This window comes from Quercus suber, unplaced genomic scaffold (assembly GCF_002906115.3).
Source record: "Quercus suber isolate HL8 unplaced genomic scaffold, Cork oak 2.0 scaffold_48, whole genome shotgun sequence".
Taxonomy (NCBI): Eukaryota; Viridiplantae; Streptophyta; class Magnoliopsida; order Fagales; family Fagaceae; genus Quercus; species Quercus suber.
The window spans coordinates 494,565-566,653 of NW_027069513.1; the positions used below are offsets into that span (position 1 = coordinate 494,565).

At 34.0% G+C, this 72,089-nt stretch overlaps 7 protein-coding genes and 2 pseudogenes across 9 annotated transcripts; 3 read left to right on the plus strand and 6 right to left on the minus strand.

Annotated features, from left to right (window-relative positions):
* Positions 1–3,210: 3,210 nt before the first annotated feature.
* On the minus strand, positions 3,211–4,024 carry LOC112033251 (dirigent protein 22). Its single transcript, XM_024066023.2, is given in 3 exon segments — positions 3,211–3,805; positions 3,808–3,918; positions 3,921–4,024. Coding segments are annotated over 3 exon segments (558 nt in total). The 5' UTR covers positions 4,006–4,024; the 3' UTR covers positions 3,211–3,443.
* Positions 4,025–6,010: 1,986 nt separating this feature from the next.
* Positions 6,011–6,956, minus strand: LOC112033250 (dirigent protein 21). Its single transcript, XM_024066021.2, has one exon. The coding sequence runs from the start codon at positions 6,857–6,859 to the stop codon at positions 6,299–6,301; it is 561 nt and encodes a 186-aa protein (XP_023921789.2). The 5' UTR covers positions 6,860–6,956; the 3' UTR covers positions 6,011–6,298.
* Positions 6,957–8,205: 1,249 nt separating this feature from the next.
* Positions 8,206–8,782, plus strand: LOC112033245 (dirigent protein 22-like; annotated as a pseudogene).
* A 2,061-nt stretch (positions 8,783–10,843) lies between these two features.
* On the plus strand, positions 10,844–11,690 carry LOC112033244 (dirigent protein 22). The gene has a single exon (XM_024066014.2). It carries the CDS (start codon positions 11,010–11,012, stop codon positions 11,559–11,561), a length of 552 nt encoding a protein of 183 aa, XP_023921782.1. The 5' UTR covers positions 10,844–11,009; the 3' UTR covers positions 11,562–11,690.
* A 10-nt stretch (positions 11,691–11,700) lies between these two features.
* Positions 11,701–13,225, minus strand: LOC112025613 (GRAS family protein TF80-like; annotated as a pseudogene).
* Positions 13,226–24,622: 11,397 nt separating this feature from the next.
* Positions 24,623–27,868, minus strand: LOC112033252 (GRAS family protein TF80). The gene is made up of 2 exons (XM_024066024.2): positions 27,120–27,868; positions 24,623–26,228 (listed from the first exon to the last, which is right to left on the minus strand). Exon 2 carries the CDS (start codon positions 26,186–26,188, stop codon positions 24,854–24,856), a length of 1,335 nt encoding a protein of 444 aa, XP_023921792.2. The 5' UTR covers positions 26,189–26,228; positions 27,120–27,868; the 3' UTR covers positions 24,623–24,853.
* A 4,261-nt stretch (positions 27,869–32,129) lies between these two features.
* LOC112033247 (scarecrow-like protein 3) lies at positions 32,130–35,340 on the minus strand. Of its 2 annotated transcripts, none has more exons than XM_024066016.2 (2): positions 34,760–35,340; positions 32,130–33,748 (listed from the first exon to the last, which is right to left on the minus strand). In XM_024066016.2, exon 2 carries the CDS (start codon positions 33,706–33,708, stop codon positions 32,296–32,298), a length of 1,413 nt encoding a protein of 470 aa, XP_023921784.2. In that variant the 5' UTR covers positions 33,709–33,748; positions 34,760–35,340; the 3' UTR covers positions 32,130–32,295. The 2 variants fall into 2 exon arrangements, with proteins under 2 accessions (XP_023921784.2, XP_023921783.2); XM_024066015.2 differs by having other exon boundaries at positions 32,130–33,734; positions 34,760–35,335.
* A 2,544-nt stretch (positions 35,341–37,884) lies between these two features.
* On the minus strand, positions 37,885–39,123 carry LOC112025610 (GRAS family protein TF80). Its single transcript, XM_024058274.2, has one exon. The coding sequence runs from the start codon at positions 39,121–39,123 to the stop codon at positions 37,885–37,887; it is 1,239 nt and encodes a 412-aa protein (XP_023914042.2).
* Positions 39,124–48,558: 9,435 nt separating this feature from the next.
* Positions 48,559–55,407, plus strand: LOC112033240 (F-box protein At2g26160). Of its 2 annotated transcripts, none has more exons than XM_024066012.2 (2): positions 48,559–48,763; positions 53,917–55,407. In XM_024066012.2, exon 2 carries the CDS (start codon positions 53,939–53,941, stop codon positions 55,238–55,240), a length of 1,302 nt encoding a protein of 433 aa, XP_023921780.1. In that variant the 5' UTR covers positions 48,559–48,763; positions 53,917–53,938; the 3' UTR covers positions 55,241–55,407. The 2 variants fall into 2 exon arrangements, with proteins under 2 accessions (XP_023921780.1, XP_065627795.1); XM_065771723.1 differs by lacking the exon at positions 53,917–55,407 and adding an exon at positions 49,685–51,200.
* Positions 55,408–72,089: the final 16,682 nt, after the last annotated feature.

Here is a 72,089-nt window from a genome sequence, read left to right on the forward strand (position 1 = left end):
ATAGCCCCTTTCTTTGCTTTGGTACTAACATATTTTTATTGTCATCTTTTTGCATGGTAAAAATGAGAAAATTATGGATGACAATAAGGTGTTATCCTTCCAACTCCCTTTCTTTATTTTTTATGTTTTACTTGTACGTAGTAGTTAGTATTCACGTTCTATCTATCTAGTAAATATTTTATTCACATGCTATTGTATATTATTCTTCTATTTGCATGCTCCTTCACATGCTATTTATGTATATATCTCACATGCTTTGATTGTAAATATTCTTTGACTTAAATATTCACATGTTATGTTATACATAAATAAATACTCACATGTGTGTGTGTGTATTTTGTTTGTACAAACTTTTTTTAAATCGAAATGCCAAGTATCTATTTTCTTTACTTAAAAGATGCAGTTTGGATTAAATTAAAATGAGGTACTATCCTTTGGATAGGCGTTGTGGGGTGTCTAACACCTTCCCCATACGTAACCAAACTTTCAAGTCTAAGATTTTTGGTTCAAGACTTTATGTTTACCTTAATTAATAAATCCTTACAATATGTTTAGTTAATTAGGTTACTTAAAATGAATTAGATGAATAGGTGACCAATCAAGCTTAATACAATATCAATGGTTGGTGCCGAGTCCTAAAATAAAATTAAGAAAAAGGGATTCACACGCACACACCTCACCCTAGAAACACAATCACACAAAGAGTCACGTTGCCAAAGACCCAATGTGCGATAAACCAAAAGAAATAGGGAAAAAGCCCTAAACCAGCTTTTCTTTTCCCTTTTTTGGGACGTTCACACTAATCATTGAAAAGTATTTAGGTATGATTAGGTGTTGTTAGCCACCCTAAATGCTGAAAAAGTTTTTTTTAAAAATTATTAGGAAAATATTTTACATCAAAGCAATTAAGGCCTTAGGGTGTGTTTGGTAGAGTGGAATTTAGGAATGATAAAAAAAATAAATAAATAAATAAAGGAGAGAAAATGAAGAGGGAAAACTTTTAGGAGGTTGTTTGGTTAGAAGGAGGAGAAGAAAATGATGGTGGGGCTTGGGTGTTTTTTCCCTGGCCCACCAAAATTTTTTTTCCCCAAAATGGGGAGAAATTAAACTTGGTAGGGGAAAATTGATGGCTGAAATTAAACTTCAAAACATTGCTTTTTTTTTTTTTTAGCCTTTTGCTTTCCTCGGTGTTTGCCTCTTCTATTCTTTTATCTCATTTTTTAATACTTTCTTGGGACATTGCCGCATTTTTTTTTCTTCTTCTTTTATCTTTTGATTTCCTCAGCTGTGGCGTGGTGCCTTGTTTTGTTTTTTTGTTTCACTAGACATGATTTTTTTTTTTTTTTGTTAATAAATTTGGATAATTGCTTTTTTTTTTTTTTTTGAACAGATTAATTAGTCATTCCCCTTGTGTAATTTTGTTAATATAATAAGGGTAAATTAAGTAATTTACTTGGTCAATAGTTTATGTACTCTACTCTCCCTCCAAATCTCTCCAATTTGGGGGAATTAAAATTGGGGGGCTAGAGGGAGTCCAAACTCCTCCAAACTCCTCCAAACCCCTCCCCTCATTCTTTAAAAAACTTCCAAATAAGGTAATTGCATTACTCTCCCTCCCTCTACTCTACTCCCCCTCATTTTTTAAACATCCAAACATGCCATTAGAGATTCTTCTATTTTTTCGACTACTTCCTTTTATTTTATAACAGCTATGACATAAGCTTTCAAATGATTTATGGCATAGGCAGTTGCATTCACCAAAAGTGATGAAAGAAAAGGAAAGCTATTGCTTTCATGATTCTGGGATTCTTCAAATTTTATCAAAGATGGCTCTCAGCCTCACAACAATAACCATGAAGGGAAATGGATTGTTTAATTGTGAATACCTATCTGAAAACATGTGACATGACATGTGAAATGAGTAGCTCAGAGTGAGCTAGGTGTTTAAATTTGCTCAAGGAAATTAAGCTCCTCTTATCAAGCTGGTGACAAAAGCATGACCCTGGAGTGCCTAAGCTAATAAGATAGTCGTTTTTTAAGTAGCAAATTACACCAACTTCCCAAAGGCCTAAGGTTTGAAAATATATAAAAACCCCGCTCATTTAAAAATGACTAGTGGCTAACAACTGAAATTAATATTTCTATTATTTAATTTTTTAATTTTTTGGTTATATAACCAATCTAATTAGTAACTTTTATTATTTTGAAGTTATTTTTCTGAGAATTTAATTTGAAAAATATGTACTTAGACTCATTTGTGATGGACATAAATGTTCATATAGAGCTATTTGTTACATAAATCAAAACATCAAAGGATAGGAATTTGTTTATGAGCGTAGGAGAGAGTTCTTGACATTTTCCAAAACCTCAAGTGAAATTATAGTTGTTGAACGCGGCCGAAATCCAACCTCTAAGCCCAAACCATACATATATTTCGACCTTCTGTTAACCCAAATGAAAGTGAAGGAAGACAGCTACCATAATTAAAACCATAATTCGCAACCTAAACACAAGATCTCCACTTTTGTCATTGGAGTGCTGTTTTTAAACCATATAGATGGCAAAAATCTTCAAGTGACCTTGAAGTAATTGTGAGATCGGTTTTGTGTTCAACAATCGACTTTTTAACGTTAGATTACTGTGAAGATGAAGGCTAGATCTGCAGTTACAGCAGGAGAAGGGATCTCAGATACCATGTTTGTTTACTTGTATTAGAGGTCTTATAAGTCAACGTGTATCACAACTTTTTATAGTGGATTTAACGAGTTGTACTAGGTTTTTCTTAGAGTGTTTACCTTGTTAGATTTTCACCTCGTAAACAATTCATCATCTCATGTGTGAATGCGTGATTGCTCTTGTTGCGTTTGATGTACTGCTTTATCAAACCACCATTGAAACTGGCGAGGTAACTACTTCAACTATAATTGTAAATTTGTTAAAACGGTTAGCGGAACTAGGAGCATAAACAGAATTTTTGGTATATTGGGGCTTGTTTGGTACATGTATTTAAACACATGTTTTTAATTTTTAAATAACATTACACGTATTTTCACATATTTTTTTATCCATATGTATTTTCAAAAAATACAAACAACATTATTAAAACAATATTACAAATGGCCTAAATTTGGCTGAGAAACTGTTTTATAGAAGTTGATGGATCACGAATACTTGTCTCTCTAACATGTGACATACCTCATTGTAGTTACATAAGGTAGAGTAGTCTTGATGAGTAATATACTCGCAATTTTCTGAGGACCTAACCAGTTACTCGTTTTAGAATAGATAAACAATATTTGTTAATTGAGAATAGGCCTTATTCTATTGTTACTAGGGAAATGACAATACTTTCCTATAGTAGAAATACAGACATGCATGCATGACTGACTTGGAATAAAAAAACAACTCTCAAACAATATTGATTACTGAAGAACTTGGAACCCTCAGAAATGCAAGACAGACACATTGTATTCAACCACAGCATTTCCGGTCTTTTGGTTGAACTGAACTGTCTTCGCCAAAGCGTAGCCCCGAGCATATCGGAAAACTCCACTTCCTCCAACAATTGGCATTTCCCTGACCCTATCAAGAATCGGATTACGTCCAAGAATGCTAAGTGCACTCCCATTATAAATACCTTTCAAGAAAGCGAAATTCATCACCACAAGCAAACCAATGTCATGCTGAGAAGCCAATGCATAGATGCCCTGTGCTCTTCCCACGAGCTTTGAACTTGCCTCTGGCCCTTCTGTCAATGGGTCATCTGCCATCATAGTAGTGCCAAATGACCTTTTTGATGGCCCAGCGGCCCAGCGATTCTAATGGCAGTCGGGTTTGTGCCATCAAGGGTGTCATGGAAATAGAAGTGGAGGTGGGTCAGTTTCTCCATGCGCTTTGTCGATATGTCCATGGGGGTTGTTCTGAGAATACTCCATTGATGGTGGTGAAGAAGGAAGTTGAGAAGAGCATGAGACAGAAGGAGAAAAAAGTGAGAACAGAAGCCATATTGAAACAGTTTTAATTTCTTACTGTATTGTTTAGTGGTGGAGGAGAGTATTTATAGGGTAGTAAAAAGTGGCTATTAGATAAGTTTTAAAATGGTTTGTGGCATATGATTCGCAACTGCATTCACCAAAAGTAATGAAGGAAAAGGAAAGTGAATGCTTTCATGATGATTCTCGGAGGCTGCAAGTCTTGTTGATGAAGATGGCTCTCACCATTAACAATGATGGTCATGCTTTTGTTCCGAGAAATAGAGTTCTGCTGCTCAAGCTGGTAAACTGCTAAATGCGTGGATCGAAAAGCTCATGACAAAAGCATGACCATGGATTGCTAAGATAATCATATATTCTTCTATTTGCTAATCTTGATATGCTAGTATTCCAAATCATGTTAGTGAGTTCATCTTCCAGTTAAGAGATGGCCTAGCCTAAAAACATGGCTTTTTTCATACCTTCCAATGTTTTGATAAATTTGGCTAGTCTTTCATTTCATAATTTCATTGTTATCTCAGTGTTACATTGTTAACCAGGTTTGATTAACTTCATGGTGATTTTTATTTTTTTATTGCACTTTTCAACCTTATCATGAAGTGAGATCTTGGTCCTTCGCACATGTTAATCACAAAATTTGAACTGGAAAATCATTGCATTAAGCTTCAACCATAGATGATAGGTGCATATTTAATCATTTAAATGAGAAAAAGGTTGAATTGCATGTGTGTGGTATTTCATTTAAATGGTTGGTACCAAATGCAGAACCGAAAAAAAAAGTTTCACAGTGAAAGCAATTGTTTATTTATTGAAAGTTGGCAAAAGTACAGTCGTACCCCAAAAAAAAGTGAGAGTTTAATGAATTGTACACAAATAAATAAGTTAACATACTAAAATGCTAATATCCAAAGCCAAACTCACAGCTTAGGACTAATTTTGGTATTGAATAGTTGAATTTGTAGGGTATGGTGTAAAGAAGAAAAGCAATTGGTATAGCTTTCTCTCAAGTCTCCAATGCACCGGAAAAAACAAAAAATTCCCCTTTTGTACACTAGTGTGGCCCATTCTTGGAAGTAATGATCAAGCAGAGTTAAATGATCTCCATAGGCAGTAGAATATTCTGATGATCTGATGTGATTGTTCCCAAATTTGGAGTGTTAATTATGAGAGTCTAAATTGGTCCCCGGTGTATGTGCTTTAATTGGAGAATACTGGTTCAAGACTGAGATTCTCCATTGTGGTGTCCATACCACTTTTCTTTTTGCCTCAGAGGAAACAAATGATTGAAGATGAGCGTGCGATTGAAGATGAGCATGCTTGCTTCATAAACAAGGCTATATAACTTTATTTTTGGCAGCTTTCTTTAATTTTGCTTGTATGTAACTTCATGTAAGTTGCTACAACTGCATAGTGANTTTCAAAGGGAGTCAATATTAGGAGAGTATTTTGTGTATCGATTGCAAATATATAATCCATCTTACTTGGGATTCACTGTATGAGAAAGGTATTGTGTGCAACCATTTCATAAAATATAAATCCAACAAGTAAATTTCAAAAATTTTGCTAAAAGAGAAGGATGATGGTATATAGGTGCAATATCATGTCAACCTTAGAATTAAAATTAGTACTTGACAAATATATATGATGATAATGAGTATGCATAAAGTCACACTCATTCTCGCTCTCTAATCACATGAGATTATGGTGAGCATGAGATTTTTTTTTTTGGGAAAAGTATGAAAGCTAAAGCTTTGAGTAAGAATTAAGGGAAATATCATTTGGCATCACATGCTTGTTATTGACTAGAAGAATGCTGTTTTTTTTTTTGGGACTGAAAATGTAGATATATACGCATATTGAGTAAACATAATTTGTGTTTATACCAGTTTATTGTTCGACTAGATCTGTAAAGAGAAGACTGTTCAAGCATAATACAAATGAATTTGGTCGTTGAAGAGATTACTCAGTAGTTAGAATAGACATTTGGTTGGGAATTTAAATGTGGTAGACAAGGCATATATATAGAATTTCACTAAGTTTAATTGCAACAATATATCTGAGGCAACCATTGCGCCCAATACAAAAGACTACGGTACTCATGAAAGCAAGTATATAAATAAAAACATAACCAAGAAAGCACAAGGAAATATCAACGTCCAATGACCTCTAGCTTATCTCGCACCTCCTTCTCTTATAAGTATTAGAAGAGTGAGAATGCAAATTTAAGATCCATTGGTACATGTAACTTGCCAAAAGAAAAACATCAAAAACTACTACTGCTATTGATCGAATGTGGCTATGTCATGCTAAGCCCGCACATAAACATTGTACTCAACAATGGCATCTCCTGTGCTAAAATCAGCTGAAATTGTATGTGCCAATGCATAGCCACGAGCAAACCTGAAAAACCCATTACCTCCAACAATAGGCATTTCTCTCTGATCATTAAGCACTGCATTTCTCCCAAGAATGCTAATGCACTCCATTATACTTACCTCCAAGAAAACGAAATTCATAACCATAAGCAATGCCATATCATTTTGAGCAGCCATGGCATAGAGGCCTTGAGCTTTTCCAACTAGTTTTGATGTGGGTTTTGGCCCTTCGGTTAGTAGATCATCAGCCATCATTGTGTTGCCAAAGTTCCCAATAAAACTGTCTGGTGGCCCTGCAATTCTCACAACACTTGGGTTTTTGCCACCTACAATGTCATGGAAGTAGAAGTGGAGGTGGGTCATCTTGTCATCTCGCTTTATTGCTATGTCCTCTACGACTTCCTCAATAAAAACTCCATTGATTGTATTGAAAAAAATAGAGAAGTGGGTGAAGAAAAGGGTGAAGACAGTGAAAGAGAGGAAACAAGCCATCTTTGGAATTGTCACTAGCACTGTTCTATGTCTTTTTTAGTAGGAACACATTACACATGTATCATTTTATAGACTAGGCAAAGGACAAAGTTGATTTTCTTACCATTATTTAAGTTACATGAACTTTTAAAAAGGAATAGCCTGCAGGTTGATGCATCTTGAAGAAACCATTCCTTTTGTTGGCCTTTTTATGGCTTTCAAGATATCGGGGAAAGTTGTTGTAACTTTGAAGAAAGAATGATTATGCTTCCACTCATCACAAGAAATCCATTAATTACACGCAAAATGAGTCTCTACCATTTTTAGAAAACCAACATGTTTCTTCCCCTTCCCCCTTTTAATTCTTTGGCCTCATCCTCATTCCTCACCCAAGGAAAACAACGAAAGAAGTAAGAATTAAATCTCAACCCTAATGCCGTACTAACAAAAGAAATTTCATTCAATCTAAGGGTCCGTTTGATTTGAGGGGTGAAAAAGTGGAAGGATAGAAAATAGTAGGAGAATAGAAAATATTTTAATTTCTCTCTTTTTTGTTAATTTGGGAGTGAAAAAATGGAGGGATGGGACAAGTGAGCTTGTATAAATTTACTCATATATCCTTGTTAAAAAATGATGCTCAATTAAAACAAAAAAGTGACAAGCAACCCTCCCTTACTAATTTTAAAAACATCCAAATAAGGTGGAGGTGAATCATTCTCCTCTACTCTCCTCCCCACTACTCCCCTTCCCTCTACTCCCCTCTACTCTCCTCCCTCTCTAAACTTCCAAACAAGCCATAAGTGATTGTATCTAGAACTTAATATTTAAGCGGTCGTCCACTCCTTTTAATACAAAACTGTGTCTATTCTTTGAAATAACTTCATGTATATATATAGCAATATCAAGTCAGTTAGTCTGAAGGAAATAGATGAAGTACTTCACTGATTGGGAGATGTTGCTGTAATTGAAAGCCTAAGAAAATTGCTGCTGAAGGCCGCAACATAACAAAAGGCTGAAAATTGGATATAATGTCCAAGTTATTCAGCCGAAATAGGCCACACTGCCGAAGTTACTCAATTTCCAACAATAGCCACTTTTTGGTTTTTACCACCTATAAATAACTTCCTTTACAACTAAACAACACACAGTAGGAAATTAATTTGAGAAAATGCTAATAAATACTCTTAGGACAATGGTTAATAATCTATTTAAAGAACATTTTTATGTGAAAAGAGAAAAAAAGTAATTAATGTTTTGACAATTTTTTTCATTTCTTATAAAATTTGTGTTAAAACTTTTTTAAAATAGATTGTTAACCATAACTCTAAGGGCATCTATTAACATAATTACCCATTAACTATTTCAATATGGCTTCAGTTCTCAATTTATTCCCCTTCTATTTCATGCTCTTTTCAACTTCCTGCTTTACCACCATCAATGGAGTGTTCTCATAACAATCCCCCAAGGCCATATCGACAAAACGCATGGAGAAACTGACCCGCCTCCACTTCTATTTCCATGACACCCTTGATGGCACAAACCTGACTGCCATTAGAATCGCTGGACCATCAAAAAGGTCATTTGGCACTACTATGATGATAGATGACCCACTGACAGAAGGGCCAGAGACAAGTTCAAAGCTTGTGGGTAGAGCTAAGGGAATATATGCATTTTCTTCTCAACGTGACTCTGGCTTGCTGCTTATGTTGATGAATTTCGCTTTCTTGGAAGGTACGTATAATGGGAGTGCACTTAGCATTCTTGGGCGTAATCCAACTCTTGATAAGGTCAGGGAAATGCCAATCGTTGGAGGCACTGGAGGTTTCCGTTATGCTCGGGGCTAGGCTTTGGCAAAGATTTTCGTTTAATCAAAAAACCGGAGATGCTTTGGTTGAGTACAATGTCTCTGTCTTACACTTCAGAGGGTTGCCAGTTCTTCAGTAATCAGTATCATTTGAGTTTTTCATCTTGTTTTTATATTCCAAGTCAGTCATGTCTGTACTCTGTAGTTGTCTTTCTACTGTAGGAAAGTACTGTCATTCCCCAGTAACAATAGAATAAGGCTAGTCTCAATCAACAGATATACTAGTATCTCTATTCTAAAACGAGTGACTGGTTAGGTCCTCAAAAAATTGAAAGTATATTACTCACCAAGACCTAATGTAACTACAGTGGGGTATATTTCATTATCCATAAACTTCCATAAAACATTGTGTCAGGCCGGTCTGTTCGGTCCACTGCGGTCCATTAGCTTCATTTTGGTCTACTTTGGACTATTCAGTCAAATTCGATCCATTTGTTCCACTTCAGTCCACTCTGGTCCATCATCTCTATTTCAGTCTACTTCAGTCCATTTCAGTCCACTTTGATCCATTTAGTCCATTTTCGAACATTTTCTTCTATTCAGTCCACTAAGGTCTATTTGTTATATTTCGGTCCACTTAGGTATATTTCTTTCCACTACGATCCACTTTGGTTCATTAGCTCAATTTCAGCCCATTTTAGTCTGGTTCGGTCTACTTTGGTCCATTCAGTCTAGTTTAGTCTGTTCTTTCCGATTTAGTTCATTTTGGTCCACTTTTGTCCATTCAATTAATTTCGGCAATGCATTGTGAGGAGGTTTGTGTAGAGAGAGGACTTACTTCATTCATAATTTACTTATATCTACTTACTTTTTAAGCCATTCAAGATTTATAGAGATTATTTGTAAGGTGTACAAGAAACAAATTCTTTCTAACCACACAATACATTATTTACAAAGTATCTTACCTTATATAATAATTAAAAGTAAAATGCATTATGTTTCCATAAAAAAACTGACAAAATTTAAAAACCTTTCAAATAACAAATATAATAACTTAATTGAAATATATCGTATAAGCAATAGTTTTTTAGAAAATAATCACATCATTTTAAGAAGGGTTTGGGACTAACACTTATAAGCGTCTTCTAATATTTTCTTTTTACATTTAACAAAAAACAAATATCAAATTTTTCTATGCATCGCGCAAGTCTGCCAATAGTTATTACAAAATCAAAACCCAAAATAACTACAAATAAATCTGTCATAGAATTAGCCAAAATCTAAAAATCCTGAGATATACAAAAGCTCAGTCTACATATTTAAAGGAAACAACTAATAAATAAACAACAGAATGAAATTCTTAAACCTTTCCATATACAAAAGCTCAGTCTACATATTTAAAGGAAACAACTAATAAATAATAAAAAAATAGAATGAAATTCTTAAACCTTTCCATATGCACTTGTTGGAGATGAAAAACTTAAGATTCTTTTGTACAAAAAGGGAAAATAAAATTAACAAATAGAAAGTACAAGGGAAAGAAATCACTGATCCCATGGAAAAATAATCTTAGTTTTACCTCTTAGACTTTCCAAGCTTAAATGGAAAATATGGGATTATTTTGCCAACAAATAACCAAACAAATGGTGAATTAAAATTACAATAACTTCACTTGAGGCTTTGGAAAATGTCAAGAACTCCTTCCTATTCTTGTGAACAAATTTCTATCCCTTAAAGTTTTGATTTATATAATAAATAACTCCATATGACCATTTAATGTCCATCACAAATGAGTCAAAATAAATAACTTTCAAATTAAATTCTCATACAAAATAATAAAACATACTAATTAAGTTGGTTATATAACCAAAAAAATTAAAATTAAAAATAATACAAATATTAATATCAGGTGTTAGTCATTTGTCATTTATAAAACTATGAGGGGGGTTTTTATATATTAATTTCAGATGTTAGTCATTCCATGGTCATGCTTTTGTCACCACTCACCAACTTGACTAGGAGGGTTTTATTACTTGGGAACAAATTTAAACACATGGCTGAGTCTGAGCTACTCATTTCACATATCATGTCACATGTTTCTAGAAGATAAGAGTTCCACAATTAAGCAACCCATGTCCCTTCATTGTTATTGTTGAGAGGAGGCTGAGAGTCATCTTCGATAACTCTCAGAATCATGAAAGCAATAGCTTTCCTTTTCTGTCTTTACTTTTGGTGAATGCAATATTGCTATTTCATATGCCACAAATCATTTAAAAAGCTTATGTCAATGTCACTTTTTTATTTTAGCACCCCATAAATGATCTTCTTTACCAATGAACAACATAGTGGAAAATTAACTGTTACAATATGGCTTCTGTTCTCACTTTCTTCTCCTTGTATCTCATGCTCTTCTCAACTTCCTTCACCATCATTAATGGGGTATTCTCTGAACAATCCCCCATGGCGATATTAACAAAACACATGGAAAAACTGACCCGCCTCCACTTCTATTTCCATGACACCCTTGATGGAACAAACCCGACTGCCATTAGAATTACTGGACCAGCAAACAGATCATTTAGCACTACTTTTATAACGGATGATCCATTGACTGAAGGGCCAGAGGCTAGTTCAAAGCTTGTGGGAAGAGCTCAGGGAATATATGCATTTGCTTCTCAACATGACTCTGCCTTGCTTATGGTGATGAATTTCGCTTTCTTGGAAGGTAAGTATAATGGGAGTGCCCTTAGCATTCTTGGGCGTAATCCTTTTCTCAATAAGGTCAGGGAAATGCCAATCGTTGGAGGCAGTGGAGTTTTCCGATATGCTCGGGGCTATGCCTTGGCGAAGACAGTTTCGTTTACTCCAAAAACTGGAGATGCTGTGGTTGAATACAATGTGTCTGTCTTGCACTTCTGAGAGTTCCAAGTTCTTCAGTATTACATGTTCCAAATCAGTCGTGTTTGTAGCAGTGTGTGTTTCTACTATTGGATAGTAGTGTAATTTTCCTAATAATAGAATAAGGCTATTGGGGTATATCACATGCTAGAGAGACAGATTATTCATTATCCATAAACTTATTTGTCTCAGCCAAATAGAAAAAAGCTCAATCTATAAAACCATTCCGTATACACTTGCAGAAATGAAAAACATATAGACCCCTTTTGTACAAAGAAAAAGAAAAATTACAAACCGAAAGGAAAAGGAAAAGAAATCATTGGCCCCATGGAAAATAATCTCAGTTTTACCTCCAAGCTGAAAGCGAAAATAGGGGATTATCTCGCCAGCAGATAACCAAACATCCATTCTCTTCTTTGACATTATACTGATGATCATAGCTCTGCAATAACTCTTTTGCCTTTATCATACCAAGAAAGCTAAAATGTACCCTCCCAAAACCAGCCAACTCAAGCCTTAAAATCCATTTCTCAAGCTTCTCATGCCTCTCCTTTCTCTCCACTCCTTCACATGCTATGGTGTTTTTAATTTCCTCTCCAAAAACCATCTTCTCAATCTTCTGTCGATCTATCAGTGCTGCTGATACTGTGGAATCCAAACAATCAAAGAGAGCAGCATAGAATTTGAATGAATTTATGACTCTCTCCATTAAAGTAAAACCATTATGGTTTGCTTCCTGCTCAGTTATTACCATCAACTTCGGTGAGAGGCCCTGAAGAGAGCTTAGAAGTTAGAAAGCTCTCCATCTCTGAGGAAACACTTAGAGATAGCGGGGATGATGTGGGATTGTAATCAGGTGCGTCCATGTACAAACTGACCAGATCCTTCTTAAGGAACTCTCGTAAAGGCCGCTGGTTTATATGTAAAACTTTTGGCCGGTTCTTTGATGCCACAGGTGAGTTCCTCAGCATTCCCTCGTCAGTAGCCAAGAGAGAATGTAGCTGAAGCACAGAGCTCATTGCAAGAGCTTCTCCAGTCTTAACATGCAAAATTTCAAGATCAAGATTCTCTAATTTGCTCACTATAGGATTGAATTGAAATCGGATGTTCAAATTGTTTGCTTTTTCCGTCAACTGAAGATCCATTTGCTCTAATACCTCTTTGTTTTCATGAATAGCTGTAATTTTCAAATGGGGTGGGCCCTCTGGTTGTGAACTTAATTTCTGAAGAAGATCAAACCACTGGGCAGGCCCAAATGAATAGAGATCAATAATATGAACTGCCTTCTCCCCCTCCATAGCTTCTATAATTGCCTGATTTGTGATCACATATGCAACCTTTAAGAAGGGGCAAAGCTTAAAGAACAATCTTTGAAGATGAATTTCCTCATAAACTGATGATATTTTTTTCTTATTGAAGGCTTTATGCAGACCAGGTAACTTTTTAAGCATTTTATTAGCAAATGCCTCAATGAAGTATGCCGTAATTTGATGAATTGCATCACCATCAGCAGAGGCAAAATGGGAAATATGCTCAAGACAGATATTAGCACTCTGCATACTATCGGCAGCTATATGGATAGCACATTCATCAAGAAGTTTTATCAACTGCAGAGCCACCTCCCCAGATAGTGGCCTCCTAGATTGTGATCCTAACCCAGGAGATAGTGGCATCCAGGGACCGGATTCAAGGGATGCAGAAGGTCTGCCGTCTTTGGCTCCTGCCATAACAACTGAGAGTAAACTCTATGCAGTGGGAATGGATATCTGAAAATTATTCTAAAACAGCTAGAATGAGATCAGATATGTAGGAGAAATAATAATTGCCACAAATAATAACAGTAAACTATGATTATTGAGAAATTGAGAAAGCTGAGAGAAGGAAGAAAGATATTGAATCTCTCTTTAAGTTGTTTGATTTTTTTTCAAATAATTATAAACTTAATCCAACAAAGGTTAAAAAAAACAAAAAAAGCAAAGCTAAATTTTAAAATTATACTTTCAGGAAAAAGATTTAGTTCTCCAACTCAAAGGAAGAAGTTAAAGAACACACATTGTTTTAAATTTGCTTTCAACAAATTATCACGTGGGTGAATAACCTCCAGCTATGTTTTCTCTTTCCACTTCATTAGTATTAATAGAAACATTTTCACAATTTTTTTCTGTATTTGTTTTAAACGCTACTTTCTGAAAACAGCCAAAAAGGTCAAAAAATAAAATTTCCCATAAATTCCAGAACAGAATTAAACAGAGCCAATTTAGGTTTCTAATCACCTAATATCCGAAAGCAGTTTCAATACAGTGAAACTTTTCCTCCCTATGTCAACAGTATCACAGTATCAGGCAAGTGATCGTGAATTAGAAACATAAACTCCAAGAAACTTCAAACAAGTAGAACAACCAACATGAAAAAAACCAATTTTTAATCCAAATTTCTTCTGCAATTGTATCCAGATTTACATTAAAAATCTGAAAAAAAAAACTATGCCAGAAAAGAAAAGACAATTTTTGTACCTAAACTTTACCCTGCAATTGATTCTAAAACCAAATACCAGAGCTCAATACAAAGTTACCCTAAAAAAAGGTAAAAGGCCAAACAAAACAAAGACAAATAATTAATGGTGCTACTGTAACAGGCAACCTTATTTTTATTCTGCTCCAACATTTTCCCAACAACCAAACATAGCCTGAATGAAACCATGACATAATTCAAGAAAATTTCTAAATTACAGAAAAAGCTCAACACAAAGTTAACCCAAAAAAAAAAGTACAAAGCTAAATGCTTCTAGGTTCCAAAATAACACTAAAAAAAAAAAAGTGTTGAAATTCAACCCCTCGTTTTTTTTTTCTGCTTTAACATTTTCCCTGCAACTAAACAAAGCCTGAATGAAAACCATGCCAGAATTCAATAAAATGTCACCTATTATACAAAAAACAAATAGCATGTGTATTGATAATTGATGATGCCAAAAAGATCACCAGTGAGTCACACGGTTCTTGCATGCTCGAAATAGCACCTGCACAACACAAAAGCTGAAGACCGTAAGAGGAGTACCGGTGTTATGATCTTCTTGCCTTGGCGTCCAACAGATCCGAGCATTGGCGGCTTCGTCTTCGAACAACCTTCTTGAGTCGGCACTAAGTCCAGAGCGAGTCATCGTGCATTGCTCTTCATCTTAGCATCCAACGAATTGCACTTATTGCCCTCGTTCCACAACCATAGGTGTGTAGTTTTGTTCGTGCATCCGTCGTCTCCACCTCGCAGTTGTTGGTGTTCCTCTCCAAGCCGTGACGTACTGAAGCCACGTGTTTCCATGTTCACTCTTTGTATTTGCAAAGTTAAAGGAGTTGTGCTGTCCTTGAAGCTCCAAAAGCAGCCGACTTGTGTTAATCTCTACATGCTTTATCAAGTAGATCTTCTGGCGTTTGTCATCACTTGGATCATGAGCACCACCTTGTAAGTTACTCGTCTGACTAGCTTGCTCCTTTGACATCACTGGCATGTCCAATAGCTGATCTAAATTTTGGTGCCTCGTCACCTTTTTGGTCATCTACTTGTAGGCGACTTAGTATGATGATCATCCACCCATAGTCGACTTCAGTCATGCGTCTACCCATAGGTGACTTAACGTAGTGACCGTTCACCCGTAGGCGACTTAACCTAGTGACCGTTCACCCGTAGGCAACTTTAGCCACGCGTCTACCCATAGGTGACTTAACGTAGTGACCGTCCACTCATAGGCGACTTTGGCTATGTCTGAATAAACTCCTCTTCTGCTTGCAGTCTTCAGCTTACTCTTCAACTTACTGTCTTCAGCTTACTATCTTCATCTTACTATGCTTAAGATGCAGTTGCCAGGTATGGGGTGGAGCTATAGACTTTACAACAAGGTTGCCTCTCATGAGTGAAGCCAACAACCTTGTTATGTCCATCGCCTTTTGTTTCGTCACGGGTTAATTACAAAATTACCCTTATCACGTGGAGCTCAAGTAAAGCAGCATTAGAACCGTCGGGGTCTTGCATACCCCCTTCAGCTTATAGTCGTCAGCTTTTCATTCCGTCCAGGTGTAGATGCCATCAGGTCGTAAGATGAAGTCGTCAACTTAACGGCTTCATCATGTGTGAAGTCGTCAGCTTAGAGACAGACAGTTTCATCTTGCGTGAAGTTTTCAGTATGTATAATAAAGCTGACAGGTCTTTGGAGATCAACAACTTCTTGTATTTTGCCATTTAAAAATTCCCCTTATCAGGTACCTTCTTGGTCCTCTTCCTGAGTGCCATGCCCTGCATTCTTTTGGAGCAGCTACTCTTCTAGATCGTTGTTTTGCTTAGTGAGGCGTTCCACGGCTGCAATGAGAGTCTGCACCTGTCTCTCGAGTGCAGTTGGGAGTGGTTCGTCTCCTTGAACGTTGTTGGTGGTCACCATCGAGCGAGTAAGTACCATGCAACTCTTTGTCCAGGAAGCGATAATATGGCTTACAAGTCGTAAAAATTTTTCCCACAGACAGTGCAAACTGATGATGCCGAAAAAATCACTAGTGAGCCACACGAGGCTTTACAACAAGGTTGCCTCTCATGAGTGAATAGGAGGTGAAGTGGGGACATAATTGAAACTCAGAAAAATTGTTCTCACACCATAATAAATAATTACGAAACATAAACATAGGAAATTACCAGAGAATGCTCAATTAGGTCCTCCTTGAGAACTGATCAAGTACACCACCAACTTCAAATTCCTAGCTGGGTTTTGAAATTGATCAAAAACCCAGAAAACCCCCTTAAAAATTTCCCACGCTTGTTGAGCCAATCTGCTTAAACAATCAAAGTAGTTTCTAGCAAAAACAGGGTTTGGGGTCTGTCACTTTATTTAAGAGTGAGTCAAATGGAATTAAGCTCTTTGACTTGAAGGACTAGAATCCATGGCTGCATTGGTGGTAATATAGGAGATTTATTTTTGTCGTCATTGAGGTTTGTTTATAAAATACAGAGGTTTGTGTTTCTAGATTTCATCCCTGTCACTGAGTCACTCTCTAAAGTGGATTCTTGTCTTGTCAGTATGTGAAGTGGATTGGAATAAGACATGGCCAAACTTGGTGTTACTGTCACTAATCCAAATATGCTAGAAGAAAACAAGACAAAACTCCTTGCTTGTTGTTTTAGGGGCTGACTATGATCTCAAGGAAAGTCTTGTGTCAGTTTTTCATGGAATAAATCTAGTTTACGCTCAATTTCACAATTTTACTAAAATATGCCCAACGTAGTGTAAGAATATTTTCTGCCTACTAATAATTATACGGACCAGCTTGCAAAAATTAGCAAATTGTGAAATCAAGTGTGAAAATGAGTGTGTCTATAGTATGTTGTTTCCAATGGTACACTAGTGTTAAAGACACCAATTTTGGGATTCAGATCCTCTAGATTTTCTAAGGTACCCTACTAGTAGATTTTCTTAAATCCTAACAACTCTTTAATGATTTAATGGTCAAAATTTTATCATGTCAGCATTCTACTAATAATATTCTTAAAATAATAAAATAATATTGCAAACAAAACAATTAAGATTATTGTTAATGGAATGCTGACATAGCAGAATCTAAACTATTAAATCATTAAAGAATAATTAAGATTTAAAGAAATCTATTTGGTAGAGTACCCTAAGAAATCTAGAGGATCTGAATCCCCAATTTTGAGGCCATTTTTTCACACCTTAGGTAAGGAAAAGTCTCTCAAATGTTGTAATCGAGCATTATCTAAAAGAGTTTAAATTCTATAAGGATTAGGGGTAAAACCCTTAGTTTACACCCTCCAATAGCACTGTACCACATCAGTATTTCACAGCATTGCACAAATAAATGAATAGAACCTCCCACACACAATACTTCCTTCCTATTACAAAAAATCAAATCCCATTCAATTAAAAAACCAAAGCTCCTAGCCTACTACGATGGAAGGTTGACAACGGTAGGACCGCAGGAGAATGAGATGTAATGGAAGCAGAGGTTTCAAGCTAAACTCCAAAAGATTTTCAGTTCAGAGATTACGTGCAAGGTTCATTTATTTGTTCAGGCTCTTAGATAGATGAAGATGTTCTTATGGGCAAGCTCTAAAATCACTAAAGAAAGATTTTGGCAAAAATAGAAGTAGTTGTAGCATCGAAAGGAGTGATAGTAGCTTCACCAGCATCACGGACCTTATCAAATTTAAACTCTATCTAAAATGTTAAGTGAGTAAGATGTAAAAATTCGGAATGGGTCCAGCTTTCACTGATTTTTTCACATTATCATCATTATCTCAAATGTTACGTGGATAAGATGTAAAAAATTAGCTGATTTTTTTTGGTGTCCATTGATGCCTTGTAGGGTTGTTTACATAAAATACGGAGAGAAGTATGAAAATTTAAGAATTATATTCGGTGACAATAGAATTTATAATATTATGAATTGATGTATTAATTTTTAAACACAAAATCAAAATCAAAATCAAAATATAATAATTTAGAAATTTATTTATTATAATATTGTTGTAATAATATTAGTTTAATAGTTTGAATATATAATATATATATTGATGATGCGAAAAATTAGCAATTGAGATCCTCGTCTCAATGGATGGACAATCCTGCGGTTGGTCGTGTTTCTGATGTAAACCTGCAATAAAGCTTGGGAAAGAAGTGGAATACACCGGTGTGGTGTTTGCCAAAAACACTCTGATGCTTAAGTTAAAAATGAAGAAAGTTGTTTAGAGAGAAATTTAAATGGAGTGATTTTTGGATGAGTATTTTGTGTACCTTTGGATTCTATTGCTCATTTCTTTTTTAGTTGTCCTTCGCCTTAATGGACAATGAATGTCTGTATTTATGTTCAACGGCTAGTGTGTTATCAATGGGAGCTCTGAAGCGCACAGCTCACTTGTTACTGTTGCGCTGTCCGTTACGTTTCATCATTAATGCGTGCAATATATATATATATATATATATATATATACCTAAAATATAATATATATTATATATAATATATATATATATTTTTTTTTTTTAGATAGATTCAACTTATGGCATCTGCTCCTAAAGATAGTTCTTTATCATCAAACCAAGACATCAATCGGTTTTTTGTGTAAGCGGGGATTGAACTCTGGATCTCTTATTCAACTATTAGAAACTTTACCAATTGAGCTAACTAGAACCCACATAAATAAAAATATTTTAAGTAGTGATAATTAAATTTCACTTAATAAAAATAATTAATATGTTCATTGTATTAAGAAAAAATATGTCAAATGAACTTATAGTTTATCTTTTATTCTTTTGCTAGTACATACTATAGACAAATTTGTATAGGAAATCTTCATAAAGCTCAAGATTTATTTCTTACCCAAAATAAATCTTCTTGTTGACCCCTCAAGAGAAAAATCCTGGAGCCATCACTGTTTTCAATCTCTTGTCACTCTTATTTAATATGATAACTAGTCGTAAACCCACATGATGCATGAGAAAATGTGATATAATTATTTTATAATAGAATTTAATATATTTTGTTAGTTGTGTTATTTGAAATTATTAACTTTTTTTACAAATTTATGTAAAGGAAAATAAATCTTCTTGTTGACCCCTCAAGAGAAAAATCTTGGACCCGCCACTATTTTCAATCTCTTGTCACTCTTATTTAATATGATAACTAGTTGTAAATCCACGCGATGCATGAGAAAATGTAATATAATTATTTTATAATATAATATAATATATTTTGTTAGTTGTGTTATTTGAAATTATTAACTTTTTTTACAAATTTATGTAAAGGAACATATAATGGAGTTTTCATTCAGCNTTTTTTTTTTTTTTTTTTTTTTTTGGATTCTTAAAATTTTTCAGTTTATCTACTTGAGCTTGAACCTTCAGTAAGTACTAATCACATGTTATGTATTTGAACTGAATATGTTTTTTGGTTGAATATATGTATGCTACGTGTAAACAGGAGAATTAATTTTAACTCAAACTAAATGGAGAGTAAATATATGATTGCCCAATACAATTAATTTGTAAAAAATGGGTTTTCAAGGTCAACCTTAGTGTGCCTATATGGTTTAGCTTTTAAGTTAATAGAAAAATATCAAGTAACTCGTAAGAGAGAAGTATATTTTGATATTAACTCTTCCTCAGGTTGGTCCGAGAAGTGCTAGTACATACAATGTTCAAGTCTCGGTTACAGGATAGTGTTACACAAAGTATGTTTCTTTTTCAAGTTTTTCATCCCTCATTTATGGAGGTGTTTCCTTTCTTTATATAGCTATCTGAATTGTATCCTAGCCCCCCACTTATGCAACCACTAATCTTCCTTTGGATGCTTGTTCCATCAAGATTTTGCTAAAGGTGGTAGAATGTGTTACAAGCTGTGAGGGTAGTGTTCAGGGGTCATTCTTCTACCAATGCGGCCAACTGAGTTGTTGCAATGCATTGAATGCGGAGGTAATGGGTACTTGGATATTTTGCCCTCTTCTTGCTTACATGTCTCTATTGCCTTCCTTGGTATTTTGTCTTTTGGTCCAAGTGGTCTACTCAATGCCTCCCAAGGAACGCTCTCTCTTTGGACTCCTCGGGAAATTAACCTCTTCGGCCCCTATTCTCGGGCTCTCATCTATGTATTGGGTTAGAACTAATGAGGGAATAGGCCCTTTCACCTCCTCAGGCTGGGCCCACGGAGTTCTATTATGTACTCGGATCTTACCCCTCCCACACTAGGTTTGTGAACTGAATATATAACTCTCTTCATGATGCTATTTATCTATGTTAGCAATAGTCACCCATAGGAGACAACACAAAGAAAAGAAAAAGTTAAAAATCATCTAAGAGTCTTCAATCTTTAAGTAATTGGACTTGTTTATTGCTAGGTCAAATTGAAGGAACTTATTTTTATTGCTTTGTAAGTTAAGAAATAAGTTGTGTAAAAGCAAGATGTACTTTAAAAAGACAAATTTTTAAATATTATTCTAAAAAAATAAACCAAATAAGCTGAAACAAAAAGACCCAACATAATCGTATATAAAAATACATTTTGACTAATTACACAATTTTATTTGATAAAACAGGAGACAAATGAGATTTCACAAAATTAGTATCAAAATAGGAAAATACAAGCAAAAGAGTTTTCTTTTGCCAGATTTCTCTAATATTGCAACTTTCTTCATTCTTAAAGAAAATAACATATAATTGTTCTTGGACCTTGCACTGGGTGGACTTTGAGAAATGCGAAAATCTTATCATGGTGGGGAATTTGCTTTTAAAAAAAAACAAGCCTTGATTACAATCATTTGCTAGCCTGAATTTTGGACCTTTTTGCTTGCGTGTGCTTTGTGATGTCTTCAAGAATTCTTGTTGTTGTAAACGTTGAAAGGAGAAGATCGATTATGTTTGGCACTTCTAAAAGGATGAGAGAGATAAGTTGAGGGTTCTTTATAATTCTCATAGTGAATATCTATCTTCCTCACAATTAGAAATCACAGAACACATCATTGATGACCATTAAAAAGGAAGGGGGAATTATGAGTTTGGGTGTAACTATGTTATATTAATCACTCACCCTTCTAATTATTATTATTAGTGTGGGACTTTTCACATGTATATATCCAACATTTGAAACTATGCTATACCAAAAAATAATTTATTGATGTCTTGACTTGATAATAAAGAGCAATTCTAACCCAAACACAAGACACTTTTTGACACTATGATATGAGTGTTTTTCAATAATGGGCAGCGTTATGTAGAGTTCAAGGGGTTCAAGTGAACCCCCAAAGCTGGAATATATTTTTTATAATATATAATATTTTTTTATGTTTTATTTTTGATTTGACTTCCTAAAATGAAAATTTGAACACCCTGATCTTAAAATCTTTTTAAGTTAAGTTGAAATAAAGTTAAATATGATCTTCTTAGCAATTTCTTGGTCTTTTTAAACACGCAAAAAAAGTCCAACAACAAAAGTAAAAATTTGTTTATCTTAAACCTCAAAAAAAAGCCTATTTAGATCTTAAGTACACATTTGTTTAGTTTACAATGTAAATCTTACATTGATAGTACAATGTAAACATATAATTGTCCTAAACTAATAGATATATATATATATATATATATATATATATATATTTTTTTTTTTTTTAGATAGATTCAACTTATGGCATCTGCTCCTAAAGATAGTTCTTTATCATCAAACCAAGACATCAATCGGTTTTTTGTGTAAGCGGGGATTGAACTCTGGATCTCTTATTCAACTATTAGAAACTTTACCAATTGAGCTAACTAGAACCCACATAAATAAAAATATTTTAAGTAGTGATAATTAAATTTCACTTAATAAAAATAATTAATATGTTCATTGTATTAAGAAAAAATATGTCAAATGAACTTATAGTTTATCTTTTATTCTTTTGCTAGTACATACTATAGACAAATTTGTATAGGAAATCTTCATAAAGCTCAAGATTTATTTCTTACCCAAAATAAATCTTCTTGTTGACCCCTCAAGAGAAAAATCCTGGAGCCATCACTGTTTTCAATCTCTTGTCACTCTTATTTAATATGATAACTAGTCGTAAACCCACATGATGCATGAGAAAATGTGATATAATTATTTTATAATAGAATTTAATATATTTTGTTAGTTGTGTTATTTGAAATTATTAACTTTTTTTACAAATTTATGTAAAGGAAAATAAATCTTCTTGTTGACCCCTCAAGAGAAAAATCTTGGACCCGCCACTATTTTCAATCTCTTGTCACTCTTATTTAATATGATAACTAGTTGTAAATCCACGCGATGCATGAGAAAATGTAATATAATTATTTTATAATATAATATAATATATTTTGTTAGTTGTGTTATTTGAAATTATTAACTTTTTTTACAAATTTATGTAAAGGAACATATAATGGAGTTTTCATTCAGCACCAATATATAGTAATATAGGTTTTAAAACCTAAATCTAATAAGAAGATTTAAATTTCATAATTATAGATTTTTTTTTTTTTTTTACATTTTTAGTATTATCATAATTGGTTGATTTATTTGAACATCTCCAAGAACATAAAAAAGAACAAAAATTGTACATTTCCAAGTCCATGGAACACATATTACATGTTACATTTAAGTTTAAATACTATATAAGTTTAGGATGGTAGTAGATTTTTGTTTTCTATATTAATATAAGTATAATGCCTATATTTGAAAATTGAATTTTAAAAATAATATTTAAAAATTTTAACATTTTTTTTGTTGTTGCTATTTTAGTGCCAAGCCCATATCTCTAACTTCCAATGCCTATCTATTTAAGAAAAAAAAAAAAAAAAAAAAATTCCGATGCCCATCTTATTTGCATTTATAGCTCAAAACTAAAAAGTCGTGTTTGATAAAAATCTCTTGCTTTTCACCTAAAATTTTATTTGATTTGATTTTTTGAATTTTGAGCCCAAAATTCATAAGGAAACTTTCAAAAAGTATTAGTTTAAGGCCCAAGTTGTCCATCCCAAAACCAACCAAAGCCTATCGCACCACACTGCCAAATCGACCATTGACAACAACGGTTTTTTGACCACCAATTGGTTTCTGACAAAGTGCACATACTATCCCACAAACTGTATAGACTTTCCAATAAATTTATAAAAAATTTCCAATCAAATATACAAACTTTCCCACAAACTGTAAAAACTTTAATACAAAATAAACAGATTTTCTTACAAATTGTACAAATTTATCACAAAATATACCGACTTTCCCACAAAGTGTCTAGATTTTCCCATAAAACATACATACTTTCTCATCAAAAAAAATATACAGCACTTTTCCATAAAATATACTAAATTTCCCACAAAATGTACATATATGACAATAGAATGTACTGACTTTCTTACCAGGTGTACAGACTTTCTTACAAAATATATAGAAATTCCTATAAAATATAAAATAAAACCCATAAAATTTACAGATTTTCCCATAAAATATAAACAATTTCTCACAAAATGATCAGAGTTTCACATAGAACATACCAAATTTCCCAAAAAGTGTACAGACTTTCCCAAAAATATACAGATTTTTCCATTACATATACACTTTCCCACAAAATTTACGAAATTTTTCCAAAAATATTCTGACTTTCCCAAAACATACACAGACTTTCATAAAAAGTTTACAGGCTTTGCCAAAAAAAATATAGACTTTATAATCAGATTACAAAATAGCCCCTTAAATATATAGAATTTATCACAAAGCATACAAACTTACCAAAAAATATATATATACTTTTCCCCGAAACATACAAAATTTCCCACAAATTATACAAACTTTCACATAGAACATACAGATCTTCGAACACAGTGTATAGACTTTCTTACAAGATATACAGATTTTTTAAATAAAATGGACAGATTTTTTAATAAAATATACAGACTTTTGCATAAAATATACAATTTTTCCTAAAACATTTCCAAACTTTCCTATTGAACTTACAAACTTTCCTAAAGACTGTAGAGAATTTACCAAAAATTATATATACTTTCTAATTAGATACAAAAACTTTCCACTAAAATATACAGAATTTCTCAAAAAGTATACGGACTTCCCAAAAAAATATACGAACATTTTTTTCTAAAATATACAGACTTTCCCACAAATTATACAAACTTTTATATAGAATGTACAGACTTTCCAACACAGTGTACAGACTTTCCTGCAAGATATACAGATTTTTTTTCATAAAATTTATATACATTGCCACAAAATATACAGATTTTCCCACAAACTGTACAAACATTCCCACAAGTATACATACTTTCTCATAAAATATCTTTAGGCGTAATTTTAACTTGGGGTTTAAATCATAATCAAGTTGAATTTGTTCTTAGAAAACTTAAGAGTGAGAATGAGATTGAGGATTTTTATTCGTTGAATGTCATGAGTTCGTCTTGCACTTCCTAGAGCTCTCTATCCTTAAATTTATTCAAAATTAGATTCCAGCAAATAAACAGAGAATCATCTTGGGGTTGCCTCTAACATCGTTCAATTTTTAAACCTTTCCGTAGAACATACACATTCACAGAAGATAAAAAACATAAGATCTTTTTATATGAAGAAGAAAAAGAAAAATGACAAATAGAAAGATCAAGAGAAATACTAAGAGCCTTGTAGAGCAAGGCTTGGTGTGTCCATGACATCAAGGGCTCAAATCACCTCTCCACCATTGTTATTATTGAAAAAACAAAACAAAAAACAACAACAACAACAACAATAGAAAGAAATCATTAGCCACTGCTAGTAATTTTAGTTTCATCATCTGAAACTCCAGGCTGAAACTGAAAATAGGGGAATCTCATGCCAGTAGATAACCAAGCATCCATTCTCTTCTGTGAAGCTATACCCATCACTATAGTACTGCAACATTGTACTAGCATCAACTCTACCATTATAGCTAAATGGCACCCTGCTGAAACCGGCTAACTCAAGCCATAAAATCCATTTCTCAAGCTTCTCATGCCTCTCCTTTCTCTCTGCTCCATCACATGCTACGATGTTTTTAATTTCCTCTCCAAAAAGCATCTTCTCAACCTTTTGTTGCTCTATTGGTGCTATTGATTTGGTGGAATCCAAACAATCAAAGAGAGCAGCATAGAATTTCATTGCATTGTGTACTCTCTCTATTAATGTAAAACCATTATGATTTGCTTCCTGCTCAGTTATCACCATCAGCTTTGGTGAGAAACGCCGAAGAGAACTTAGAAAGCTCTCCATTTTTGGAGAAGCACTTAGAGATAGTTCGGATGTTGTCGAGGAGGAAGCACTGGCAATAAACAAATGATTCAGATCCGTCTCAAGAAACTGTTGAAGAGACTGCTGATTCCTTCTTACCACTTCCTCATCAACAGCCAAGAGAGAATGTAGCTGAAGTACAGAGATGACAGCAAGAGCTTCTCCAGTCTTGATGCCCAAACTTTCAATATCAAGATTCTCTATCGTGCTAACTATAGGATTGAATTGAAATGGGATGCTCAACCTGTCAGCTTCTTCTTTCAACTGAAGATCCATTTTTTCTAATACTTCATTCTGTTCATGAATACCCGTAATTTTCAAATGGGGTGCCCCTTCTTGCCGCACACTTAATGCCTGAAGAAGTCTAATCCATTGTTCTGGCTCAACTGGATAGAGATCAATAATATGAACTACTTTTTCCCCCTCCATAGCTTCCATAATGGCCTGATTTGTGATCAAATATGCAAACTTCAAGAAGGGGCAATGCTCATAGAACAATTTTTGAACAAGAATTTCCTCAGAGACTGATGATATTTTCGTCGAATTCAGTGCTTTGTGCAGACCAGTAAAGCCTTTGAGCATCCTATCAGCAAATGCCTCAATGAAATATGAAGCAATTCGCTGAATTGCAGTGCCTTTAGGAGAGGCAAGATAGGAAATATGTTCAAGCCTGGTATTAACACTATGAAGACATCTGGCAGTTACATGGCTAGCACATTCTCCAAGAAGTTCTATCAATTGCAAACCTCCTTCCTCAGATTGTGGCGATCTGAGCCAGGGGTATGGTGATCCTAATCCAGGAGAGGATTCATGGGATGAAGTTAAAGAAGATCTGCCTTCTTGTTTTGTTCTTGCCATCAATATCTGAGAGCAAACTCAATGCTCTGGGAATGGAGATCTGAATAACAGCTAGAATGGGATTAGATGTGTAGGAGAATAAATTTTAATTGCTGCAATAATAACACTACACCACTTGATGATAGAGAAAGTTGGGGGAAGGAAGAAAGAACTATATCTTGAATCTTTCCCTCCCTTTTTGCTGTTAGGTTTGTTAAAAAAACTACAATCTTAAGCCAACCAAGGTAAAAATTGTTTGGTTTTTCAATATATTTTCAAGTATCAGTTTTGGTTCTCAGAGTCAAAAGAAGCAGTTGAAGAACGCTTCAAATATATCACTCTTGAAACATAATTTTTTCCTCTTCAATAAATTCCTTTGGAAGTAAATGTGGGGCTATTTGGGTTGCTAATTACTCACAAAATCAAAAAATAGTTTCAAGACAATGTAACTTTTCCTTCCTATATCTCAACAGTATAAGCCAACTGACAGTAAATTCGAATCATAAACTCAAAGAAACTTTTAAGAAACAGAAAAACCAATTTGTGTCCCTAAATTTTAAGCTGCAGATGTTTCAAAAATTAAGTAAAAATCTCAACAAAAGTAATCCAAAACCATCTTTCAAGTTACCAAAAAAATAGAAGTAAAAGGCCAATCAAAATTAGTTTTCCCAGCAAAATATAATGCTTTCTTGATTCCATAATACCAAAAAAAAAAAAAAAACATAAAAATTTTGAAAACTTCGGTTCTATTCTGCTCCAATATTTTCCCAGCAACCAAACACAGGTTGAATGAAAACCATATCAAATATTTTTTTTAAGAAAAAAAACACACACACACACAGACACACACTTATCTTTCAATCCAAAAGCAAGCTTTAAGGGAAAGTATTATTTTCAATAACTGATCAAAACGGATTAAATATATATATGGAATGGAAACATGGGAAATTACCAGGGAATGTTCAATTGGTTGCTCCTTAAGAACTGATCAAGTACACCACTAAGTTTAAATTCCCAGCTGGGTTTTCAAATTGATCAAAAACCCAGAAAAACCTCTAAGAAAATTTCCACTCTTGGTGAGCTAGTCTGCTAAACCATCAAAGTGGATTCAGAGCTATGCAAAATTTGGGGTCAGGGATTGTGTAGCAAAGTGAGTCCAATAAAATAAAGCTATTGACCTATTGTCTTGATGGCCTTTTCCTTGGATCGTTGTTGGCAATGTAAGATGTTTTACGGTTTTGTCTTCATATATTTTTTGTCCCTAGGAGGAATCAGAGGAACATGGAGTTTCAGAAATACAAAAACCTGTCTACCTAATTTGCAAGAGACGCCCTAAATAAAGTGTCTCCATTATCACTATTTTGTTTTATTTCTTTGGCTATGTCCATAAGCACTATTTGGATGCTTGGCATTTTCTTCTTGCATATTTGCAAACAGACGATGGAATTGTGAATAACGCCAATGGCAGAAGCACTATTTTTTTCCTCCCACTTTTCTCTTTTATACATACATAAATGCATAGATGTCACATCTAGATGTGGCATTACTAGTAACTACCGTCACATGCCTTGCATCAACCCGCTCAATTCACCTATACCGTCCATTTTCTTTTTCTTTTTTTGCTAGGTAATTGCGGGAGCTCGAACCCCTGAGCTCAAGATATACAGGGACACCGGGTGCCACTAGGCTACAAGGCCCAGTGGCACCTAAACCGTCCAATTTGCTTGGCCAAAAGCCTACTCTTACATATATGACAGCGCTTTCTAAGCGAGTTAGGAGGATAAAAAATCGAAAAAACTCAACCTAATCTGCCTATATGTCTTTTAGTCTTTAGTTTATATCAATTTTTTTCTTTTTTTTAAACTCCATGATGTATACATGTTAATATGAAAGATGAAGATGCTTTACCAACAAATTTATAAGCATACATACGAAAGAAAAAAAAAAAAACTCACAAAATCAATCTTAGCACCAATTCAATGGCTCCAAGTCTTCAAGGAAAACTTTGATTACAATAATTGGTTTTCACTAGTGAATTCGAGCAATTTGTTAGTAATGCTAACGGTTTTATGATGTGGAATCTAGTTCACAACTTGGGTTTACCGCTAAGTACCTTTGTTTTTTGCATGGATTTTGTCCAGTCTAAAATCTAGATATTATCATTAAAAGAGAAAGGCGTGGATTTTTCGTTATTCATAAATAAAATGTATATTAAAAAAAAAGCATTAAGTCCATTTTTTTAGAGATAGTTTCAACTTATAGCATCACAAAGACATCAATTGATTTTTTGGCATAGACGAGAATCATGTTGGGAGGTGCACGACGCCTAGAAGTCTAGCCCACATGGAATTCTATTTCAAGATGAAATAGGTGAAGTAGTTTGCAAGTACAATAATACAGGCGGTAGAAGCTTTCTTCTTCTTCTTCTTCTTCTTCTTTTTTTTAAAAAAAAAAAAAAAAAAATTCCGAACCACGTACTGGTTTCATGATAGAGTAGAGAGATTGAGAGAGACTAAAAAATGAAACATAGTTTTTAAGCGGACTAAAGAAAAGAGAATAGTGTTTTGTGCAACACTGAGGGAAAAAAGAAAATATGATTTTTTTTTTTGCTCAAAATATACAAGGAAGATAAGTTGGGGGTTTTCTTTAAGACAATTATTTGGGTGCTACAACCATAGAGAGTTGAAATATTCAAAGTGGAAGATCTTGCTACCGGGTTTTATGGTGAGATTATATTTGTTCCTAGAAGTATTATTGTATTTTCCCAATTTATTGTGAACTCAGGTTTTGGGTATAACTTGAGTGTTGTAATCTCTATTTTATTATAGTGGATTGATCAAATTTGTTCCGTGATTTTTCCCTCTACACTAGAGGGTTTTCAACGTAATTTCTTGGTGTTCTTGTTGGTTGATTTTTTTATCACTTCCGTAGATTTTTATTTTTTTTATTGCTTGGGTTATATTTAATTTAATTCACACATAGACGATGATTTATCCCAACAGATTGAACCCCATATCTTTTATTCGATGATACGAAACTTTACCAATTGAACTAATCAGAACCCACAAACATTAGTCATTTTCAATGTATGCTTAGACAAGCGTATTGAATTATTGGTACCTTTTCATTGAAAGATAAAGCTTAATGTCTAAAGAGAAGCATTCATTGCTCTATGCTTAGATAAGCTTTTATAACTTACACATCAGCATATTGGCCTTCTGCTAGGAAAGGTAGCTTTCTGTCTTATATATACATCGGTCCTATATCAATATTATATATATATGTGTGTGTGTGTGTGTTTTAGCGTGGATGCTATCAAGGAAAAACCATTGGTGTTTTATAACCAAGAGTGGAGGAGTACGTAGATTCTCTAAAATTTAGGTAAGCTTTATATCATATCGCATTTGGATTCTGGGTTAAGAACAAAATCATATAAAATTATCAAAATCTTTCAGACGGATTTCCTTATCTTAGCTAAATTTGGTGATGTATAAGAGATGAACATTTGACAAGAAGATAAGGATTTGTAAAGGAATCGTCACCGGGTTGGAGTTGTCGAAAATAAGACAATTTTAGCTTACTGTTGATACAAAATTAATGATTTTGTTCCTAGTGTAATGTATTGGTTGAAACTTGAAAGTTTAAGAATAAAAGATTCTTTAAAAAAAAAAACATTTCCAACCTAAAAATTTTGATTTTTTTTAATATATAAAATTATATTGAACTTCAATTAAAACAGGTAATCTTGAACCTAGGGAGTGAGATAATCATGATTTTATTTTACCCATTTTTATTTTCTGTTAGATGGTAAAAAATTATATTATTGTTAGCTAATTACCGTATATTAGATGATTATACATATTTTTTCCTTGGGTAAAAAAGATAACTGAATGGTCAATTGTGGAAATCTCCCTAGATGTCAATATAATATAGCTCCTAGCCGCAGTTTGGGTGAGAAATTGTAAAATACACAAAAATTTATTAATTATGGAATTATAAATCTCATAATTTACAAATTTCATTATTTGGCTCTAATCCCATCATTTACAAATTAATGCCATTGGAAACTACATCCTCTTGGGAGTTGGGATGACTAGTTAATTGCCATGTATTAGAGGATTGGATTGTTATGTTTTTTTTCCCTAACATACAGATAATGATTTTTCAATCCCTTGGTAGCAACTATTACACATATAGGGCTATCAATGTTCAACCCAACCCGCAAACACGATACAAACCTAATATAAATTTTTGTGGGTTAGGGTTAGGTCTTAACGGGTTTGGGTCATAAACAACTAACCCGAAAGTAACATAATAAGAAATAGGTCATAAGATGGTCAACCCACATGACCCGCAATTGACATGTTTGACATGCCAATTTATTTGTGTCAACTTGAATTGACCTATTCAACGCAACCTGTTTAACTTGAACAAATATTCATTTTCTTTTAGATTTGTTAAATATCTTTTATATCAAACCTATATTTTAAACTTAAAATGAAAAGTGAGTAATAACAAAAAACTTACAAGTATAATTGGAAATTGAAATTTTACGAATTTTACGTACCCTAATATAATTAGATATTAAACTATATTATTTTGAATGTAAGTTGAAAACTCGAAGTGTTTACACTATTTTTGAGATGTAAAAAATACTTATTTTTAGGATTTTAAATTTTATATTAAGCAAGTTAAAATGAGTTGTATCACATTCTTGTCAACTCAACACAACCTGTTTATTATGTGTGTCAAGTGGGTTGGGTCAGTTTAACCCACCTCATTAATAGGTTAGGTTAGGTTTGAAGGATCATGACACGATTATTAAATGGGTTGGGTTAGGGTTGAGTAATTTAGTCAAATACATTTACCTCGACACGACACGAACCCGACACGCTAACCTAAATTGACACCCCTACACACACACACAAGAAGAAGAGTGAATTATCATCCACCTAAATAAAGGGATTTATATTTAAGATGCTACTTAATTTACTATCACTACTTTAAAAACTGAATCAGTTAGTTCAACCAGAAATTGGACCCTTAACCAATATGAGAAAAACTGAAATTGAACCCAAATTTGTTTTTTCACATTCCTAAGTGCATCGAAATGTACCGAAATGTATTGAATTGGATTGAAATAGACGTTATGGACTGAACTAGACTAAAGTGGACAAAATGACCGAAATGCTATACTAATACGGCTTAACAAGAGCATAATAATAATAAATGCTAAGCTTTAACTATTAGATATTATATAAAGTATAGATGCATAAACATGTAAATGCCTTAAAATCAAATTACATATTAAAGACAAAAGATATATGGTCATATAATTTTTTTCCATTATCCTTTAGTAAAATTTTTATGTGTACAAGAACATTAAATCCTTGGCAATTGAAATCAAGCATTAGGTTGACTTTTACTAACTCACTAAAGACCAATTGAATTAAAATGAAAAATCCTACGTATTGAAGTCCAAGTTAGACCAATTTTTGACACATTCAAATTGAGTTTTTTAATGATCCAGAAAAATACCCAAATTCTCATGTTGAAAGGAACAAAAAAAGAAAAAAAGATTTTACCCTTAGATTCTAATGGTGACCACTTATGATTTAAATTTTAACCTTATGTCAAAATCATAATTTCTCATGTAATAATCGTTTGGTTCTTTTGCTATTTAAGCCAAAATGTATATTTTTTTTCATGATTCAACATGAGGTGTTTACACTAAGGCCTAGATGGCATAGGAAATTGTAGGCACTCCTTCAGGTGAGTTCAGTCATAAGAAACTTCTTTTTTTTTTTTTTTTTTTTTTTTAAACTTTCACCCTTGAGGATCTGAACTCAAGACATTGACCCCAACCAAACTGCATGCTTTACAATTGGGATTAGATTTGCTTACTCTTTCCCATGCTCTAGCAATAGAATAAGGCTGGCTAACCCCAAGTAACAATATCAAATGCTAGAAAAGGAGATAGTACTTATTATCCATAAATTGCTTCAAATATGGTGGTTTCAGCCAAATATACAATATCTCAGTCTACATATAGAAAGGAAACTAAAACAAACAAGTGACAGAGGAAGAAAAAGAAAAAGAAAAATCATATGGGCAGATAGCTAGTAATCTTAGTTTGACCACCTTCTCCAGGCTGAAACCGAAAATAGGGGAATACTTTTCCAGCAGATAACCAAACATCCATTCTCTTCTTTAAAATTATAGCCACCATAATTACTGATCTGCAACAGCCTCCCAGCCTGCAATCTACCGTAGTAGCTGAATGGCACCCTCCCGAAACCAGCCAACTCAAGCCTCGAAATCCATTTCTCAAGCTTCTCATGCCTCTCTTTTCTCTCTGCTCCCTCACATGCAATGATGTTTTTAATTTCCTCACCAAAAAGCATCTTCTCAATCTTATGTCGCTCTATCGCTGCTCTTGATACCGTGGAGTCCAAGCAATCAAATAGAGCAGCATAGAAGTTCAATGCTTTCTTGACCCTCTCCATTAAAGTGAAACCATTATGGTCTGCTTCCTGCTCAGTTATTACCATTAACTTTGGTGAGAGGCTCCAAAGAGAACTTAGAAAGCTCTCCATTTTTGGGGAAGCACATAGAGATAGTGGGGATGATGGGGAGGTGGAATCCGGGCTAGCCAAATACAAATTGATCAGATCCTTGTCAAGAAACTCCCGTAAAGGCCGCTGGCGATTATGGAAAACTTTCTGCAGGTTCTTTAATGCCACAGGTGAGTCTCTTCTTAGCATATCATCATCAGTAGCCAAGAGAGAATGTAGCTTAAGTATAGAGCTGACAGCAAGAGCTTCACCAGTCTTAACACCCAAACTTTCAAGATCAAGATTCTCTAATTTACACACTATAGGGTTGAATTGAAATGGGATATCCAATCTGTCAGCTTCCTCTACCAACTGAAGAGCCATTTGCTCCAATACCACTTTCTGCTCATGAATACCAGTAATTTTCAAATGGGGAGGGCCTTCTGGCCGTGCACTTATCATCTGAAGAAGATTAATCCACTGTGCAGGCTCTATTGAATAAAGATCAATAATATGAACCACCTTTTCCCCCTCAATAGCTTCTATAATGGCCTGATTTGTGATCAGATATGCAACCTTCAAGAAGGGCAAAAACTCAAAGAACAACTTTTGAATAAGCACTTCCTCAGAGACTGATGATAATTTAGTTGAATTGAGGGCTTTGTGCAGACCAGGCCAGCCTTTAAGCATCCTATCTGCAAGTGCCTCGGTGAAGTAAGCAGCAATTCGCTGCATTGTATCGCCATCAGGAGAGGCAAGATGGGAAATATGCTCAAGCCCAAGATTAGCATTCTCCATACTGCCAGTACCTACATGGACAGCACATTCTTGCAGAAGACGTATCAAACACAAACCCCTCTCCTCCGATCCAAGCTCCCTAATCCAAGGGGATGGTGATCCTAACCCAGGAGATAGTTGCATCCAGGGAGAAGATTCATGGGATGATGAAGTTACAGAAGATCCGTCTTCTTGTACTGCTCCCGCCATTAGTAACTGAGAGCAAACTATGTTCACTGCAAATGGAAATCTAAAAATTATTTCAAAAACAGCTAGAATGAGATCAATTTGAAGGAAAACCAATTTTAATTGCCACAATAATTACACTAGAGCTTTATGTTGTTTGGTTTTTCAAATAATTATAAACTCAAGCCAACTGAGGTTTAAGAAAAAAAAGATTTTCAACATATTTAAGGACACTGTAAATAGTTCTCAAAGTCAAAAGAAGAAATTCAAGAACACATTTTTGAAAATCGCTTTCAACAAATCATTCTCAAACAGCCTGTTTTGCAACTACTGTTCTCTGTCTGCGTTCTCTCTTTCAGGAATACCAACAGAAACAGGTTTCCATTTTTATTTTTCTCTACTTATTTAAAACAATATTTTCTGAAAACAACCAAACAGGTCAAATTTGGGGTTCTAATGAGTCATAAAATCATAGTTTAGTCTCTACACAATGAAATTTTTCTTCTCTGTATCTCAACAGTATCAGGAAAGCGACTGAATTAGAATCATAAATTCCCAGAAACTTAAAGAAACAGAGTTACAGAAAAGAAAAACCAAAATTGTATTCCAAAAACATTGTATTCCATATTTTCTGCTGCAACTGTAACCAACTTTATATCAAAAGCTAAAAAAAAAAAAAACAATGCCAGAAAAGTAAAAGCCAATTTGTGTCCCTAAATTTCAATCTTTCTTAAATTAAATAAAAAGCTTGACATAAGTAAGCCAAAATCATTCCCAAAGTTAACCCAAAAAAAAAAAAAAAAAGTTACAAATCCGAACAAAACTAGGCCTACTTAAGTGAAATACAATCCTTTCTTGGTTCCAGATTGAACCAAAAAAAAATTCAAAACTCATTTCTATTCTGCTCCAAGATTTTCCCAGCAACCAAACACAGCCTGAATGAAAACCATGCCATAATTCAAGAAAATTTAACCTATTGGACAAAAAATCCAATAGCATGCTTAAGAGGTGTGCATTATTTTTCAAGAATTCTTCAATGGGACCTAATTTATGAAACAGAAACAAAGGAAATTACCAGAGACTGTTAAATTGGTTCTTCTTTGAGAACTGATCGCGTACACCACCCACTTCAAATTCCCAGATGGGTTTTCAAATACATCAAAAACCCAGAAAACCCACTAAGAAAATTTCCTGGCTTGGTGAGCCAATCTGCTAAACCATGTGGCTTCAGAGCAAAGCAGGGTTTGGGGTCTGGGACTTTATTGCAGAGTGAGTCAAAAAGAATAAAGGCTCTTCTCTTCAAGGACTTTCCCATAGCTGCATTGGTGACAATATATGAGGTTGTTTTTGTCGTCATTGATTTGTTGTCGCTTGGTGTACCAGACTAATATGGAATTTTCTGAAATACAGTGTTTCCTCTCTTTGTAGAATGCAATATTAGCAAGTATCTCCTAAAGACCATCATTTGGATTTTTGTTAAAGGTATAGCCATCCATCTGGTAGTTTCTTCTTGCGTAAGGACAAAAGAGACAAGGGAGTAGTTGTTGGAAAAGCCAAAAGCAACATGAAAGTTCACCAGGTGATGTGTCTCTTGGTACTTTGGAGTAATTTTTTTCTTGGGGTTAAAAGTTTGAAATTTTGAATAGGTAGTACTTTTTTCTGTTGGGGTATTACTTGGAAATTGGAATATCCAAACTCTATTCCTTTTGTTTATGATTCCTAAGACCATTCACTAATAGATAATGTCTTATTAGTATTTTATATTTACTTAAAGACTTAGTTGAAGCAACTATGTTGTACCTAGGACTATACGACATGATCTGTCCTAATAGTACACGACATGATCTCTTCTCACCTAATAAGTTTATTATTAATGGAAGTTAATGAACCTTATACTGGATTCCTTCTTATCCTTGGTTTCAATGTTTTCTTTTGCTGAAAAGAAGCCGACTAATGAAAGTTTTATAGGTGTAACTCCCAAGCCCACCTTTAAAACTCAGAAGTCCTAATTCTACAAGTTATCATATATGTAAGGAAAATTTTTGTTACATACTTAATGGTGTACACTCCATACATATCAATATCAAGAATTGCGTCTATCAAAAAAAATAAATAAATAAAGAATTGCGGGCATGATATCCACCATTTTTGTATAGATATCTGCAATAAAAATGTGAACAGTAACAATGTACCATGCGTGATAACCACTGTTGCCAGTGTGTCAGCACACCTTTTTACTTCCATAGTGTTTGATTTCCAGTGTGTCAGCACACCTTTTTACTTCCATAGTGTTAGATTTCAGTCTTAGGGATCTTCTACAAACAGACGCCTGCAATCATTCACAAAGAACTCAAACTATAATGAACTTTATCTGTTTAATAAAGAAGGAAATCGCAACAAAAGCATTTAGCTCAACATTCAACTTAATGAATTCTATAAAAAGAAGCCAGGAATAGACCATCTCTTAATGCTCATAGTTCAGTCACAATACTTGTAACCACGTACCCAATAAAAGAGGCAACAAACAGACCACCCCTCCTATTAAAAAAAATAATAATAAATAAACAAAACAGACCACCCCTTAATGCCCATGATTCAGTCCACCTACTTGTCCCGGATTGCCATGTAAGGACCCATCCATAAATAGCTTAAACTTAAACTAACCGAGCTGTGCTAATATCACATAATTGGGTACAACTTTGTGCCACAGCTCATCACATGACGAGTTGTGATTGGCAAAGGGGTGTTAGTGGGCCATGTGAAGACACACCTTTACCAATCATAACTCGTCATGAGAAGATTTGTGACACAAAATTATGCCCAATTATGTGATACTAGCATAATTCAAACCAACCATATGTAGCTCTATGAATGCCAACCTTTACAAGCTTTGAATGTATCACATATGGATTAAAAATTAAACTATTTCTATTAAGCCAGAGTGACTATAAACTCATGATGAACAAAAACTCTCCAAGGTAATTGATGTTTGCGAAAGAGAGCTTAAGAATTGTAGTTAAACTATAGCAAATTTTGTAGAGATAAATCACAAAAGGAATTGCATTCACCAGAAATGCCTAGTTGATCCAAACAAATTTTGAGTCACAGCAATCCCTTAAAAGATGAAGGACTAATTCTGAGCATAAACCGCAATGATATTCGGACCTCAAGAAGCTAAAACCTCTCCTAACATGATTTTATTGTGGTGGCATATCTAGATGAAAACTTAACCCTTCTGTCCCTAAAAGGGGGAGTTAAATGCCTGGTTAGGTTATAAAAAATGGAGTTTCATTTCTTGTTTATGTTCCACATCATATCTACCCTTTAGGAGTATTTATGCTATTGGAAAGCACTATAATTTCATAGTACCAGAAAAAGTTCAAAATTAACTAACAAATACAAAATCTAAACCAGCATCTTTGAAATGCAAGCAGCAAAAAACAAAAGACAGAAAAGATCAAGGCACTCATGCAAATATTAGCTTTGTTTGGTTCACTAAGAGGGTTACGTCCACGGAGTTGCTGCAATTTCGTCATAACGGCTTCTAAAGGAGTTACAAGGATCATCAACATATATATGCCATCTTAATACATGGACTATAGGCATATGTAAAATTAAAATAATAAGCCTGAGGCATCCAATGTATAGTCAAAGACAGAAAATATCCCCAATAACTGTACACCAATTTTGTGCCATCAGAGACCGTCTGTCTATCAATCTTTGAATTTCTAGTATAACCAGCACAGTAAATCAAGCTCTACACATCTCCTATTAGGCTATTACTCTAATTTAACTTTAGCTACCTAGTAAGATTCTCAAAATTTGAGTACATGTTAATTTGAGCCCTAGAAGTACTATTCCGTGGGGAGTTGTGGTTGCCATACTCAAGACCATCCAATGTAAGTGTAACTGTAATGGGGTGTACACACGCGAACACACACACAGTGTTCACTATACATGAATTTCTTCAACAAAATACAAAATCTCAATCCACATATATAAAGAAAACTAAAATAAATAAACAATGTAAATTTTAGAATAGAATGAGTTTTTTTCCTTACAAATGGGGGTATATGAACCTAGGTTCTCCTCCATTGAAGAGCTTGAAAAAACCACTGTATCACAAAGCTCTAAGCTTAGAACAAAGTGAAGTTGTTAAAACTTTCTTTGGAACATATGCATCCGTAGAACATGAAAACCTTATTCTTTTATACAAAGAAGAAAATGAAAAATAATAAACTGAAAGAACAAGAAAAAGAAATCATTGACCACATTGCTAGTTATCTCATTTTTGTCTCCCGAACTGCCAAGCTGAAATGGAAAATAAGGGGCACCTGTTCCAGCAGAAAACAACATATCCATCCTCTCTATCATTTGTCTCTCCGTTGGTGTTATTGATCGAATGGAGTCTAAGCAATCGAAGAGAGGAGCATAGAAGTCCAATGCTTCTTTGACTCTCTCAGTTAAACTAAAACCATTATGGTTTGCCTCCAGCTCAGCTATCACCATCACCTTCCGTGAGAGGCGCCAAAGAAAACTTAGAAAGTTTTTCATTTTTGGTGAAAAATTTGGAGATAGTATGGATGATGGAGAGGTGAAATCAGGACTGACCTCGTCGAGAAACTTCCGTAAAGGCCTCTTTGATGCCACAGGTGAAATCCTTCTTGGCACTTCCTCGTCAAAAGCCAAGAGAGAATGAAGCTGAAATACAGTGCTGATTGCAATAGCTTCCCCGGCGTTAACACAAAAACTTTCAGTATCAACATTCTCTAATTTGCTCACTATAGGAATGAAGTGAAATGGAATTTCTAACTTAGAAGCTTCTGCCATCAACCGAATAGCCATTTGCTCTAACACTACTCTCTGGTCATGGATACCGGTAATTTTCAAACAGGGCGACCCCTCTGGCCGTGCTTTAAATGTATGAAGAAGATCAATCCACTGTTCAGGTTCAAATGAATAGAGATCAATAATATGAACCCACATCTCGCCCTCCAAAGCTTCTATAATGGCTTGATTCGTGATCAGATATGTGACTTTTATGAAAGGGCAAACGATATAGAACAATTTTTGAGCAACATTTTCCTCAGAGACTAATGATATTTTTGTCGAATTGAAGGCATTGTAAAGACTAGGCAATTTTGTTTTCAGCATCCTTTCAGCAATTGCCTCGATGAAGTATGCAGCAATTCGCTGAATGGAGGAGCCATTAGCATAGGCAAGACGGGAAATTTGCTCAAGCATGATATTAGCATTAGGCATATTACTTGCAGCTACATGATTAACACATTCTTTAATCAGTCTTAACAATTCCATACACCACTCCTCGGATAGTGGTGTTCCGATCATGGTGTACGGTGATCCTAAACCAGGAGACAGTGACATCCATTGAGAGAATGATGGAGTTGCAGAATACCTTGCATCTTGGGCTCCTGCCATTGAGTACTGGGAGCAAACTCTGTGCAATGGGAAAAATAAGGATCTCAAAACTATATTAAAAATAGCTAGAGTGAGATTAACTGTGAAGGAGAATTAATTCCAATTGCCAGAATAATAACACACCGCCATTTGATGACTGAGGAAGTTAAGGGAAGGAAGAAAGAAATATTGTATTATATATTTTCTTTAACTTAGTTTGGTTTTAGGAATAATTATAATCTTAAGCCAACCAAGGTATAAATATATAAAATGAAAATTGGTTTTTCATTATAAATTCAGGAGACAGTTTTAGCTCTCAAGTCAGAAGACAGTAAAAAAGAACACAATTTTGGAAATTGTTTTTAAGGACTGATTTTCCTTTTTCTTTTCTTCCTTTAATATTCAGGGAAACCTGAACCTTTTCTACCCAAGCACAAGTGTTTTCATTTTTTTGTTTTTTGTTTATAATACATAATTCGACATTTACAACAATAGAGGGGAGATTCGAATCCAAATATATATATATATATGTGTGTGTGTGTGTGTTTAGAGAAAGTTCAATTAGAATTTTAAATTAAAATCTAATTTTACGTTGTCTAAATTTATGTGGAGACCACACCATAATTATCCACTTAAATTTTTTAATATCTCTGCCAAGTGAGTTAATAAATGCAAAATATTAAAAATCTAATATTAATGAACTATAAAATTAAAAAAAAAAAAATCAGTCACATATACTCAATAAAAATCACCACACAACAAAGATCACTACACGTTTTATCTTATTAAAAATTAGAAGAAAAGAAGAAGAAGAAGATCATAAGTAGTATTAAATTTAGTTAAGAATTTTAATATATGACTAATAATGTTTACTTTTAAAAAAATTGACTAATTATTTATATTTTTATGATAAAATTTGTGTTTAATTTTAAATATATCTATACGTATGCATGTGTTACATGTTATTTTTTTTTTTAATAATTTGACTAATTATTTATATTTTTATAATAAAAAATGTGTTTAATTTTAAATGCATCGATCCATGCGTTTGCATGGATTATATACTAATTCTCCTAATAAAGGAAAATAAACTATGCTACTGAGTTATAAAGTTCTTGACAAATATTTTCAATCTTAAAATAGCATATTTTGAGAAACACTATTCTCCATCTATATTTTCTCGTGACTATTCCGATAGAAACAAGTTACCAAACCAATATATATGTGTGTGTGTTTCCAAAATTTCCTCTACTCGATTTTTTTTTTTCATCTTTTCATTTTAAACATTATTTCTGAAAAAAACCAAACAGGTAAAATTTTCTTTTTACCATAAATTCTAGAGCTGAAAAAAGTGTGGCCTATGTTGCTTTCTTCTACTCATAAAACTAGTAGTCATACGAGAAAGTTCAATAGAATATGATATTCTCATTTGAGTGGAATGTAACACTTCAAAAATTCACATTCAAAACCTTCTTTTTAATATGCTCTGATATTCTCCATGCAACCAAAAAGAGCCTTAATGAAACCAGGTCAGAATTCAAGAAATTTCACCTATTATACAAAAATCAAGAGCATACTTAAATGGACGAGTTATGTTCAGGAATTAACCAAAGGGTGTTCAAATTTATGAAACAAAAACAAGGGAAATTACCAGAGAAAGTTCAGAAATTATCAAGTACACCACCAATTTCAAATTCCCAGCTGGGTTTCCAAATTGATCAAAAACCCAGAAAATCCCTCCAAGAAATTTACATGCTTGGTGAGCCAACCTGCTAACCATCAAAGTGGTTTAAGAGCGAAAGAGATTTTGGGGTCTGGGATTTTGATGGAGAGAGTGAGTCAAAAGGAATTTAAGGCCCGTTTGGTAGAGGAGTTTAAGTAGTGTTGTTTATAGTTTTTTAAAATACATGTGAATAAAAAGATGTATATAAATATATAATTTTGTTTAAAAACTAAAAATAAATGTTCGAAATGCCTTACAAATGGACCCTAAGTTTCGAAGGGCTTTTTCCAAGACAGCATTGGTGATAATTTATAAGAGACTTTTTTTGTCATCATTACTGAAACGTTGATCTTGGGGAACTCAAGAAGAATATGGAATTTCTCAAATACTGTGTCATCTCTACCTAGATTTCTTCACGTGCATTACTCTCAGAGAGTTAAATTTTTGTTATTATGCATAGTGATAAGGAATAACAGCTGGCCAAACAGGGTATAATGCTCCAATAAAACACCAGTCTTGTAATTATTAAACGTGTTCGAAGAAACCAACATAACATCCTTGCTTGTCTTTTGGAAGTTACAAGTGCTTCCAAACCAGTATATGGATTCTTGTTGAAGGTGTAGACACAACCGCTTGGTTCTTTCCACTGGCGTTAGGACAAAGAAGCAATGGAGGTGGGGGGAACAAGCCAAAAGCAGATTTAACGTTAGCTTTTGGTGTGGGACTTGAGAGTACATGGAAGATCCAAGCTCCCATTCCCTCTATTCCATCTTTTCCAATGACTTTTATAATTTGATAGATAGGAAGAGAGATTGAACCCTAAATGTCTTTGTTGAAAACACCAATTGTTAATTAAGCTACAAAACTCGTGTTGGAAACCCTACAAGATATTAATTGAGTTACAAGATTATTAACATAAATTATACTCTTTAAATTTGATCAGTTATCATTCTTGTCCTTGAATTTGGGATATAGTCATGGCAAATCTATAATCCACATCCATTTAAACCAAAAAAAGAAAAGAAAAAAAAAGAAAATAAAAAAAAGATTTAGGATTATTATTATACTACCAAAAATTGAATTCATAATACCATAAATGGTCTTCCATTAAGGATTTGGTGTATGTTTATTTGAAGGGATTTTAGGGAGGATGGAAAATTGAGATGAGAGAAGTGGAGAGAGTATTTTTAGTAGGTGTTTGGTTGAGAGGAAAGAGGGAAAAAAAAAGTGGTGGGGCTCAAGTGTTTTCTCTCCAAGTCCACCAAAATATTTTCTCTCCAAATTTGGAAGAAAATTGAAAGGAAAACAAAATTGAAGGGAAAACCGGTTAAGGCATGGGAAATACAAAAATGCCCATGTGAATGGGTTTGTGTTTTCTAGTTTTACCCCTTTTTTTTAATCTTTTTCTTTTTCTGTTTCGGTGTTACGTTACCCATCTTTCTTTCTTTCTTTCTTTCTTTCTTTCTTTTCTCTGTTTTTTTTTTTGCCTTTTCTTTTTTTCATTTTCGTTGGTTTTCTCGTTCTTCTTTGGTTTTTTGTGTTTTATGTACTTCTTGCTTGGAAAAGTGTTTTTTTTTTTTTTTTCAATCCTTATTTTTCATTTGTTTTGCTGTACCCTTTTTTTCATTTCTTTTGATTTTTTTTGTTCATCTTTTTTTTTTTTTTTTTTTTTTTTTGCTAATTTGTTGCTTTTTTATTTAACATGGGCAAGACAATAAATTTTCACAAACAATATTTTCTATCCTCTTATTTTTCTTTTCAATCAAAAGAGTTTTCTATCTTCCCTCATTTCCACCCTCCCAATCAAATACATATGAGAGAAAATTAAATTTTTTATATTCTCTCATTTTCCCATTTTCTATTATTCCACTTTTTCACCCTTTCAACCAAACCGAACCTAAAGAAGCTTCACAATAAAAGTAAGATACGTTAAGACAGTATTAGTAATGATAGTCTATAAGATAGCAAGGGAGCTACAACGATCTTTATGGGAGAAATGTGTTCACAAGTAGGGAAATACAAAACCTACAAGAAAGAGTGTCTTAACATCTATACCCCTTTTCTTTTTTTTTTCCTTTTTTTCTTTTAAAAAAAAAAAAAAACAAACAAACATAGAGTGCACAACTGAAAACTTTTTCTTATTAATTAAATGTCGGTTGGTGTGATTTTTTTTTTTTCACAACACTTGCTATCGACAACTGCATCAACCATAAATTGGTACCCTTTTTAAACCGTCGACCGCACAACTAGTTTGGCCATTAGTAGCCACTTGATGCAATTTGATTGGTGTGGAGAGGTCAACTCAATTAGCTTTTTCATATCACTATACACCCCTACTTGTCTTTAAATAAGGGATCTAGAATCAAATCTTGTCTACACCCAAAAAAAAAAAAAAAAAATTCTCTAGTCGGTGTCTTAACCGAATAGTAAAAAACTATCATCATTGAGCAAAAAATATAGACTGAAATTCTATTATATCTATCCAACAAAATAATTCAATCTTTACAAGAACTTAATAGCCCCAAGATGTGTACATTTAACTGTTTGGTTAGTGAATACTAGCACAATTTTATAACAATGCTAAAGTTTTTTTGCTCTTCGGAGCTGCACAACCACGACATTCTTTGGCAGCTCCGACAACCAGACAGCAGGCAAGAAGGATTCCTCCTCCTCCAAACTGGTATAAGGCTAACTTTGATGCAGCAATATTTGATGATGTTGGCAGGGCTGGTCTTGGAGTGATAATCCGTGACAGCCAAGGACTTGCAATGGCTGCTCTAACTCAGAATACTCAGTTGGCTAGCTCGGTGGTGGAGATGGAAGCAGTGGCAGCCACACGGGCAGTGGAACTTGCGGCAGAAATTGGTCTTGACAGAGTTATTTTTGAAGGCGACTCCAGCATTGTCATTAGAGGCTTAACACAGCAGGTTCCAAGCTTTGCTCCATTCGGCTTTCTCATAAAAGAGGCACTTGACTTGGCTAATCAGCTCACTAATGTAAAATTTCAGCATGTTGGTAGGGAAGGAAATAGCGTAGCTCATAACCTTGCTAGGCATGCACGACATGTCACAGGTTTTTCTATTTTGATGGAGGATGTTCCGTCTTTTTGTTTTAAAATGTACCAGGCAGATTTGCCTTCAGCTTAATAAAATCATAGGGTTGTTTCTAAAAAAAAAAAAAAAAATTCCGAGTTTCACTAACTTAAGAGTTTATAAATTTTTCTTGGAAAATTATTCTCTTTGGCGGAGTTGATGTTGGTTTTGTCTGATTTAATACACGTGGTAGATGAGTCTATGGTGTAGATGTTATTATTGAAAGAGATTTTTTTTTTTTTTACAACACCTGCTATCAACAACTGCATCAACCATAAATTGGTACCCCTTTTGAACTGTCGGACCACATAATTAGTTTGGCCATTAGTATACACTTGATGCAATTTGATTAGTGTGGAGAGGGGGTTTTTCATATCACTGTGCACCCCTACTTATCCTCAAATAAAGGACTTGGAATCAAATCTTGTCTATACCCAAAAAAAATAAACCCTCATTGGCATCTTAACCTAGTAGCAAAAAACCATCATCATTGAGCAAAAAACATAAACTGAAATCCTATTATGTGTGCGTTTGGGAAGCGTTCCGTTTGTGCATTTGTACGTTTTGCTAAAAAATGTAGATCCCACGGCACTGTTCACAGACCCACAAAAGTCATCCAAACACAGATTTCAATATAAATTTGGGTCTCACAGCGTTATTCACACATTTAAAAATTATTTTACTAAAGTATTTTCAGTTTTTAACAAATAAGCGGTATCTAAACACACCCTACATCTATCCAAAAAATAATTCAATCTATACAGGAAATTAATAGCTCCAAGATGTGGGCATGTAACTGTTTGGTTAATGAATACGAGCACAACAATGCTAAAGTTTTTTGCTCTTTGGAGCCATTCAAATCTGAGTTTCACTAACTTAAAAGTTTATAAATTTTTCCAGCTAGGAAAATTTTTCTCTCTGGCGTAGGTGATGTTGGTTTTGTCTGAGTTAATACATGTGGTAGGTGTGCCAACGGTGTAGATGTTATCATTGAAAGAGAAATCCTTTTTTTAAAGAAGACATTGAAAGAGAAATCTTAGTCCATAGAGGAGCATTTGTTGTTTTTAGTGCATGCTTAGATTAGCTTGTTACTTAGGCAAACGCATCGGCTTTTAGCTACGAAGGTAGTTTCTTCTCTTATTATACGGTGCAAGAAACAATGTCTAGGGTGGTGTTTTCAATGACCATTTGTAGCTTAGCAACTAGGAATGAAGTTCCCCAAACTATGTAAGTTTTTTTAAAATTCAGGTAAATCTAGGAAACATATTGCATTTGGATGATGGGTTAAAAACAGAATCATATTGGGCCCACAAAATGTTTGAGGTTGTGATTGGGAATTTGTAAGTTTCTTTTAATTTAATTTTAGACGGATTTCCTTATCCTAGGTAAATTTCATACAGAGAGGAGAATTTGACAAGAAAATGGGAACTTGGAAAGGAGACAAAACATTGGTAATCAAACTATTTTCATTATGTTAACGGTTAGGGTTAACAAAGAATTTGTATTTAGGAGAGAGAGAGAGAAAGAAATAAAAAGGCGAAAATACTATTTTGATCTCTATATTTTTGTAACAATTAATTTGGATCCTTTTATTTTTAATTTACAATTAATTACTATTACTTAGTGAATTGATGATAGAGACCAAATTGACTGCAAATTAAAAATAATAAAAACCAAATTGTTTGTTTTTGATAGCTTGGGAACCATTCCACCTGAAAATCTCTTTTCTTTTCTTTTCTTTTTGTTTTGTTTTATGTAAATTATTATCTTTCAATGCGAGATGCAATGCCTCAAATTTTGCAAGGGAATATGATGGTGCCTGCCTTCAAATGTGATTGTCATGTATAATCCAGTTGCATAGGGGCTCCTCTTTCTTGTCCAATGGATATATTGTATCCTTCCAAGAGTTGTAAGACTCTAAGAGCAATAGCATCAGTCCGGCCAAATTTTTCTGTCTATTTTACACTAAAAAACTACTTTTTCTATTTTACACTACCACTTTTCCAAAGTACTAACATCAATTCATCTATTTTACAATCCTCTTTATTTAAATAATAATTTTTTTTTAATTTTTATCATTATTTTATATTTTATTTTGTCCCTATCTTTTTATCTTTTCTTTTGTACTTATCTTTTGTTTCTTTGTCCTTATCTCATCTCTTAGACCAATCTTTTGTCCCCCTTCTACTTCTTCTTCTTCCTTCTGCTGTAACTTCTCCTTCTTCCTTTCAAGGTTATGGTCAGATCACCTCTCCCCACAAGCCCCTTCTTCTTCTTTTTCCTCTTATGGTCAAATCACTTATCCACCACAAGCACCAATCTCCACCACAAGAACCACAAGAATCAAAACCTACAAGCATGGACTCCGTCGATCCACAAGCACCAATCTCCACCGCCAACACTGATCTACAAGCATCAAAACCCATTCCTGTCGACCCACAAGCACGATCTCTGCCGCTAACAACAATGCACAAGCATCTAGACCCATTTCCGTCAACCCACGAACTCTAATCTAGCGCCACCAGCATCGATCCACAAGCGACCAACACCAACACTAATCTGTCTCTCTATTGGTTTGTTCATGTGTGTGTGTTTGTGTATCTCTGTGTTGATTTGTTTGTGTGGATGTGTTTGTGTGTGGGTGTGTTTGTGTGTATCTGAGGAAAAAGAAGATGAGGAGAGGAGAAGTCTGAGTTCATTTTGCATGGAGAAGAGAGAGAAAAAAAGGTGCGAAATGTGAAATTAATAAAATAATAGTATGCACAGCTACAGTAACCATGTATATATGCACAGTTATTGTAGCAAATGTGTAAATATACATAGTTTTAGAATGACTGATGTGGAAGATTTTTGGAACAAAATGTATAAAATTTGTTGCCTTTTGTATTTTGTAAAGTTTTACATCCACGGATGTGGATGCTCTAAAGAATCCTAATTTACAAGTTTGTGATTGTGTTCCTTTACATGGGGTTTTCTGTGTGGAACTTGGTTAATTTTCCATTTATAAATGTGTTGATCTTATCAATATACCTTATTGCTTCAAGTTTATGTGGATGGAACAGCTACCATGTCTACCCAAGAAAGAAAAGCGAGTATAAGAGAGTTTTATGGTAACGTCATGAGTTTGGCATACTTGGAATTTTGTAATGTAATGTTAGAACCCTTTTTTTTTTTTTTTTTGAGAAGAATGTAATGTGTAGGGAACCATTGGTGCCTTCTATAACGAGAGTGATGGAAAAAAAACTTATATCAAAGTGGCCAAAGAGTGCTCTCTAAAACATGAGCGAGGAAAGAGAACTTATATCTCTAATGTTGTTCAAGTCAATCAAAGTAAATTTTTGCTTATTATGTAAAGTAGATGAATTATATTAAATTAATTGTCTTTGTTAATTGTGCAAATATTGTTCAAATCAACCCACTTTTAACTAAACCAAATCTCTTTTTTTTTTTTACTGATAAGTATGTGATTTTTATTAAATTAATAACCATATTTATAATAATAATTTTGAACTCTCTATTTTAAGATTTAAAATTACCAATTGGGATAAACTTAAATCCAATAGTATATTTTTAAAAGAAATAATAACTAAATGCTTCAAAATTAAAAATTAAAAAAAAATAAAAAGAAGAAGAAGAAGAAGCTCGCACTAAGCATTGAGCCTGGCCCATATATTCCATTAAGTTGAACCAGGCCCAAACTTTGGATACCAATCCTACCCGGGAACTTAAACAGGCTGTTACAGTGAGAAGCTTAGACTCATAGTTAAAGCTGGGGCCACCAGACCCAGAGTTAAAGCTGAGCCATGTTTTATGCTGGGCTTCTTAAAAAAACTCTTAACAATGATGAGAATCCTTCTCCTGGCGAGATATCGTGCCTTTTTATTTATTTATTTTTGAATAACCGTTTATGCACAAATTATTTTACAATATTTTTATAAATAGTTAATATAATTTTAGTATTTTTTAAATAATTATTAGTAAATAAAAATGTGATATTAGTAAGAAACCAAATTATAATTAATAAGAATTTGTTACATCAATGGTTTGTAAAAATATTGTAAAATATTTTGTGACTGTAGCATTACTCGTTATTTTTAAGAAGAGTAATGATACAAACTATTTTATAACATTTTTAAAATTTTTTTGATATAGTTAACTTTTTATTGATTTTTATCTAGACCCACTATTAATATCATTTTTTTATTTACCAATAATCATTCACCACAATAGCGGTTTGTAATAAAGTTTGTATCTCTAGTATTTCTCTTTTTAGAAATACTATCTTCACAATATTTTCACAATACTTTCACAAAAAAATTTAAATGATAGGTTATTATTGGTGGGAAAAAAAAGAAATTTTAGTGTTAGGTTCAAATTGTAACCAATAACAACTTACCACCTATAATTTGTTATGAAAATATTGTAAAAATAGCTATTTTATTTATTTATTTGGTTTTACTAAAAAAAATTTCCTTCTGTTTTAGGCTTTTTCAAATAATCCAAGTTTTTGATAAATTTTTATATTCTCTGAAAAATGGTACTAAATTTTTTATAAAATGACCCGTTAACAAAGGGTATGAGCTTTAATAGACCCATTAAAAACCACCCATGTACCAAGTCTAATGGGTGACCAGATTTTATTTGGGTTTTGCCCCAGATTAATCCCAGTACAAGTACAGCCAGAAAGTGAGAGTGACTGTGACTCTGTGAGTGTGGGAAAGAAACCTGTTGCTTTGAGAGAGTGAGAGAGACAGAGAAGTGAGCTTAACCTAGGACCTTTGAACTCCTCACTGTCTGCGTCTGTGTCTCTCTCTTGTTCAGCTCTCTTGCTACAACATAGACAGAGGTGAACCATCTATTCCTTTTTTTCTTAGTTTTCTCAGAAGCTAAAGAACAGGTTGATTTTTTGGATCTGTTAATAAATGTTGCTATGTTAGTGTTCTATCCATCCTACGAACATGTCTTGTCTTTTGTTCATGAAAACTTATATCTTTTCTGCCTTTTTGTACATTGTAAAATTATATGAAAAAAAAAAAAATTACATTTTGTCTTATGTTAATGAAAAATCAAATCTTTGTCTTTTACACATGTCTGTAATCTAATGAAACTCTATATTTTAAGGCGCTCTCTGTTATGATTTCACAACTTGCATTTTTGTATGATTTATTATATAGTAAATTACATGTTGTCACTAGGAATAATATTCTTTATAATCAATATTCCTTTTTTTTAAAAAAAAAAAAAAAAAAAGGTGTTCACTCTTTTTTTATAACTCTCTGTTTTTTCATGCTTATATCTATATCAATTTCTTGTATGCTTTTACTTTATTAGTGTTCTATTCATCCTACAAACATGTCTTGTCTTTTTGTTCATGAAAAATCATTTCTTTTTTCTTCCTTCTGTCCAGGAAAAATCAAATCTTGTCTTTTTATACATATCTAGCTGTAGCCTGATCAAACTCTCTATTTTGAGGTGCTCCCTCTAATTATTATATTTCTAGGTGCAAGCCTTAACTATTAAGTGCCATCTTAATTGTTAAACTATTTCTGCAAGCACTTGTATAGGTCATGAACTATGTCTAACATACTAGGCTCGGCAGTAATATGAAATTCCCTTTACAACTTGCATTCTTGTCTGATTTATCATTAATTTAGTAAATTACATGTTGTCACCAGTAATATTATTCTTTATATCAGTCTAAGTAGGTATGATGTCAAATAAGAAATTCTAAATTTTTTCCCCTGGTTTGTTCATTAATGTTTTTCAGCCTATTACAGCATAACCAACCTATTAAGATGTCTAAGTGGGCTGATCTTCCACATTTTATTCTCTATGAAATAATCTGTCGACTATCTTTCTTTGATGATGTCTTCATTGTTGGTGCTGTCTGCAAGTCGTGGCAATCAGTTGTTAATTCATTGGAGAAACCTCTATTACCTCCTAAATGTCCTTGGCTTATGCTTGCTGAAAGAGAACGAGGCAATAAAGAAAGGCAGATACGAAGCTTTTTCAAGTTATCAAATACTAAAACTTACAATTTCAAGTTGCCTGAGCTTGTTGGAAGAAAAAGCTATGGAGCTTCTTTGGGATGGTTGCTCACTATAGGCACCGATTTACAGATTAATCTCTTTCATCCATTGTCTAAACAGCTAATTGCTCTTCCACCTCAACCTACCTTTTGCTGTCAATACGATGGTAAAGTTGAGCGCATGTATCTTCGTAAAAACTTTGTTTCTAAGTGTGTTTTGTCAAGGAGTCCATGGAACTCAATAACTCATGAATATGATCGTGATTGCATAATCATGACAATCTATGGTGACAAAAAATTATTGGCCTTCACTAGACCGGGATATAAAGCTTGGATTGATGTAAAAAGTCCTACTCGATGTTATGATGACATTGCATTCTACAAGGGAAAATTTTATGTGGTAGATTGTCATGGTGAAGTTTTTGTTTGTCGCACTGATGATGACCAAAAGCTAGAATTTAAAGTTATTGTGCCACATCCAAAGGGAACCAAGGGTACTACCCAGAAGTATATTGTTATATCATCAGGAGCTCTTTTGTTGGTTTCACGAATGCGAGGTGGTCCTTTTTCTTACCTAGGAGGCGACCGTAACTATGAAGAAAATGAATTCAATAATGAAGACCCCAAAGATGATACCGAGGATGAGGATGCTTTTGAAGATGAATCCGAAGAAGAAGAAGAAGAAGAAGAAGTAGAAGAAGAAGAAGAAGGAGGAGGAAAAGAAGAAGAATACATCAATGATAATGCCTATCTGACAATTGGGTTCACAGTTCTAAAATTGAAACGGTGTACTCAAGCAGGAAGCAAATATAGATACAAATGGGTGAAGGTTCACAGCTTGGGAGATCAAGCATTGTTTGTGGGTGATAACTCTTCGGTGTCTTTGTCTGCATCAAGCTTCAATGGATGCAAAGCTAATTGTATCTATTTTACAGATGACCATAAACTAAATTATGCGTATACCTTAGAGGGTGGTGGGTATGACATAGGTGCATTTAGAATGGAAGACGGGAAAATTGAGCACCCATACCCTGGTGAATCCCTCTCTTTCTTTTCTACCCCACTTTGGTATATTTAACTTACATTTAAGCAGTGCATATGTTGGTTTTAATCAAAAAGGCTAGCGAAAGTGGGTAAAGTTGTTGGTCTTAAGATGTGCTTATGTTTATTGAACTCAGAAGTTGTAAAACTAGTAATTTACATCTACGCAATCTATTTATTGTATAATACTTACTTTATTTTAATTGCAATTATCTATGGGTTCTCTTCACTTATTCTAGCTATTAGTATTTCTGATCATGGCGGTCTGTTTGGTTGTTGAGTACCGAATTGTTTGGGAAAAGAGAACTGAATTGTTAAGAAATGGAACTTCTTTCTTATTCAATGCCAGGCAGCGAGCATCCTCATAAATATTTCCCAACATGGATTTGTCAGGCTTGGTAGCTGTCAAACCCCTTATCACAGTGGCGTCGTCTCCCTCAACCACCACCTCTTGGAATCCTGTCTCCATAGCAAACTCCAAAGCCTCCCGACACGCCAATACCTTTGCTTCTTCGCTACTAGCAACTAGAGGACCCTTAGCTGACAGCGCTGCCATCACTGCCCCCGTATTGTTCCTTATAACAGCCCCAAAGCCCGATGCCTCCATATCCGTAAAAATTGCCGCATTAAAATTTAGCTTGTACATATTCCCTGAGGGTGGACACCACGACTGCACATCCTCCTGAGCTGTATGGACAGCCAGCCGAGCCCGTGATGCTTTAAACTCATCAAGCAAGTCCGATGCCCGTGAATTCAATCTTGAAGGATCTTGAGCTTTCCCTCCACGCCATACCATGTTTCTTTAGTTCCATATTAACCAGCAATGGACCCAAAAAAGCTCTAACTCTTCTTCAGACAGTCTTAGGATTAATTCTTCTATCAACTGCATAAAATCCCCGTGTTCCGTGCCCACTTTCTGCAACCTACGTGGACCACCTACCCACACGTCTTGTGCTGCCCCACACTCCCATAGAACATGGAGAACTGATTTCGGTGCCTGATTACAACGTTCACAATAGGCATCCGGGACCACTTTCCTATGAAATAAATTCTCACGTGTAGGCAGAATGTTTTGGCAAGCTCTCCATGCAAACACCCGAATTTTATTTGGCACTTTCATCTTCCAAACTTTTGCCCAAACATGAGATCCTCCCTCCACTTTTGAACTCTCCCCCAAATCCTTTTCCTGCTTTAGAATTAATTGGGCTATATGGTACCCCGATCTCACCGTGTACTCCCCAGTTTTAGTGTGGAGCCATGTCATAGTATCTGAAACCAATTTGTGGCTCAATGGAATGCGAAGAATTGCTTTTGCATCATCTCTATGAAATACATTAACAATAGGCTCCCAGTCCCAAGCCTTAACCTGCCAATCAATGAGCTCGGACACTCTCCATTCCCACTCCTCCACATGTGGTGGAAGGAGAACTTTGTGTGTAGGATGGTTAGGAATCCAACTATCCTTAGTGACCCGAATAGATGACCCATTGCCCACCCTCCAACAACCACCTTTCCTTAGGATTGGTTGAGCTGCAAGTAAGCTCTTCCAAACATAAGAACTATTTGGGACATCTGTAGCTTCAAGGAATGAACCACGCGGGAAGTATTTCGCCTTAAAACAATTATACACCAAAGACTCCTATTGTTGTAGCAATCTCCATCCTTGCTTGGTCAACATAGCTAGGTTGAAGCTATGTAAATCTCTAAAGCCCATTCCACCCTCCTTTTTTGATTGAGCCAACACACTCCACTTCTTCCAATGGATCTTCCTTCCATTGTCAATCTACCCCTACCAAAATCGAGCACACCTAGCATTAAGTTTTTCACAAAGTTTCATCGGTAGTTGAAAAACCCCCATAGTGTAAGTGGGGATGGATTGAGCCACTGCTTTGATTAAGATCTCCTTACCCGCTCTCGATAATAATTGACCCTTCCACCCTTGGATTTTTTCCCACACTCGATCTTTTAGAAACGAGAAAGTTTGGTATTTCGACCGACCAACCAAGGTAGGCAAACCCAAATAGGATTCAAATCTTTCCACCTCCTTTACCCCCCAATACATTTTTTATCCCTTGTCTTCACTCTTCCTTCACATTGCTACTGAAATAGACTAATGATTTTTAAAGATTAATACATTGTCCAGATGAGGCAGCATATAATTGTAATACCTTAGAAATAGTATGCACTTCATCCTGAGTTGCTTGGCAAAACAAAAGCGAGTCATCAGCAAATAGCAAATGAGAGATGGAAGGAGCCCTTCTACATATAGAAACCCCATGGAGCTGCCCCTCCCTTTCAGCTTTATCCAATAAGGATGTGAACCCCTCAGCACACAATAGGAACAAGTATGGAGATACTCAAATTAGTTACTTTTGCAATAGTTGAAACAAGTCTAACAAAAAAAAAAATATATATATATTTTTTTTTTTTTTTTTTTAACTCCGTGTTTTTTCATGCTTATATCTATATCAATTTCTTGTATGCTTTTACTTTATTAGTGTTCTATTCATCCTACAAACATGTCTTGTCTTTTTGTTCATGAAAAATCATTTCTTTTTTCTGCCTTCTGTTCAGGAAAAATCAAATCTTGTCTTTTTATACATATCTGTAGCCTGATTAAACTCTCTATTTTGATGTGCTCCCTCTAATTATTATATTTCTAGGTGCAAGCCTTAACTATTAAGTGCCATCTTGATTGTTAAACTATTACTGCAAGCACTTGTATAGATCATGAACTATGTCTAACATACTAGGCTCGGCAGTATTATGAAATTCCCTTTACAACTTGCACTCTTGTCTGATTTATCATTTACTTAGTAAATTACATGTTGTCACCAGTAATAATATTCTTTATATCAGTCTATGTAAGTATGATGTCAAATAAGAAATTCTAAATTTTTTCCCCTGGTTTGTTCATTATTGTTTTTCAGCCTATTACAGCATAACCAACCTATGAAGATGTCTAAGTGGGCTGATCTTCCACATTTTATCCTCTATGAAATAATCTGTCGACTATCTTTCTTTGATGATGTCTTCATTGTTGGTGCTGTCTGCAAGTCATGGCAATCAGTTGTTAATTCATTGGAGAAACCTCTGTTACCTCCTAAATGTCCTTGGCTTATGCTTGCTGAAAGAGAACAAGGCAATAAAGAAAGGCAGATACGAAGCTTTTTCAAGTTATCAGATACTAAAACTTACAATTTCAAGTTGCCTGAGCTTGTTGGAAGAAAAAGCTATGGAGCATCTTTGGGATGGTTGCTCACTATAGGCACCGATTTACAGATTAATCTCTTTCATCCATTGTCTAAACAGCTAATAGCTCTTCCACCTCAACCCACCTTTTGCTGTCAATACAAAGGTAAAGTTGAGCGCATGTATCTTCGTAAAAACTTTGTTTCTAAGTGTGTTTTGTCAAGGAGTCCATGGAACTCACTAACTCATGCATATGATCGTGATTGCATAATTATGACAATCTATGGTGACAAAAAATTATTGGCCTTCACTAGACCGGGATATGAAGCTTGGATTGATATAAAAAGTCCTACTCGATGTTATGATGACATTGCATTCTACAAGGGAAAATTTTATGTGGTAGATTGTCATGGTGAAGTTTTTGTTTGTCGCACTGATGATGACCAAAAGCTAGAATTTAAAGTTATTGTGCCACGTCCAAAGGGAACCAAGGGTACTACCCAGAAGTATATTGTTATATCATCAGGAGCTCTTTTGTTGGTTTCACGAATGCGAGGTGGTCCTTTTTCTTACCTAGGAGGCGACCGTAAGTATGAAGAAAATGAATTCAATAATGAAGACTCCAAAGATGATACCGAGGATGAGGATGCTTTTGAAGATGAATCCGAAGAAGAAGAAGAAGAAGAAGAAGAAGGAGGAGGAGGAGGAGAAGAATACATCAATGATAATGCCTATCTGACAATTGGGTTCACAGTTCTAAGATTGAAACGGTGTACTCAAGCAGGAAGCAAATATAGATACAAATGGGTGAAGGTTCACAGCTTGGGAGATCAAGCATTGTTTGTGGGTGATAATTCTTCGGTGTCTTTGTCTGCATCAAGCTTCAATGGGTGCAAAGCTAATTGTATCTATTTTACTGATGACCTTAAACGAAATTATGCGTATACCTTAGAGGGTGGAGGGTATGACATAGGTGCATTTAGAATGGAAGACGGGAAAATTGAGCACCCATACCCTGGTGAATCCCTATCTTTCTTTTCTACCCCACTTTGGTATATTTAACTTACATTTATGCAATGCATATGTTGGTTTTAATCAAAAAAGCTAGCGAAAGTGGGTAAAGTTGTTGGTCTTAAGATGTGCTTATGTTTATTGAACTCAGAAGTTGTAAAACTAGTAATTTACATCTACGCAATCTATTTATTGTATAATACTTATTATATTTTAATTGCAATTATCTATGGGTTCTCTTCACTTATTCTAGCTATTAGTTTAATTTGTGAATTATCAAAATTGAATCAGTTACATTGTTGAATAACTCAATTATGACTGTCAGGTGCTGCTTTAATTTTATTTTTCTATACTTCACTCACACGCGCACTTCTAACTTGAGGGTTAGCAATGGGGGTGGAGGAAAAGCAAAGAGAAATGGCTAGTCTACCAAACAGGTGATGTGCCTTTTGACAGACCCAGACAGAATTCTCTGGGCCTCAAGAGCTTAAACAAATGTTAATAAGCTTCTCTACAATGTAAGTTTTGCATTTCTGATCATGGCGGTCTCTGTTTGGTTGTTGAGTACCGAATCGTTTGGGAAAAGAGAACTGAATTGTTAAGAAATGGAACTTCTTTCTTATTCAACTTGTCATGTTTGAATCCTTTGAATCATTCAAGTTTCTAGTAAAGCTAAATGAGGAAATAACAAAATTCAGCCACATCAGATGTTTTCTTGAATAAGTTTTGTTCTTCTTCTTCTTCTTTTTTTTTTTTTTTTTTTTTGGGTAAAGGACAGCTGATTTGTTTCAGATTAGTTTAAGAAAGAAACTGAGTTCATTATAAATGATTTGCTTTAGAAAAAATATAATTTCTCATCAAAATTTTCTAACTCCAAGCCGAGTACTTGAACATTGTAGTAGTATTTTTACAAATTTTTGAATTTATGTTCCATGTTTACTACCAGCATCAAATTTTGCCAACTAACCAAATATCTAAGGGTCGTCAATGGGCCGGGTCGGGCCAGCCCGACCCATTTTTACTTGGCCCGTGAGCACAATGAACTGGGCATAATGGGCTATTAAATAGTTAATAGGCCAGGTCGGGCTGGGCCAAAAGAGAAAACCTCAGCCCATGACATTGCCCATGGGCAATACCCATTTTGTCTTTAGCGAGGTGGGATATCGGGTTACCCATGGGTTTATGTTAACATATTATTTTACTATTTTTATAAGGAAAAAATCAATTTTTTATAAGGGAATAATCAATCAATTTTTTTAAAGGAAAGAATTAAAGAATTTAATACTTAATTACAAACTTTTTTTACATTCAAATCTATTTAATTTTTTGTTTTGTTGATGGAAACCTATTTAATTTTTTTATTAAGGCTTTAAATAGTTTTTTATTTTTATCTTTAATTAAAAAAAAAATGTCAAATGGTTAATTCAAATTTGCTAGACTACTAGAAAAATATATATTTAGTAAACTAAGTTTAGCACAATTACTTTGAGTATCTTAGTGGTTGAGAGAGTTTTCTTAAGATCCACTCTAATAACTCAGGATTAATCCTTCATATACTTCCTATATATTTTTTAATGAATTATGAGTTATTGGGTTAGGCCAACGGGTTAGGCCAATGGGCTAGGCAATAGGTTGGGCTACTGGGCTAGCCCACCGGGTACCCATGGGCATAAAAACTAGCCCACAGCCTGACCCACTGGGCTAGTGGGCTACTCATTGGCCTCAATAACAACGGGCTGGGCCGCCCATTAGCCCGATGGGCCGTCGGGTTTCTAGGTCGGGCTGTGGGCCATGGGTTATTTGATGACCCTTACAAATATCTAATCTACATACCATAACCATGGCCATTTACTAGTAGATTTACAGTGTCAAACAAAACATCGAAACTCAAGAGCTAAGTAAACAGTAATTCAATCTTGAAATGGCCAAATTGGCACCAAATCAAAACCTCAAAAACAAACTACATTAAATACTAACCAAAAGGACTTTCATCTTCTTAGCAATAAAACATTTATACAAAATCAAAAAATAAAGAGGCAAAAAAGCAACAGTTATCACAAGTAAAGAGTACCAAACCCTAGAATTCAAAAATGTAGAGACAAGAGCTCGAAGAAACCTTGGTTTGATAGCTTGCTTCAGTAAAATATATATATAATATATTAAGGAATTTATATGATTATTTTATATAATAAACTATTTTTATTTGAGATTACTATTTGGATAAATACATTTATTTTTATATTAATTATTAATTGGTGCATTAATTATTTAAATATAATGAAAATTAATGTCATTTTTACAAGATTTATATGAGAAGCAAATTAATTTGAAATATGATATTCTTACTCAAATAGTTTATTTTTTTTTTTTTTTTTTTTTTTGTGAAAAATGGACTGGGTATTATTCAATTAATTGGAAACAGAGGAGTCCAAATACAAAGCCTCAAGGGCCAGGGGAGGTTGTTCTTCCAACCAAACATATTCCTCACTTACAAATTTTGCAAACCGGGCCAAAGAATGAGCCACACCGTTAGCACTACGTCTAACATAGCTAGTTGAAAGCTTACGAAACTTCAATGCCAGGCAGCGAGCATCCTCATAAATATTTACTAGCATGGATTTGTCAGGCTTGGTAGTTGACAAACCCCTTATCACAGTGGCGTTGTCTCCCTCAACCACCACCTCTTGGAATCCTTTCCATAGCAAATCCCAAAGCCTTTCAACACGCCAATACCTCTGCTTCTTTGCTACTGGCAACTAGAGGACCCTTAGCTGACAGCACTGCCGTCACTGCCCTCGTATTGTTCCTTATAACAGCCCCAGAGCCCGACACCTCCATATCCGTAAAAATTGTCGCATCAAAATTTAGCTTGTACATATTCCCTGAGGGTGGATACCATGTCTGCACATCCTCCCAAGCTGTATGGACAGCTAGCTGAGCCTGTGATGCTTTAAACTCATTAAGCAAGTTTGATGCTCGTGAATTCAGTCTTGAAGGATCCTGAGCTTTCCCTCCACGCCATACCATGTTTATTTGGTTCCATATTAACCAGCAACGGACCTAAAAAAGATCTAACTCTTCTTCAGACAGTCTTAGGATTAATTCTTTTATCAGTTGCATAAAATCTCTGTGTTCCATGCCCACTTTCTACAACCTATGTGGACCACCTGCCCACAATTCTTGTGCTGCCCCACATTCCCATAGAACATGGAGAACTGATTTCGGTGCCTAATTACAACGTTCACAGTAGGCATCCGAGACCACTTTCCTGCGAAATAAATTCTCACGTGTAGGCAAAATGTTTTGGCAAGCTCTCCATGCAAACACTTGAATTTTATTTGGCACTTTCATTTTCCAAACTTTTGCCCAAACATGAGATCCTCCCTCCACTTTTGAACTCTCCCCCAAATCCTTTTCCTGCTTTAGAATTAATTAGGCTATATGGTACTCCGATCTCACCATGTACTCCCCAGTTTTAGTGTGGAGCCATGTCATAGTATCTGAAACCAATCTATGGCTCAACGAAATGAGAAGAATTGCTTTTGTATCATCTCTATGAAATACATTAACAATAAGCTCCCGGTCCCAAGCCTTAACCTACCAATCAAAGAGCTCGGACACTCTCCATTCCCACTCCTCCACATATGGTGGATGGAGAACTTTGTGTGTAGGATGGTTAGGAATCCAGCTATCCTTAGTGACCCGAATAGATAACCCATTGCCCACCCTCCAACAGCCACCTTTCCTTAGGATTGGTTGAGCTGCTAGTAAGCTCTTCCAAATGTAAGAATAATTTGGGACGTCTGTAGCTTCAAGGAATATACCACGTGGGAAGTATTTCGCCTTAAAATAATTATACACCAAAGACTCCTGTTGTTGTAGCAATCTCCATCCTTGCTTGGCCAACATAGCTAGGTTGAAGCTATGTAAACCTTTTTTGATTGAGCCAACACACTCCACTTCTTCTAATGGATCTTCCTTCCATTGTCAATCTACCCCCACCAAAACCAAGCACACATAGCATTAAGTTTTTCACAAAGTTTCATCGGTAGTTGAAAAACCCCCATAGTGTAAGTGGGGATGAATTGAGCCACCGCTTTGATTAAGATCTCCTTACCCACTCTCGATAATGATTGACCCTTCCAACCTTGGATTTTTTTTCCACACTTGATCTTTTAGAAACGAGAAAGTTTGGTATTTCGACCGACCAACCAAGTTAGGCAAACCCAAATAGGATTCAAATCTTTCCACCTCCTTTACCCCCAATACATCTTTTATCCCTTGTCTTCGCTCTTCCTTCACATTGCTACTGAAATAGACTAATGATTTTTCAAGATTAATACATTGTCCAGATGAGGCAACATATAATTGTAATACTTCAGAAATGGTATGCACTTCATCCTGAGTTGCTTGGCAAAATAAAAGCGAGTCATCAGCAAATAGCAAATGAGAGGTGGAAGGAGCCCTTCTACATATAGAAACCCCATGGAGCTGCCCCTCCCTTTTAGCTTTATCCAATAAGGATGTGAACCCCTCAGCACACAACAGGAACAAGTATGGAGATACTCAAATTAGTTATTTTTGAAATAGTTGAAACAAGTCTAACAAAAAAAAAAAATTTAGTATAATTTTAAGATAGCTTTAATTCATTGGCTTTATTAATATAAAAAATAATCTTGGAATTCTATTAAGCCACTCTCTCATACAAAAGAATTGGGATGAACGTAAAGCTCTCTCATCTTTTTATAAGCTTAGCTCACACACATACATGTCATTCACACATGCAAAGGGTGTGAGTCTTGATTTTTAATGTGGGCAAAAAAAAAAAATAAGGATAAGAATAGAGCAGTTTGCTAGTTAATATTTCGCGACCTAGTCGCGAGCTGTCTAGTCGCAAGATGGTCGCGTTATTTTGGATCTTCTACCACATGTCACTTGCGGGTTATTTAAGTTGCCTGAGGTTGCAAGTTGACTCTCAATGTCGTGGGCTATCTGGTCACAAGATAGTCGCAATAACAGTCTCTTTGGATCTTTTATCACATGTCACTCGTGGGCCGTTCAAGTTGCTTAAGGTCGCAAGTTGACTTTAAATGCAGCTTTCACAAAATGTAGAGGAGTTCAAGTGGTTTCTAATCACACATTTAAGCCAGAAATATCCATTAAAATGAGAATAATTAAATTTTTCTCAAAATTAAGCTAACAAAAAACATGGATTTTACAAAAATAAATAAGGGTGTCATATAAAAGACTAGAAAAAAAGGAAATGCAAGAGGGAAAACTAAGAAAAAGGGACTTATTATGAATGATAGTAATTGACACGTCCAAAGCTGTAATTACTACCATTCTTGCGAGACCAATTACAGGAAATGGAGTTACATAATTCCCTCAAGCACGACAAGGAGTTTATATATATATATATATATATATNCCTCAGACAACAGTATACAAAACCAAGTAAGCCTCCTGCAATCAAAACTTCTAGATTGCTAAATTACATCCGATGAGCTGCAATGACATCTGTCCTGTTAGCATGTTCTATTTACTTCATATTTGGACTGTATATACAGTGGTGTAATGTTGCGAAATGCAGAATGATGCCTCATAGCTCCAATTTCAGCTTTTCGATTTGACTGAAAACATATCTTTTATGAATTTATAGATATCAATTGTGACCCACGCCCCTGTTTTATAGTCAAGTAATGTGTTGTAATGTTGCACTCTACCCATTTTAGTTTGATTACATTTATATTTATTTGTACATTTATTTTTTTGATAAATATATCTGAAAAAATTTTCACTTAATAAAGGACTGGCTGAGGAATGGTGCGACAATCACTTTCTGCCTTGACCTCAATTACATGTTATCTAGAGAGATGGGCTGCCACACTGAGGATTGATGAGTAGTCTCCTTTGTTGAAGGAACAGTGCTCTAATGAGAAGAGGGGAAAAGAGTGGAGCAAGATTGCTCACTTCCCCATCATATTAATCGATGATGATCATATGAAACCGATTTATTTAATATGTATTTTATTTAAGCTGAGTATAGGGAGATCTTGTCTTTATACAAGGCAATGGTTTGTAGGTCTAAAGTTCTGCATAGTCGGCCTGACACTATTATCAGGAAAAAAAAATTGGGTTTTCAAGTTGATTTTGGTTGGTACAAGTGCATGTAAAAAAAATTTGTCGAACTTTTGCTTTAGCTTGAGCAAAGAAAACTTTTCTATTTACTTGTGGCTTGTATTACGATATTGACAAGGAGTTTATATTTATAATGAGTCTGCGTTAGCGTATAGAAGGTCAAGCCAATTGGAGCCCCATAAAGCCGATGTGCATTCCGCAATGTGAGCAAGAGATATCAAATGCAATATATGTGCTACCATTGCTAACTTGGGTGATCAGGCTTGCTGAATAGTATGGTATAGGATTCTACTGTCAAGTAACGTGCCAAGGGTGAGGGAGTGGGCGATAGGCATGGCAAGGGTCAGAGTGATGGTGTGGTGCTATCAACAAGTCTATTATAGCAATTAAAACTTGATGAATAACTACCAAAAAAAAAAAAAGTTTATTGCAATGAAAAAAATCATTGCAATAACATTAGAGTCGTTGCAATAACATTAGAGTTATTGCAATAGTTGATACAAGGTGTTGCAATAAAATTTGAGGTAATAATTTTGTGCAACTAAAAATTGTGTTGCAATAAACTCTAAATATTTTAATGACATCTTTGATGCAATGAGAATATATATATATATATATATATAGAAGAGAGAGAGAAGAGAGAGAGAGAGAGAGAGAGAGAGAGAGAGAGAGAGAGAGAGGCTATTACTTCACGAATTTTATTACAATATTATTGCAATGATATATTTGTTGCATTTCATATTTGTTATTACAATAAATTGTAAAAGAATTAATATCAAATTATTGCAATGATAACTTCATTGCAAGTTCAAAATTTCATTGCAATAAATTTCAAAAATAATTTGTATCAATTTATTGCAATGATTTCTTCATTTTAAGTTATTTTAACAATTTTTTTCTAATATATTAAAGTTTTTATTACAACTGAAAATTATAAGTTATTGCAACTTATTATTGTAGATACAATAATTTAAAATTTTAAGTTACTATTGCAATAATTTTAACTTGTAGATGTGATAGTCTAATACTACTATACATATTTTGTTGCATTAATACTTGATGTAATAGACTTTTTTTTTTGGTATAGTGAGAAGAATTAAAAGAAAAAAAAAAAAAAGTCACATCATCATGGCTGATTCGATGGCTGGGTCAATCTAAGTTTAATAACTATGATCACCTCAACATTATATTGTGTCAACTATATAGGTTTTTTTTTTTTTTTCAATGAAAGTATCTAGTATAATATATATATATATATATATATTAGAAATGATAATATCCGACTAAATAATTAATAGTCATTTTAGCTATCAATATGTAATTTCACCTATAATAATGATAATAATAATAATAATAATAATAATTATTATTATTATTATTATTATTATTATTATTTTACTTTTTGATGGGTTCACTTATTATTTTGGTTATTAGTATTTAATAACTTTCTACTAGGGTTTTCATTCACACACTCTTTTTACATCATATAATTAGACTGAAAGAGAGCTTTTCTTAGGTTTTCACCCATTCCCAATTAGAACTTTCTTGCACACACGGCAAGTCTGATCGCCCTCGCCTAGGTTAGTAATAGTAGTGCAAATATTGCATTTGATGTCACCCGGTTGCATCGATACACAGATCCATGTTTGCAATAAGTGTAGATCTGCGTACATCTCTTGCGAATTAGACCTCCACTAACGCGATGTGCATCATGCGATGCAACCCGGTGACATCAAATGCAATATTTGCGCTACTGTTACTAACCCGGGCGAGGGCGATCAGACTTGCCGTGTGTGCAAGAAAGTTCTAATCGGGAATGCCGAGGGTGCGGGAGTGGGTGACGGCTATGGCAATGGCAAGGGTCAGGGTCAGGGTCAGGGTCAGGGTCAAGGTTAACGCTAGGGCGAGGACGATGGTGATGAGGAGGGCGAGGATGAGGATGTGGCAGAGGATGGCAATATCGAGGATGTGGTAGAGGAGGGCTATGCAGCAGAGGAGGGCGAGGGCGCGGCGGAGGAGGGATATGTGGTGGGCGAGGGCATGAGGTATATCTCTAGCCTCTTTATCTTTATAGTTTTCTTAAATAACTGTTCTGTCAAAAAAGGGTCTGAAAATTGTATGTCATATAATATTAGGGGCTATATATATATATATATATATATAGTTGTCTCATCTAAGTGTGTGAAATATATTAGATTTGATTTTTAAGTACACGTTTGGAGAGTGTTGTGTGGTTCCAAATTAAGAACAATCATCAAGGGCCCACCTCTTAAAGGGTGTGGAGTACTCTGATAATGATTTAGTTTTTGTTTTCATAGATGCTAATTAAATAGGAACTAACAATTTTGGTGTGATATCATAGCTTTATCAGCTGGCACAAGCTTGTTACATTTTATGAGATCACTACTCCGTTGTAAAATTTAATGCAACTAGTATTGGACAATTATAGCCATCGACTCTTTATCTTTTTGGTAATGAGAATTATTAGGACTATTATAAATTTTAATATTACAATTATACAAATTGATATGATAGTCTAAAATTATAATCATTATAAAAATAAATGGATGTTAGGATCTTAGAGTGTTGGCATATTCCATACCAAAGTTTTATTGTAATTAAGCATAAATTACCTTGTAATTTTTATTTTGTGGGTCTATGTGTATTTGGGTTGAGGTACAAGTGCTAAAAATGGAATTGTACGACATGAGATTTCAGTTGAGCGAAATTGAAGATGTATCTGGTGAAATAGCAATTGAGATAGCCACTTCACGGGAGCAAAAACATGAAAACTATAGAGAATTTAGTTATGAGTTCCCTTATTATTCTAGTCTTTTCCCATCTTATATATCTCATTTTCCCATGGAATTAAACCCTAATTCTTATCTAAGGTGTGAAAGAAACCTAGGAAAATAGCCATATTTCATGAAATAAGATTAAGACCATCACTACCTTTGAGTTGTGAGTGTTGATTAGAGCTTTGGGAAGCATTGGAACCACCATAGAACAGCTAAGCAGACTTGGAGATTGCAATTGGAGCTTAATTGCAGATTCGGGAGCTAGAGTAGTGAATGGATTTGCGGAGTCAGTTGCAAGCAAGAGTTTGGAAAGCTTAAGTACATAATTACTACTTGACTTAGAGGGTTTTGTGAATAATATGTACTACAACTATCCATTCTAGTGAATCATTTTTGGAAGTGAGACTAGGAAGAGGTTTTCCTCTTAAAATATTGCCTACATTTGTTATGGTTGTGTTTTAATTGTGTGTGTGTGGATTTAAAATTCTATTTTTACATGCTATTATCCATGCTTATGTTAATTGATTAATCACTTGCGAAATTGGACTTAATATTTTTTATAAACTAATTGATCTTAATTGTTAAATTAGCCTAAAATTATCTAAGTCATAATCTGGCAATACTTGACACATGCAGTATGTAGTTACATGGAGTAATCTCTTAGTGTAATCACAAAATGTGGAAGGTGGAAAGAAATTGAAAGCAAAATTTATGGAGATGTTAAGAAGATTGGGCTAGTCTTTTACACTAGTCTCTCTCTTTATCAGCTACATTTTGGAAACATTTTCATTCAAACACCTTAAGAATTATGGGCTCAATAAAGCTTGGGAGCTAACAAAAAATTACAATAGTTTCACAACATTTCAAATTTTCCTACCACTTGTACAGACTTCAGAGTGTTCACCACAATATGCAATTCAAATTTTTTTTTAATGACCCATATAATATTTGCTAAAGAATAATTGTAGATTTTATATTTTACTAAAGAATTAAAATTGTATCATGAAAATTGTATGTCATATAATATTTGCTGTTGTTTTACTAAAGAATTAAAATTCAAGAACTTGCTATTGTTCCTTATATGTTCTTTACATTTTTGCTGTGGGAAATTGTATAATGTTGCGTGTGCGTCGCTTTGTTCATCTTGGATTTTAGTTGTTGTACTAGTTTACTGTTACATTGTAGTCATGTTTGTTAATTTTTATTAATAATACTCCTTATTATACAGTAACTTGTTAGTTTTTATTGTGCTTTTGCCGCAGGGTGTAGAGGCGATCTTTGAGTTTATCTAGAAGGATTAGCTATGGCAGAGAGTTCAAAACGTTATATATAAAAAAAAAGACAAAAAAGAAGACAGAATGTTCAAAAATATGTAAATATGTTAAGCAGAACCCATTAAATCTTTGAGTTGCGTATAGTGATTAGTGATGTGATTCATGTAATCATGTAAGACAAATTGCAACATGTTTTTTTGTTCTAAATACTGTTATTGGAGTACCTTACAGGGATACTAGGGATGCTAGTGGGTATAGTAGCACCTTGGTAATTGCAACATGTTTTTTTCTCTATTGTAATTGTCTCCCACCTTGGTATCATTGACCTGTGATTTTTGCTTCCTAACCACATGATGTTTCAAGATTTAGTTGAGTATAGTTAAAAGGTTCTTTGTGTTTGTTTTTTTTTTTTTTTTTTTTTTAGCTATGGCAGAGAGTTCAAAACGTTAAAAAAAAAAAAAAAAAAAAAAAAGAAGACAGAATGTTCAAAAATATGTAAATATGTTAAGCAGAACCCATTACATCTTTGAGTTGCGTATAGTGATTAGTGATGTGCTTCATGTAATCACGTAAGACAAATTGCAACATGTTTTTTTGTTCTAAATACTGTTATTGGAGTATCTTACAAGGATACTAGAGATGCTAGTGGGTATAGTAGCACCATGGTAATTGCAACATGTTTTTTTCTCTATTGTAATTGTCTCCCACCTTGGTATCATTGACTTGTGATTTTTTGCTTCCTAACCACATGATGTTTCAAGATTTAGTTGAGTACAGTTAAAAGGTTCTCTGTGTTTGTTTGTTTTTTGGTTGTAGAAATCAATGAATGAATTCATCTAAAGGTGTACCCTTGTGCAGTCTTGATATTTAGATTCAAGTGTATAGTTTTTGGGATGCATCTTTGTTGTGAATTGTGCTTCTCTGATCAACATTGTGATTTTCATTGTGGCCTGCATCTACATGTGTATCTGTGTTTGTGGCCTACATCTACATGTGTTTCTGTGCTTTTCATGTATTTCCCTCTTTTTCTTCCTCCCATTTTCTCACTCTTGATTTGGTTTCGGTTAGGGGTGAGTGTGAGAAAGTAGATCAGTGCTCTAATATTTAGAATGACACTTATATTTATATATATACACAAGAACGAGCTCTCTCACTTTCTTGTAAAGAGGAAGACAGAGAGACAAAGAAATGCAAAACACTATTTTTTTTTTTTTTTTGCTGAGGTGCAGAAGACATTTTTAAAAATGTAATTGCAGAATGCATGTCTTTGAAATGAAACACGTTTTTGAATTTGGATTAAGTTCTCACTTCCCTCACACTTTTGGGGTCTATCACCCATGTTTTCACTTTAATTGCTAGCATGCCATCATATTTTCCTTTTTTTCATGTTGCTTCATAACGTTTTCATATTTTCATTTTGACCTTAAAACTTTCCTAAAATGGAATTTATATTGGGAAAGATTTGGTAATAAAGAAAAAAAGAAAAACCCAAACAATTCTTATTATGGGCCTGATACTGTTGAAAGTACCACTACAAAAAAACAGTTCCACAGTCATGTTTTTAAAATGTGGTTGTAGCTCCTAAAAACACAAATTTATGTCCATTTGAGTTATACCCATGTTTTTTTACCCGCGTTTTGTAGTGTTGTCCATACACCGTTTAGTCTATAGTCGCATTTTTCATAAATGTCAGTAAAAGTCTTTAGCCTATAGCCGCGTTTTAAAAACACAACTAGAGGAATTATTTTAGTTGCATTTTTAAAACACGGCTATAGGGAGTTTTTAAGCTGCGTTTTATAAACACAGTTATAGGTCTTTTACTTACAGCATAGTTTTGAAAACACAGCTAAATGTTTTTTTAATATGACTTTAATCGCGTTTAATAAACGCGGCTATAGGTATGTATTTTTTTAAAAAAAATTGGTTACGGCTACGTTTTATAAACTCGGTTATAAAATGTGGCTATAGGTTTTTTTTTCCCCCTAGGCAAATCATAGATTTTTGATTTGTTTGTTTGTTTGTTTGATTTTTTTTTTTTTTTTTCTACAGAACTGTGTAGCAACTTGTTAGGCAGTTTTATCAACTTTTTTTATATATGTCTAGAACATTTAGTACTAAATAAAGAAGTGGACAAACCAACCTATCAAATTAATACATTAATAACATGCAATGATATATAGACTGAAATGCCAAATTATAGAAGATAGTCCAAATGTCTAGGAAAGTTAACTATCCTACATTATACATTTAGTAAATAAGTAAATGACATAGTACTCCTCTTTGATGTATACATAAGATACTTGGGATGGTTACTAGGCTTCAAACGTTTCATTTCTCTTTTTTCTATCTTTCTTTCTTAAACAAGTGAAAGTTAGTTTTTCAATCAACCTTTCTAAAAAGATCAGGCCCATACTACAAAGGGGCCTCTTACCTGACCCTGCCTAGGCCCTAGCTTAAATGTATTTATAAAATAAATAAATAAACCAATTTTTTGAGTAAAACTTTGAAAACCCAGATTTTACTAATAAAGACCCGACCCACAACATTAACACAATGATTAAAATAGTGTAAATAAATGTCTCTTACTTACAAGTTACAACCCAAATAAAGAATCATGCTCCATTGTCATATCAATTGGTGTAAAATTGGAGCTGAAAGCATTTTAATCTCATTATGATATCTACGTGTGTTGAAATTCAATTCACTAAAAAAAATTGGCACTTCCATAAAGATTTACCTTCAAACTGTTTACTATTTACAAACTTTGAACTTTTATAAATCTCGAAGGAAGAATTAGATATTGTTATGCTTTTGTGGAACACTATACAAAATTCATGGAGCTAACTGACAAGACAGATGCCAAAATTAAAATTTTACAAATTACGTTTACTTATTAATGAACAACAGCTAGGGAGCCGGAGCCCAATGAAATCACCGCACTGATTTGCACATCTCATACTTGGGCTTTAGGTCCACTGAGATTGAGTATGAGATGGCCAACAATTCTTCCTTTTGTGTTTTTCTTATTGGCCCGTATTATTAGCCCATTTTTATTAACATTTTGAAATTCTTATGGCTCCTGATATGGGCTCAAACACTATAGAGTAAATACTTTATCAACCCAAAGAATTAATAAATCATTAAATAGTACTAGGCTGAACTATTGAAGGCCTTGGGCCATAGTGAAAGAATGGGTGATACACAATGGGCTTTAGTGAGCTTTTTTTTAGTTGATCCATTAAGAAAATTTCTTGAAGACCCGTTAAATTTGGCTGATAACGATTGCAAGTTTTTGTAAGCTTTCGGTTTTGAATTGGAATGCTTCTATGTGTCCATAGGATTGAGATCATGCAATTGCACAGTGCAATTATCCATTTTTCTTCACAAAATTTTTTACATTTTTAACTATTAAACTTTAACTTTTTACTTCTTTTCTATATTTATTTATTTAATGGTTGAGATAAAAAGTTTCTTTTTCTAACTTTTAATCCCAACTACTTCATTGTTATCGCATCAGGTGCAGTAAATATTGCATCTGATCTCAATCCATGTCTATGGTATACTTCTTAGCAACTTGGTGAGTCAAATCAAAGCCATTCAATGTTTTTTCATGGTTTCTTCTTGCCTTGGAATCTAGTTTTTCCAATGGGGATTTTGGTATAATGAACCCACTGGAATAAGAGAATTTCTAAGGGGAAGAAATTGATAATAACATTCATGAAGCTTGGTTTAAGAGAACTTAGTTGTTGTTAAGCCTAACCACATGGTGATGCTTTTAAAATGAGGAAAACCAAGATCTCTGCATATGTTTGATTTCAGTTCAATAAACAAATTGACACTTCCACCCGCTTTGTAATTTCAAATCTTCAACTTGTATCAACTTCAAAGGAGAAACTGGATACTGTTCCTTTTATTGGACACTAAACAAAGCCCACGGAGCACACAATATATAGAATTCTTAATAAAACGAACACAATTACCGAATTACGTGAAAACTCATCGACTCAACAGCATTGGAGAAAGAAACCAAATAATGCAAATTCAGGATTTGTGTGTGTGTGTGTGGGGGGGGGGGGGGGATTCTACTAAACTCACATAGAACATGATAAAGTTCTAGACATATCAAAATCACAATTGTAATATATACATTGCCTACAATATATATTTTTAATTAAAACTAGGTGTTGAAAATTGGAGTTATGGACCACACGGGGTGTGTCTTGATGATAAGAGTTTTTGTTCCTACACCTAGAGAGGAATGGTTTGAGCGATAGTTCCAGCAAGGCCCATATAGTACACGTGGTATTACTTATTGCCATGACGTGGCGTGGAGTCGATAAGTCTATATCGAAAATCACCTTTTTTATTTAACAAAAAAAGAAAAAGAAAATTCAAGTTATGGGGCCCATTCTCTACATTGATTTTCATTATATAACTGTACACAAAGAGATACAAACTTGAAATGAAGTAAATAGAACATGCTGTTAGGAGATACATCATTGCAAGTCACTTGATGTAAATTTAGCTCTTTGGAAGTTTTGATTGCATGAGGTTAATTTGCCTTCTAGCTATACTAACCTCATAACTCAAACTTTTTCTCTTCTAGATCCTATGCACAAAAATTGTTAAAAGCCTTATACATGTTACATGCCTGAAAACCAATGAAAGAGTTTGATAAAGGTCCAAAGCTTATAGCAAGAGATATAAATTAATTGAATATGTAAGCATATCATATATATATATATATATATATATATATATAATTGTAAGAAAAATCCAATTATATCTCAAATTAGAGTCTAATTTTACGCCATGTGTCCCATTCAATTTTTTTAATTTTGGTGTAGCTATTTACTACACTACAAAGATCGAGGGGTACAATTTAATTTCTTAATTTGTTGTGATAAATGAGTTAATAAGTGAGAAAACCATAGAATAAAATTAATAAACCTTGTAAAAAAAATCACAATCATTGATTCATTTCAATGATGATGATGATGATGATGATGTGATGATGATGATTATTATTATTATTATAAAAATAGTGGTTGGACAAACTATAATTGAGAATTTCATGGATAATAATTTAAATGATTTTTCATTTGCTTCAAATAAAATTATATTCATTTTATTAGTAGCTATTTCATATTTTCAAATATACAAGTATTATATATATATATATATATATATATATATATATATATAATTGGTAAAACTTTAATATACATTTATTCGTAAATGTATTCCATGCATATTCATGAGCAAGCTAGTTAGTTACCGGTACTAATAAAATTAAAAATCCACATGAAATCTATTTGGGGGCAATGAATGCTTAGCTTCATTAAAATTCTTAATGCTCTTCAAGGTTTCATTTGATTTAAACAGTGAAAATGTTTCTTACTTACAACCCAAATAAAGAATCATACTCCATTGTCATATTAGTTAGTGTAAAATTGGAGCTGAAGTTTTGATCTCATCATGATCTCTACGTGTGTTTAAATTCAATTTCACTAAACAAAATTGGCACTTCTATAAAGCTTTACCTTCAAATTGTTTACTATTTACAAACTTTGAACTTTGTATCAATCTCAAAGGAATAATTAGACATTGGTATGCTTTAATGGGACACTAAACAAGGAGCTGACCATTCATAATTGGGTCTGTTTGGAATTCACTTATTTTGTTAAAATTGAAAACTTTTTGCTAAAAGTACTTTAGATAAAAGTAAAAGTTATTTTACCTTAGACATTGGTATGCTTTAATGGGACACTAAACAAGGAGCTGAGCATTCACAATTGGATCTTTTTGGAATTCACTTATTTTGCTAAAACTGAAAACTTTTTGCTAAAAGTATCTTAGATAAAGGTAAAAGTTAACTGAAATAGTAAAATAAGACCTATGAATAATACCAAAAAGTGTGGTGGGGCTCATGAATAGTTGCAAAAATAAGCTGAATAGTAAAATAAGTTGGCAAAAATAATTTTTGCCAAGCACACACTAAAGCTCTTTAAAGCTAAAAACTCAAATTTTAGTAACTCATTCCACAAAAAAACACATTACAACAATGTTACTATTCCTAAACATTTTGGCAAATAAGCTATGGTAGATTGCCATAGATGGTAGTTTATTGTAGCTCAAAACTTATAACAAAAAAAATATTTTTATACTCCTTAGATGAAGTGGCTAATTGCTTTTGGTGTTTGTGGAGATTTTTATTATTATTTTAATGAATTTTTTATATTATTTTGAATAAAGTAATAAAAAAAAATAGAACTTTTTATGTATGGTATATTGTGAAGTAAAGTGTTAAAATAAATAAAGTAGGTTTTTGAGTCGGTAAAAGCTAAAATTAAAATTTTACAAATTACATTTACTTATTTAGTGAACAATAGCTGGGGAGGTAGGAGCATCATTTCAACTCAAAGGCGTTAACTATAAGCCTCATGAACACATCATGTTTAAGCACTAGTTGGTGGGTCGATAATTGGGACTGTTTGGTAACGTTATTCTAGTAATGTTGTTTGTATTTTTTTCAAAATACATGTAGGTAAAAAAGTGTGAAAATATATGTAATATTATTTAAAAACTGAAAACATGTATTTAAACACATGTACCAAACAGGCTCGGGCACACATTTTTTCTGTGGTTGGTTCTAATTAAGTGAAAGGTTAGAGGGGTCTTGTTAAACTA

Coding starts and splice junctions, on each gene's coding strand:
- LOC112033252 (XM_024066024.2), bottom strand. CDS start 26,188: ATGGCAAGAACAAAACAAGAAGGCAGATCTTCTTTAACTTCATCCCAT.
- LOC112033250 (XM_024066021.2), bottom strand. CDS start 6,859: ATGGCTTGTTTCCTCTCTTTCACTGTCTTCACCCTTTTCTTCACCCAC.
- LOC112025610 (XM_024058274.2), bottom strand. CDS start 39,123: ATGGCAGGAGCCCAAGATGCAAGGTATTCTGCAACTCCATCATTCTCT.
- LOC112033247 (XM_024066016.2), bottom strand. CDS start 33,708: ATGGCGGGAGCAGTACAAGAAGACGGATCTTCTGTAACTTCATCATCC.
- LOC112033244 (XM_024066014.2), top strand. CDS start 11,010: ATGGCTTCTGTTCTCACTTTCTTCTCCTTGTATCTCATGCTCTTCTCA.
- LOC112033240 (XM_065771723.1), top strand. CDS start 49,713: ATGTCTAAGTGGGCTGATCTTCCACATTTTATTCTCTATGAAATAATC.